Genomic DNA, 72,089 nt, shown 5'->3' with positions numbered 1-72,089 from the left:
CCAAACGAAGCCGAAATTTTGTTTTGTATGATCTCAGACCAGATTTTTTTGCTGACAAAGCTTTGTTGCTTGTTATTTTGATTGGCATATCCTGAATCCAAAGCTTTGGCCTGATGAATTGAAGGACGAACTGCCTTGAAATGGTGAATATAAAAATATTAAGCAAATTCTTTTCTGTTCACATAGATCTGAAGTCTTGATTTAGATCTTTGTAGGAGGAAAATAGGCTTGAAGAATGGTCTTGATTAGATCTTTGCTTCAAATAGCTTGAATAATTATTAATTATTTCCATTTTTTTGACATTTAGACACTTCGCAATATTTTGTGTGATATGCTAAGGCTTTTATTTATTAATTTCAGTACAACGAACCTAAGCATGCTTTGCCAGAGTCCAGCAGACGCCAAGCACACATCAATTTTTTTCGTAGATCCAAATCATCTCTATCTTTATTGAGTGGTATTGGAGCTCTTATAATGCACAAAAATGTTGTTGGAGACCCGCAAATTTTGTATGATGATTATTTTAAAGATTAAGATTTATTTGGGATTTGTTTTTTTTTTAAAAGTAACTTTTTAGTACAAAAATTTCTTTGCGTTCTTGCTCAAAAATATTTTGTACTTAAAAAAAATGTTTTTAAAAAGCCTATAAAAAATTTTGTTTCAAATAATTCTAAGCCTTTATTTTTTAAGGATTTATATATAGTAAATTATTATTAAGGTCTTAATATAAATATTCTAAAATATTTTGATTTTAAAATAAATAAATTTAATAATATAACTGTAGTAAAAATCTAATTTATTATTTTAAAAATTTAGACCTGCTTGCATGCATGCTTATATGCCTTTGAATATTTTATCTATATTTATTTTTTTATTTTAAAGACTCTTACACATGGAAGAGCACATTCTACTTTGATATTCATTTGTAATGAAAAAAATTGGAATGAAATGGCAAAAATAATCCATTAATATAAATAAAATATTTTCTTCAAATATTAGCTTATTTTACTTTTTAAGAAAATATTAAGAAATTAATTAATCACACTTTTTTTTCTTGTTTTCTTTATTTTTATAATAATATATGTTTAAAATTAAATTTTATTTAAAACATAAATTAATTTTGAAAAGATAATAGTAATAATAATAATAATTTATTTCAAATTCTTAATTTTTCAAAATATATAAAACATAAATGCCCTTTTTACTCTAAACAGCAATCTAATTTTCATTTCTTTATTTTATTATAATTAATAAATGCATTGAAACAATGCATTTAAATAAATTTAAATTTTTACTCTACTATGAGTTTTATTGTTGATTTTTTCTATAATTTTATGGTACATTAATTTAAGAAATGTAATTAATTAATAATTCAATTAAATTTTACTTATGTGCCATCTTAAGCTTGTTTATTTATTTTATATATTTTTTTATGTATTATTATTGATGGAGATAATTAAAAATTTAAAAGCAAGTATGAATTCAAGATAGGTTTAAATTTATAACGAAAAAATAGGGAGGATTTTAGGTCATGTAATGATGAAACAAAAAGACAAAAGGAAATCCCTTTCATCAATAAAAAAATGTTTTCTACACCCATATATAAGGATAATGCATTCCACATCATCTTCCTAAGTTTTTTTGTTATTTTTTATTTTTATTTTATTGGACGGAGTTGATCTGCTTAAACTATTTTTTTGGTATATATTATCATCTAAGAAAAACGACAAGTGTGGGCATATAATTATCATACAACAAAAATGACAAAAACAATCCTTCTTTAATTTTTACTACATTTAATGAGCAAGTAAAGAAATAGTATTGCCATGAATCAAAGATACCTAATAAATTACACTATAGAAAATTCATTGTATTATCAGAGATTTATCTGGCGGTTTGAATATTGCCTGAAAAATATCGATGTTTAAACAGGACGATCTGACCTCGCGATAAAAATAACCGATGAGTTCGTCGTAAATTTCGAAAAATCTAATGACTGCCAGTTAAAAGCTGGTTAGATGCCAATTAAAAGCAGCAGAAAACAGTCAGAAAACAAAAAACACCGTCCGGGATTAAAGGAACTCTGTGTCTTTATTTTCTTATGCACTGTATATACGGCTGTTTGTCAACCACCGAGAATTTTTCAAAACCGTTTGTAAATCGCCGCCCGCGTACTTGATAAATTTTTCTAGTGTTATTCCTTCTTTAATTTTTATTACATTCATATGTAATAACAAAATTACGAACTACAATAGATTGATTGTCACTCCCTCTAAAATCAGTAACACCTTCAACATCAGAATTTTGTCCTTAATTCGTATTGAAGCGTAAACTATACTATATATATTATAGTATATATAATATATATAGTATTATATTATATATATAATATATATATATATATATAATATAGTATAATATATAATATATATATATATAGGGAAAATTTGGGCGCCTTAAGCTCATATCATTGAAAAATGAAAGAAATTACAGAGAAAGAAAATCAGATGCCGCACACATAAAAATGTATTGCTAAATGCACAAAGCCCTATCAGCAAAAAAGATGTTGAACAAAATAAAGCAGACATGAAAGAAAAAATAAGCAACAAAAGCAAAAAGCGGACTTAGGATGTAAAATTCCTAGTAAAGCGATGGAAGGCATTCATCAAATTTATCTAAAGAGATGTAAAGAGTCCCCCTGGTTGCCGAAGAATGACCGTCCGAGGGATGCCTAACTGAATTTGCAATCTATCATCGTCCTTCAAAAATAAATTCCCAGTTGCCCAGAGGGGCCATCCAGGGAAGCCAAAAAACAGGAAGACAATATGTATCTGTCTCCGGTCCATCCGAAAGCCACCAAAATAGCAGTGCTTCATATGAATGTGATTCTGAAAGCATTTCTGCTTGTTGATTTTTTCAAGAAAGAAAGCCCTTTTAATTGTTGGCAGGGAAGCAGAAATTTCCTTGTTGTTATCAAATATCCCAATCCAATTACTATGAACGTTTGCAAGCAGGAGTAGGCCTCAAGAGCATGTTACCATAGGAGAAAAAAAATGTTCTAAGGATGCTAAAAGTTATAGTCACATTCCAAAAAAGAAAGATTGTTTTTTGAGATTCCCTAGCTTGAGAAGAAGGCACAAATAGAAGACCCTGATGAATACCCTCTCAAGATCAAGCAGTCCAGCCGTTTTTTAAATGCCATCCAAGTGAAGATAGAGTGCACGTTAAAGCATAGTTGTTAGTGCCATACAAAATTATTTCAAAGAAACTTAAGTGGAATCCATGTATGTAGTAGTAATGCCTTAATGAAAGGTTGCATAATTTTGTTATAGCAGAATTACGGCAAAGAACAGTTTTCACCCGTAATAAAATTAAGTAATAGGGCTATTCATATTAGCAAGTTGAATAGGAAAGTTTGAGGGGCAAGCTCCATGTGTCGTTAGAAAGGAAGATATTACCACAGTCAGGTGAAAAGAGTGTAGTGAAATTAATATCAGACTGAGTATTCAAAGCGTAAATATTCATATATCTCTTTTTGTAGATTAGTAGAATATTTAAATCTCTATGCAGCCGCCGTAAACAATTGGTGGATCCTTCCGAGCCACATAAATTTATATGTATTGAGATATTTAAGTGTGTGTCTCATCATCATTCATTAGAACTTTATTCAAAGTTTTTATTACTATCGGATAATAAAGATTATTCCTAAGCATAAAGTTTTTCTCCCTAAAACCATATTCCGTTTCTTGTATTTTATTTAAGAAGATGAATAACTAAAGTAATAAACCAAATTAATAAATGGCCTTTTTCGATTAATTAAAACAAAATGAGGTCATTTTTATAACGTTCCTTCTACTATAAAATTAAATTATGGGTGCCTAAGGAATTAGGCTATGTGGTTGCCAATTAATAAATAATTAAACATTAGTTTCATTTTCATTTTTTTTATTATTAATTAAAATAAATTAGATTATCTACGAATTAATTATAATAATGTTTTCTTATCAATATTATAAATAAATTGATCTTTAGAATTATAATTTAAATTTTAAAAGGAAGGATTAATAGATTATTATGACTAAGTAAGATTTAACAATATTATGAATTCGGTAGGATTAATGATATTTTTTCATCACTACTTAGAGGTTTTCATGGTTTGTCTTAGAAATTGAGAATTTGTATTTCATAAAATAAAAGGTGTTAGCAAAATAATCTTAAAAGAAAATTTAACGCACATACCGCTCTTAAAGAGCTACAATTCTATAATAAAAAAAAAACAAAAGAGCAAAATGAATTTCACTTCTAGAATATAAAATAAAACAATTAAAATTGAGAATAGCAAAGAAGCCAAGCCCAAAAACATGAAGCTTAAACTACCTACAAAAGAGAAGATAAAAAAACAAAAGAAACCTACTCACCAAAAGCATTAAAAAAAAGTACAAGTAGAGAGAATGTTTTTACTTCGAAAGTTTTTAGAGGGAAAAAAATTATAAATTCTAAACACCACGTAAGTATTATACTATTTTTTAGGAAAATAGATAAAAAAAATTTATAAATTCTAACCACCATAGTCATACATAAGGAAAAATTATCGTGCGATCTACACATTAATCATACATAGCTGTATACTTTTTAAGAAAATTATAAGAACTATTATTATCACACTTTTTCTTGTCTTACTTTTATAATAATATATGTTTAAAATAAATTTATTTTAAAACATATTATTAAATTTGAAGATAATAATAATAATTTATTTAAATCTTATATTTTTGATAAATTATTTAAACATAAATGCCCTTTTTTATCTAAAACAGCAATTAATTTCATTCTTAATTTTAATATAATTAATAAATGCAATGATAACTCATCCATTTAAATAAATTTAAATTGTTACTCTACTATGAGTTTAATGTGTGATTTTTTATAATTTTATGTACATATTTAAGAAATTTAATTAATTAAAATTCAATAAATTCTTACTTATTGTGCCATCTTAAGCTGTTTATTTATTTATTTATTTTTTATGTATTATTGATGAGATAATAAAAAAATAACAGCATTTGATTAATTCAAATAGGTTTAATTAAAAGATAAATTAGGGAGATTTTAGGTCATGTAATGATGAACAAAAAGACAAAAGGAAATTCCTCTTTTATCAATTAAAAAAATATTTTTTCCTAACCTAATATTAAGATAAGCATTCCACATCATCTCCTAAGTTTTTATTTTTTATTAGTTTTTATTTTATTTTATTTGTGGACTGATTAGATCTGCTGAAATATTTTTTGTAAATATTATTATCATTCAGAAAAACGACCAAAGGTGGGCATATAATTAATTTCATACAAGGAAAATTGACAAAATAATCCTTCTTTCTAATTTTTACTACATTAATGAGCAAGTAAAGAATATTATTGTACATGGAATCAACATAACCTAATAAATTACACTATAAAAAATTCACTGAATGTTGGGTCGAATATTGTGCTGAAAATACTAGTGGTTAAACCGGCGATCTGACCCGGATAAAAAATCTCACGAAGCCGTCCGTAAATTTCAGTAGTCAAATGACTGCCAGTTAAAAACAAGGTTAGACCTGTCAGTTTAAAAGCAGCTAGAAAAACTATCGAAAAAAAAACACAGTCCAGAAAAAATACCTTTGGTGTTTATTTTCCTTACGCTGTTTATATCGGCGGTTTGTGAACAACCAAAAATTTTCAAACCGCTTGGAAAATCCCGCCGGTACTGGATGATTTTTTCCTGTAGTATTATTCCTTCTTTAATTCTTTACAACATTCATTTAATTAATAAAATATACATAGATGACTTGAACTCCATCTCCAATCTAACACCATACAAAAGGTAGAATTTTATCCTATTCGATCATATGGAAGGCGTAAATATTCATATATCTTTGAAGATTAGTTTAGAATATTTAATATCTATGCAGCCGTAAACAAATGGTGGATCTCATCGAGCCACATAAAATTCTATCATGTATTTTATGATATTTAGTGTGTGTTCTCTCACTTCATTAGCTTTTATTCAAAGTTTTATTACTCTATATTCATAAATAAAGATATCCTAAGCATATTTTTCTTCTCCCTAAAGCTTAATTCCATTCTTTGTTATTTTATTTTAAAGAATTGGATAACTAAAGTAAATAAAAACACATTAATAAATTGACCTTTCGATTAAATAAACAAAATAGAGGTCATTTTATAATGTTACATTTCTACTATTAAAAGAAATTATGGTGCCTAAGGAATTAGGGCTAGTATAGTTGCAATTTAATAAATATATAAACTTTATTTCATTTCATTTTTTTTATTAATAATTAAAATAAATTAGGATTATCACGAATTAAATACAATAAATGTTTTATATCAATAATATAAATAATTTAATATTAATAGACTTATAGATTTAATTAAAGAAGGATTAATAGAATTTAATTTAACTAAGATAAGATTTTAACAATATTATGAATTGTAGAGATTTAATTGATAATTTTTCATTCACGTACTTAGAGGTTTTCATGTTTGTCTTAAGGAAATTGAGAATTTATTCATAAAATTAAAAGGTGTTATCATTATTGTTACTGCTGTGTATCAGATTATGTGGACGTCCTGATTTGCCTTCGAGACGATTTCCGATGATTCGCACGTAATAATCTTCTCATATGAGAAGAAACTAACACAATTAAAGAAGAACATCATAATTATTTATCATTGTGTTAATGTGTATTTAATGTTGTTTACAAAACGAGTAGGATGCCTTCAATGACAAAAACATCATCAGTGTCATAACGAGTATAGAAAAAAAAAATATCAAACTAATTATTAAGAAGGCTTTAACTTATATAAATTATATATATTATTATATATATATATATATATATATATATATATATATATATATATAATAATATATATATATATATATATACTATATATATTCTTTAGGTTATTAATGAAGAATAGCATAGATTGCACCCATTTATAATCAAATTATGCTTAGACAATGCTACCTCTTCGTTTGCCCAACCAACTCACTTTGAGCCTTGGGTAAATCAATAGTAAGTGCATAATTAGCAGCCAATGATTTCTCAAAATTAACAATTTAAATTTTCCATGTCATAGGAGATTGATTTCATGAGCTACATTGGAATCAAGTCTTTTACTAGTCAAATTAAATTAATATTTTAGAAAGTTATATCACCTTTTGAATAAAATTTGGTTGAATATTTTGAAATCCCACTTTCAAAATACTATAAATATGATCATCTTCTCTATGTGAAAGATGATGGAGATTGGTGATTAGGGAGTGCTTGAAAATCTTAAGAACTCTAGAGTTTTACGTGACAATCGATATGTATGATAATTGCCATCACAGACTGTCATCATTCAACTACCATCAAACTACCGTTGTTCGACTGCCATCATTTTTTTGTCAATATTTGGCTATCGTCATTCAACCATTATAACCCATTATAACCATTTTTCTATTATCACCTGACCACCATCATCCAACTATAGTTGCCCGATTGACATCATCCAAGTACTGCAACTATCCCTCCACCACTGTTGCCACAATCTTTATTATAACTATTACAGACCCCAAGTGATCCTAATCTTGTAATCTCAACTTTCTAATTATGGAGAAGTGCAAAATTTCTCTAACTTCAAGTATAATGTTCCTTATTTTAACATAGTTAAGCCAGATGATTTTTTTAAAGGGGTTTCATGTAAAAATTATATATCTCTTTCATTCTTTATCTATTATTAGTGTGTATTGGTTCTTTTATAAAGCTAGGATGTAAACCGTGCTCTTTATCTTCATAATTTTTTTAGCACATAATAATAGTTACATTGAAGGATGGATCTTTATAGTGGTGAGACAAAGTAGTTTTTCAACCTATTTAGAAAGATAAATCCATAACCAAAAGGAGCTTCAAGAATTGGGAGAAACCCTCATGGAAGGTGAGAAGATAAAGAACATGAAATACTATTTAGCTATGCCTCTATCAAGGACATTAAGTCAAAAGAGTTACTTGGGTCACAGATGATATTTAGGGAGAGAAGGATCACCATGATTCATTAGAGAGGAGATAGCTAATAAAGTCAATATAGTTGTTAATTTCAGCTTTTGGTGAAAATGAATGTACACTTGAATCTGATGTAATTTTTTATATAAATCCAATGATATTATATATGAATTTGATATTATTGTATTAACTCAATACTTATTTTTCATTTAAAATGAACTTGTACCCTAGAGAAAACATGTCATGTACCTTTTGAGACTTTTTAGCTTGTTAAGGTCATTATATGAGTAATGACTTACCAACCATTTACTCTCATGGAGTCTTTCAAGTGAGAATGTTGTCAACTACTAGCTTCCTTTGAGGCTACCTCATAGGTGGGCCTTTTGTGGGTTATTTTTCAAAGCATTGCTCGATGATGTTAACATGTATAAAAGAGGCCAAGAGAATCCACCAAGAATGTATGACTTATCTGAGATTATTTATCAGAGCATTATTTATCCACCCTATGTGGAAATGGTAGAGAGAATCCACAAAGATGTATGATCTATCTGAGGTTATTTGTTAGAGTATTTCTTGATGACATTAACCTGTGTGGATGAGGTCGAGAGAATCCACCAAATTGTATGATCTATATGATGTCATTTGTCAGAGTATTAATCGATAAATTTAACCTGTGTGGAAAAGGTCGAGATAATCCACTAAGGATATATGACATATATGTTGTTACTTTTTAGAGTATTATTTGATAACTTTAACCTGTGTGGAAGAGGCCAAGAGAATCTACCAATGATGTATGACCTATTCGAGATTATTTTTTAGAGTATTGCTTGATGACATTAATTAAACTGTGTAAAAGAGGTTGAGATAATCCACCAAAGATGTATGACCTATACGAGATTGTTTGTTAGAGTATTTCTCGATGACATTAATCTATATGGAATAAGTTGAGAGAATATACTAAGGATATATAACATATCTGAGATTGTTTGTTAGAGTATTGCTCGATGATATTAATCTGTGTGGAAGAGGTCAAAAAGATCTACTAATAGTGTATGACCTATCCAAGACTGTTTGTCATAGTATTGCTCAATGACATTAACATGTATGAAAAATGTTAGATTGAATTCCCTTGGGATTATTTATCTAGTGATTGAGGCATAATAAAGATTGCATATTTCTCAAATCAATAATTTAAAATTTGATTGATATCCTTCTAGAATGTTTGACTTATCCGAGTTTTATAGTCAAAGTATTACTTGATGTTATTAACTTATGTGACAGAGGTCACATCAACTCCCTTTGGGATCGATTATGCCTTGATTGGAAGGGGGCGGATATCATGTGTATCCCTAATCAAAGATAAAGAATGGTCTATCTTTAGACCATTATTGCCTTTTTAATGTTTATATTAAGACCTTACACAAGGTGTATAAGTCTGGCTATAGAAATTATAAAGCTTATAATTTATTAGAAGCCCAAAAAGATTGTTGTCTGGTGATGAAGGTAGAAAAGACTATAGTTTGGCTATGAAGGTCGAAATGATCGTAGTCGGTGGGTGATAGTGGTCAGAAAGATTGTTGTCTAGAGACGGAGGTTAGATGGATCATAATCAGCGGGTGATAGTGGTCAGAAAGATCATTATCTGGTTAAGGAGGATGGAAAGACTGTAATCAGTGGGAAACAGTGTTTAGAAAGATTGTTGTATATTGATAGAGGTCGGAAGGACTATAATCTGGTGATAGAGGTCAAAATGATAGTAGTCGGCAGGAGATTGGTCAGAAAGATCATTATCTGGTGATAGAAGTTAAAAGGATCGTAATCGATGAGTGATAGTGGTCAGAAAGATTGTTGTCTATTGATGGAGGTCGGAAAGGCTATAGTCGACAGACATCAATGGTTAGAAAGATCGTTGTCTAGCAATGGAGGTCAGCGGAATCAATGATATTCGATGACCGAGTGTGATGCCCCAGTCTAATTTGAAAGAATTATTCATTTATCTTTTAATAAACAACAATTAGAGATATCTACTATCATCTATTAATACTAAATAATAAAACAAATTCTATAATTCAAAATATTAATGTATATATTTGTATTTATTCTCAAAAATCATATATAATACTCAGGATCTACGCAATCATCACATATATATAATGTTCTAAGTACAAAAGAATAGCTAGAATAAAAAGAATGGATTGAACCTGAAGGAATCTTGATCAACCTCATACTCACAATCCTCTGTCCTGACTTGAAATCATTTAACCACATATAATGAGCTTAAAAAGTCCAACAAGTCACCAAAATTATAACTGAATATAAAGTACGGTAACAGAGCAATATGCATATCAACAGTTAAATCATAGCAGTTGCATTCATATAATCATTGAATTAGTATAGAAATAGAAAAATTCACATGTAATAGTAGTAGAATTTAGAAATAATAAACCACTATAGTATGAAAGCTAGTAAACCAATAAACAAATACGAGTGTCAAATCTATAAAGCAATCATCATATCAGTAATACCAATCAGTACAAAAATCATATAAAATATCAAATCAAAATATTGATAAAGACTATCTAAATCAAATCAATGTAATAAAATCATATAGGAATGTACAAATGGTATCCATACATTATATATTACATGCTCCGCATATCACATATTTACTAGTAGTATATTGAATCAATAGTATTAAATATTATCAGTATCTAAAATAATAATAATAATAATCTAGTGACAACAACAGTAGAATAATACAATAATATTAAATTCGTACAGTAATAATAAATATGTATAATAATAAGAACAATGCATCTAGGACATGCATTTCAGCAGTCACACTAAACAAGTAAGAAGTCATGATTATCATAGTATTTTTCAGTGTTAGTATCAGTATTAGTAAATCGTTGGCTCAGCAAATAGAGTCGTAACTCTTTGACCATCGGTAGAGTAATGATCTTCTTATAACTCCCAATTAGTGTATCACATGAATTAGTAGAGGATAACACCAAACCACAATATTTAAAGGAAAGTCCGTCATTCCACCCTCTTGTACAGGTCAATCAGTATCTAACCAATGAGTCAACTAGTCATTACTTATTTATTTCACACACACATATTATTATCATAATATTATAATAGTAATAAGGACCATATGTTACTCAAGTATATATTCACATCCATTTTCAATGCATTACAATAAATAATGCATAATTGAGCTTAATTAAGAAGATACCAAAATGTCTTAGTGGTAGAACAAAATCATATTAGGCAAAAATATACATTTTCAAAAAATTATCAAAATATCATGAATTATATAAAACGATATTTTAAGACTTTTATTCTACTACACTACTATTTTTAGACATGAAAATAAATTCCTGACTATACAAAAAGCATTATATTTTCAAAATCACCAGATGAAAAATCTTAAATAAATATTTAAAATACTCATAATCATGATATCTATAACATACAAAAAGTTACGTGATGAAAATTTTACCAATACAAAATTATTCATATTTTTTGATAATAAAAATATAAATTTGATCAAAAAAATATCAAAAATATAAAATATTTGAAATAAAAATAGGATAAAGATTACTTACAGCTAGACAAGCAATTATTCAAACTAGCCCGATTGATGAGAATCGCTCCGAAGCCTTAAAAAATGAGTTTTCTTTTTCTCTCTCTTACCTTTCTCTCTTATTCTATTAAAAAAGTTCTCTATTTAGCCGAAGTCAATAGGAAAAGGATTTAAAAGCTTTTTAATTAGTGACATTAGATATTTTTCTTTAAAATAATAAGTTAATATTATATAATTAATTTAATCAATTTTTTTAGTATAAAATTCAAATAGATTATTTAGGACTTAAAAAGTTACAGAAAAATATTCATAAAATAAAACATATTATTTAAAAAATATTATTGAAATTAGTTTGCAAAAGAGACACCTAACGGTCCCGAAATACTCACTTGTACCGATAGGTACCAATTTCTTAAGAATTTTTACCGGTTTCCAAAAATTACGAAAATAATTGTGCAAGTAAAATACAAAAATAAAAACAATATAGCGAAGATGTTTTGCGATTTCAAGTTATAATGACTACAGAAAAAATTAACAAAGTTTGAATATGGGTTATTACACTAGGTGTAAATCTGACTTTAATTGTTGGTTGAGTGTAAATCTGGCAATATTTGGTGGCAGGGTGGAAGTCTGACGAATATTGATGGATGGGTCGAAGTTTGACGTCAGTCGGTGGCCGACAGAAGTTCGACGATAGTCCGACAATGATCGGTGGTCCGATACTGGTCGAGGAGTACGGTGGCAAGAGAACTCTAGTTTCTCTCTCTTCGTTCTCTTTCTTGCTTGGGTCCCCTTCCATGAGGAATAAGGGGTATATTTATAGTTTTCTGAGAGAAACATGACTAGTAAATATAAGAAAGATCAAGGGTATGTTGGGAGTGATTTGAATGAACGACTGATATTGATCCTCTTGTTCGTAGATCGTTTATTGGGCATTTAAATATATCCATGCTATCAGAATTCTGCGATCTTGGGCTCTTTGGATTCGTCTCATCGAGCCGCTCGATTTGATTATAAGCATTTCACGTTTGGAAATCATTTGGTCATACAATTTATGGTTTGAATTTTCTAAAGTTGCTCATGGTCTTCGATTTAGACCCATTTGGGCTCGGATTGAGTCGAATTTGATGTAGTTTGGTTCATATTTTTGAGACATTAAGTTTGACTGTAAGTTGCTGTAATCAAATTTCTATTTTTAATTTTTAATAATACATGAAAGGAAAATATAATGCATGAAGGCCATTGACATTTTTTTGTGATGAACGGTGATCCATTGTTCGCAAGTTCTTCAATTTGGAGATTTCGTATAAAACTTGAAGTCCCAAATTCCAATACTTTGTTGGCGTAATTAATTTTTTTATGTATGCCAGGCTTGAAGATATCGGTTCTCTCGTCTTCTCTGCTTCTTCCAAAGCCTAACCAGACTTGCTTTAGTGCCTTCGATTCCTTCACTTCCTCCTTCATCCATGGCTTCCGTAGCATCTCAGAAGCAAGGTTCTTGCTTTTTCGTTTGCCATTTTTTTATAAAATTTTTTATGGTTAATTTCATTTGAATTTCTCTTCTATCTCCTCCGAAAACCTAGCCGAGGGATATTTTTAGCTTCAAGTGGACTTTGGTTTCTTGAAAGTTGCTTCAAAATGGTTTCTTGCGTTTATTATTATTTAGAAAGCACCAATCTTTGACGAAGATAGTAAAGACGTCTTATTGTGGTGCCAAAGCTATATTCTAATGGAGAAATTCTTGTAAAAAATGCAGGCTTTTAGCTTTCAAAGTACCTCCAAGTAGTCTTTAGGTTTATTTATGGCGTTTAGATTCGTTTTTTAAGTCACTGTTTGGCTTCAAGGAATTGAAAGGGGGGAATGAAAAGGAAAATGAAAATGGTAGAGGAATTTAAGTGAAATTAGTTTTGGTTTGGTATAAATGGCGTGAAAAATATTTTTTTTTTCTTTTTTGTTTGGCTGATAAGAAATTTAGTTTTTATTTCTTTTGGGGAGAGTACACATGAGTCAAATAATGCCCAGATAAATTTTTTTCCTGATTTTTATTAGGGTTTGTTAGAGAAATGTCAATGAGAAAATTGCATCTGTTCTCATTTTCTAGTTAAATCTAATTACTTATTTGTTAAGTTTGAAATTGTGAAGCAAAATGAGTTTGCATTCTCTCCAATTCATCCTAAGCTAATCTTTGGCATAGCTTGTAGATTTGTTTGACTTGTCCAGCTCTGACTACCTATATCCAGTTCTTTATTGAAATACTATCCTATTGTTTTGTGTTCACTGTTTATGCAAACTACCATGAGAGGATGTAAAATCATCAGTACATGTGTAAGAAAGTGATATTCTCAACTGATTAAACTGTTTGTTGAATTTTTGTTTTGTTTTTTGGGATATTGAAGTTAAGGTTTTGTTTGAATTATTGACATTTTAGGTGAGCATACCAAAGAAAATATGAGATCTCATATTGGATTACCTGCATTGGAGATCTCTGCTGCATTCCCTCAGGCAACCCCAGCAACAGTATTTCCTTCCATGGGTAAGTCTTTGATAATTCAAAATATCGTAAGATGTCAGGATAATCTGATTTTTAAAGAGTTGACGATAATCATTCAAATGTTGAATATATATATGATCAGTTTGCATTAGATTTAGGCTTCATTTGGGACGACTTTCTTTCTGCTTCTTAAAATAGCTTTTGAGTATAAAAATTTTAATTTTTGTACTAGAAAGCTGCTTTGTGAAGTAGTAAGAAAGCCGTCCCAAATGAAGCCTTAATCGTACTTTTGCTCATGAACTATCATATTAGTCATGTTAATTTATAAAAACTGAACATTAGTAGGATAACAGATTTTGATTTACCTTCAGTTTTCTGTAATGGTTGTTTCTTTTCTTTCAATTGCAGCATGTGATTATTACCAATTTGATGATTTGCTAAGTTCCGAGGAGAGTTCACTACGAAAAAATGTCCGAAAAGTCATGGAAAAAGAAATTGCTCCGATAATGGCAGAGGTATTTTCTTTGATCGTCAAGTCCCGTTTACACCATATGATTTTTTTTTGGGGAGCAGGAAATACTCTAAAGTTCTTCATCTGTGAGGTGTTGTGCAGTCTAGTTCAGCTTTTGTAAATTAATTTTTTCATGTTCTATTGGTAAGATTACTGTATGGAAGATATCACTAGTTAAATTTCTGTCTGCACAGCCTAATTATATGCTTTTTGGTTTGACTTGAAAATTTTATTGTTATGTTGATCCGTAAGTATGGTTCATGTTGGTATTGAAGTAATTTTGAAAAAAAATTTGCTGACTTCATATTAGTGGCCTCAGATTTTATAAATTTCAATGTTATAACTGTTCATCCATTCATCCTCAGCACAATTAGATGAATAGATTGGATGTTCAATATGAGAAATTCAAGATGTTCTTTGCTACCATCTCATCTAATGAAGTTGCGATCCAATTTTATGTGTTTTGTGTAGTCATTAAAGAATAGATTAGTGGATGTGCCATCCTAATTCATTTTCAATAATTTTGGTGTTTTCTCATTTATATTGATGCTAGTTGTTTCTTGCTTGAGTGATAAGTCTATTGTTAGCATTATAGTGTGACTGAAGCATAACTATTAACTGCACATCTAGGTTTAATGCATAATTTTGGTGCAAGATATGAGAGTGGTTTCAAATCGAGACAAAATTTGAATACTAAACATGATTTAAACATGGTTCATGATTAGCTAGTGAGTCAACGGGGGATATACTTCTTTTTTGAGAGGAAAACATACTAGATCATCAACTTAGCTCACTAAACAAACAACCAATTAAAAGAAGACAGCGGTGTAGGGACAACTAGGAGGTTTGTAGGGCTAGGAGATAAGGAACTCAAAGCCCTAGGGCAAACAAATTTCCAAATATTTTACATTATGTGCTTTCACTATCTTACTTTTCCCATTCTCAGCCCAATAATACCTAAGAAGAGGTAGGTTGTATAGGCTTACAACTATTCGCTGATTGTTTAATCGCAAAAGACCAAATATTTGGCTATTATTATGCTAAGATTTCTAAAAGACATTCCCTTTCTTGAAAACTTTACTAATTAAAGGGTTAACTATTTTTAATGGACTTCTTTTTGAAATTTTCTACTTTTTTGCCATGCCATGATAAAGCAAATTTTTTATGTTTTTCTACGTTTCTTGGTATTTTGAACCAACCAAGAAGAGAATAATTGAGTACACCACTCAAATAATTTTAATATAATTGAAACAAATAATACAAATCTTAACACATTACTTAAACTCTTAGTAGGCAACAATGTTGACTTGATGCTAAGTATAATGGGATCTTAATATTTGTACATTGGTGGCAATGGTGAAATCCTATTACTTTTAGGCCACTCATCAGCTCCATTTAAAGGCTTAGTGTTGTACTCATAACTTCTCATATAATTTTTCACCATGTAGTAAGGATGAACAAAATCCTCAGAGTCGCCCATAATCATATGAATTGTAGCACAGGCATGTTCACACGGTATTCCATTTAACTCCCACTTCCTACAACTACATATTTTTAAGTTCATGTTAACCTTGTATTGAGCTCTCATAATTGTCATCATCAGATTTATTTCTAATACAAGAACTTGCTTCTTGCATATTCTTTCCAAGAATTTTCATAATCTTAGGACATAGTTTTGCATTCTATTTCATTGCCTTCTCTTTATTCTCCAACATCCTTTACATAACCAAAGCTCTAGCACTTTTAACAGTGACATAATAGGCAACTTTCTAGCATCAAGCATGAGTGAATTGAAACATTCACATACATTATTCAACAAAGGGATATTTGGGTATAAAGTTAAAATGTGTTCTTGACCAATCACTTGGAGGCTTCTCACTTAACCATCTAAATGCTGCTACATCTAATTTCTTTAACTCCTTCATTCTGAATGAGAACTGATTCAAGTTGTTACCCTTTTTGATGCTCATAATGTATTCTTCAACGTCATACTATTGATCTTGTCAACTTGAAGTTTTGATGCAAATGTCTAACATAAAACCTGTTTGTAACATTAGGTAGAACATTCTCAAAAACATGAATTAAACCTTTTTGCTTATCCAAAATGAAAGTAAAGTTAGCCTGATTCTCCAAGATCTATCGATCTTTGCCTAACAAGCTTAGAAACCACTCCCAACTGCTTCTGCTTTTGGCTTCAACTACTGTCCATGCAATAGGAAATATGCTATTGTTGTCATCAAGTACCACTACTTCTAGAAGTTGCCCTCCTTGTTGTTCCTTCAAAAAATAACCATCAAGCCCAACTGGTCTACAATTTGAAATGAAGCCTATCTTGCATGCCTCAAAACAAATATAAAATCTCATAAATTTTTCTCTCATCCAAATCTGGGTTCCTAGTTGTAAGGACTAAAATAGTTGATTCTGGATTGCTGCCTGCAATCTCAAGATAGTAGTCCCAAATTTTATTGAACTAATCTTCCTCCTTCATATAGATTAACTGATGAGCCTTCTTAATAGTCTTTTTAGTATGAACTTTTAATTTATGCAATCTCAAGTCATCTATCACTTCTTTTTCTAAATACATTGCATTTTATTTGGGGATTGACTTTGATTTTGTTCATATACCTCTTCGCAATGATTGTAGAGTTTGAAGTCTTACTGTGACAATTTCATGTACACATATATTCTCGTAAATATCTAATCTGCCATGAATCACTGTCTTCATGTTTTGAGATGTATTTGGCTTTCTACAAATAACCTTACATCTTCTTTTATTATTCTTTATAATTTTTTTCTCGTCAAAATTGACCAATTCTTAGCTGTTTCTTTAAACTCCTTACAACTAAAAAGCATACCAATTTCGAAAGAGTGATTTGATGAAATTGCCTTAGGATTGAAGGCCGACTAGTACCAAATCTCATCTTGCTCACTGCAATATATGGTAGCATTATCACTTGAGTTCATATAATCAATATCAGTCTTTCCCCTTTAAAATTTTAGTAGGATATTCTTTAATAAATTTAATGGTTTGTTTCCCTTTAACTTGATATCCTGCATACACAATCCAATCATCTACTTTATTTTCAGATAAATCTTCACTTTCTTTGATCTCATAATCACTATTATGAAATTTTTAGATGGATCTGAATTAATAAAGGTATAGTTTACAATCTATATCATTATCTTCATCGCAATTACTCTTTTCACTCTTGTTTGTGTTTATATCAGTCATCTCAGTTAAATCACGTCTTTTGACTATGGTTCCTCCGACCATTATCGCCTAGCCACAGTCATTTAGACTGTAGTCTTCGGATTACCATCGCTCGACTACTGTCCCTTTGACCATAGCCTCCCTTTGACCATGTTCCATTCGACATCTGTCACTTGACTACGGTCCTCAGACCATCTTTACTCGACTATGATCTTTCTAACCACCTTCGCTCGACTACAGTCCCTTTGACCATTGTTACCCAGCTACAATCTTTTGACTACCGCATCCAACTGCAATCCCCCCAACCTATATTGCTCGACTACGGTTCCTTCAACCACTGTCGCCTGACTACCACGATTCCTCTAACCACTGTTGCACGACTAATGTCCCTCCGACCTTCTTCACCCAATTATAGTCCCTCCGACCTTCGTCGCCCGATTATGTTCCATCCGACTTCCATTGCCTGTCAATTACTCTCCCTCCACCATCTGTTGCCCACTGACTTCAGTCCTTGTACCACCGTTGCCCAACTATGGTTTCTTAGATCATCATGCCCAACTACAGTCCTTCCGACTGTCGTCGCCTTTCTATAATCCCTTTGATTACAATCACCCTTCGACCACCATCACACGACAATGATCCCTCTGACCTTCGTTGCCTGCCAACCACAATCCTTTTGACCTTCGTCGCCCGCTAACTAATCCCTCCAACCTCCATCACTCGATTACGGCCCTTGTATCACTATCATTCGACTGCAGTCTTTTGATCTTAATTACTCATCAACTATAATCCCTTCGATCTGCGTCATTTGACTATGATCCTTCCGACCTCAGCTGCTCGCCGACTATTATCCCTCTGATCACCATCATTTGACTACGGTCCCTTCGACCTTTGTCGCCTGACTATGATCCTCTGACCTCTGTCAACCGATTACAATGTTACGTCCCAAGATCGAAAGTAGAAGATATTCTTTTCTTTTTTTTTTTCCTTTATTATCTTTTCATCTCATTTTATTTTATTTTATTTTTTTTTCAATTAACAACCAAATCAATTTGACATTACATAACATAAATAACGATAGAAAAAAATATATCATTACATTTTCTACAGTCAATATTTACATTCTATTACAAATTTTTGAGTTTGAAATAATATGTACAATAGTAACACTGTCTACAAAAGAATAGATATAATTGAAAAACTTAAAATAAAACTAAAACACGTTACTGTCTAGTCTCATGTATCTTTATCTGAAATCATATAAAACTAAGTAATGAGCATAAAAGCCCAGTTTTTAATTAAAATCTTACTACTGAAATCAATGCAATGCAAAAAGAGAAATAATATGGTTATAATCATATAAGGAAATTTATAAATCAATATATGCTGGTCGCTTTTATCAATTCATCAGTTATGTTACACATGTCATCATATTTTATCAATCAACCAATCATTCTGTCTTTATCATTCAATTCTTTATGTCACTCTATCAATTATAACAACAGTATCAATATACGTATTTTGTAATAGTAATTAATTATAGAAATCAATGTCTCAGTATCAGTATTTGTGCAATATCAATATGCAATAATCAATATCTGTATTCAGTAATCAACATCGGTAATTAGTATCAGTATTCATTAATTAGTTTCAATATTAGTAATAAGTATCTCTGTATTATACATTCAATTAAGGATATCTTAATCTTGTATTAACCTTATGATTTTTAATCAGTCGCCCTTTATGACTCCCAATTATTGCACTTTTTATAACTCTCCTTGAATCATGTGGATCAGTCGTCCCAACTCCTTATAACTTCTCAATCTATCTCCATCTACTTATGACTTTTATCAATGAATCTTGAGGTTATCACGTGGGGTTATCATTTCATATATCTAATATTAGTTAGTATATCTTTTCAGCCATATTAGTATCACATTCCAATACATATCTGTTATATCAATTATTTAAGCACATATTACATTTTATTACTATCTATCAAATCGCAGTACATCACTTGTAATCCATTTTCATTATACATTTTCTTACTCATTTCACATAAATATTTTTATACACGTTTTTAATATATGAAAAATGCAATAAAATTATATTAAATTGTTCATAATGATCAAAAAATATATCACATATCAAAAGTTACACAATGAAACCTTACAAAATCAGGAGATAATGTATTTTTAGCATATTTATGAGAGAGAAACCTTGTATAAATCAAAATCATCAAAGAAAGAAGTAAGAGGATAGTTACTAACAACGATCAAAATAATTTTTGTAGAAGGAATGGTGGATGAAAATTCCCCGAATTACTTTCTCTCTCTCTCCTCTCTCTCTCTCTCTCTCTTCCTCTCCCCCCTTTGGTTTCTTCCCATCCAAGAAAAGAGAATGAGGGAGGGTGAGGGGTGATGACATAGAGATTTAAAATAAAATGTATATAAAAACATTGTTAGTGCCGCAGCGCTCCAGCTCAAACATAAATTCAAATATTTCATTTTAAAATATATTTTCATATTTTGGGTTGGAGGTCAAAGGGGCCAGACTACGGTCCATTTCATTTCAAAGGGACAATGTAGCAAACAAAAATTGGGCCAGCCCCAATGAAATACCGTAGACTATGATGTATATATGTTACATTATCCTATAGCAAGAATCCAATGCAGCGCTCACAATGCCCTTAGTCACCAGACTACGGTCCCTCCTGCCACCATTGTTGACTACGATCCTTCTGACGAAAAGAACATGTCAACATTCTCTTGAGAACAACTTTTATTTTATTGTATTCTTCTAATTCCAACCATATAATGTACTCTATATGATGTTTATTTGCTACATTGTCCTAATGCCTTCCTTTGAGGAAAGACATCATTTGTAATCAATGACAAACACTAGTATAATCATTTTAATTTGGCCAGACGCTATCCTAAGTTTTTCACATAAAAAATTTGGTGTCAATTATGATTAATGGACCTCTCTTTCATCTATGTGTGTTGGATTTTCGTACGAAATTAAGACATTAAACTCTTTATCCCTCTACCACCGCGAATGTTCCGACACACATTAATTCTATTGTTAGCATGTATACCATAAGCTTTTATATTGTTTCGAATTTAAACAGTAAGTTGTAATCTCAAAGTGTTTTATGTTGTCTTTTACACTTTAGGGAAGAAAACCTAAATGCTAAAAAAATGGAGAATTAAAAGAAAGGTAACTCAGTTTTTGGATGCGCCTTAATTAAAACTCTTATGAATCTCCCTTTGGTACAATAATGGAATACCATCTCTATTACAAGTTAATTTTTGGTAAAGCCAAATTGATTTTTTTTGGTTAATTTTTGTTAGAATTGTCCCTAATAATTTCGTGTGCACATTTAATATTCTGAACTGCCGTTGGTTATGCAAGACTCATTCATGTCACGGTTTTTCCAGTATTGGGAGAAGGCAGAGTTTCCATTCCATGTTATTCCTAAGCTTGCTGCACTGAATGTTGCTGGGGGAACAATACAGGTACTGCCATTACATAGCCATCCACATTGACTTATAAGTTTATTTTTATTGGACTGGTATATTTTTCAGGGTTATGGTTGTCCAGGACTTTCGATCACTGCTAGTGCCGTTGCTATAGCAGAGATTGCTAGAGTTGATGCTAGCTGCTCTACCTTTGTGTTGGTTCATTCTTCATTGGCGATGCTTACAATTGGTAAAATGCTTATGTCCCATGTCCTGTACAAATTTTTATGTAATTTCTAGGCGAAAAAGCTTTAAAAAGTTCTAACTGGCTTTAATTTTTTGCTTCTTTTTTCTAACCTTTCTTATCAAATATAGGACTTTGCGGATCAGAAGCCCAAAAGCAGAAATACTTACCATCGTTAGCACGATTTAGTGCTGTTGCATGTTGGGTAATTCAAGTTTATATCCAATATAAAATGCTAGCTGAAGTCCTTTTAACATTTTCTTGAACTTTATTGCTAAATTGACATATTCCAGGCTTTAACTGAGCCTGACTATGGAAGCGATGCAAGCTCTTTGAGTACCACTGCAACAAAGGTTTACAGTTTACTAACCTATATTACTGAATAAAAAATTGTACTAACTACATAAAGTTGAAATCTTTTTTTTTTATTTCTTTTATTTCTTTGAAGTAATAATTGTTCATAGTTCATACTTATCATTTCATGACCATTGCATTGAAGCAGGTCAATGGAGGTTGGTTATTGGAAGGACAGAAAAGGTGGATAGGAAACAGCACTTTTGCCGATGTGTTGGTTATTTTTGCCCGGAACACAAGTACAAACCAAATAAATGGGTAATAATAACGCTCAGCTTTGGGTTGCGATGTGCTTACCAATTTTTGATCAAGATTGATTTCAGAATTGTTGGATTTGCTTTGAGATGAGTGTAATATATGTCAAAATTTATCTTGCACTCATCTCATAGAGAATCCAATGGCTCTAAGACCTGTGCTAGCACAAAATATTGATTAGGATATCGGAGCTAATGTTTTTTGTATGAAGTCTTGAACTGTATTTCTGTCCTTATAGTTTACTATTAAAGGACTGAAATCATCCATTGTTTTTGTTTTTATGGTTTCAGCTTTATTGTGAAGAAGGGTTCCCCTGGTTTGAGTGCTACCAAAATAGAGAACAAAATTGGCCTAAGAATTGTTCAGAATGGAGATATTGTATTAAAGAAAGTATTTGTCCCAGATGAGGATAGGTTACCTGGTGTCAATTCATTTCAGGATACCAGCAAGGTTAAGTTCTTGTGATGCTGCTAGATCTCCTTCTATAGTAAATGTTAATAAATCATATTTTTTTTTAGGGAAATTAAAGATTTCACAATGTTCCAAAAATTGATTTTTGAGAAAGGAATTAAAGTGCAACTTTGCAAAGTTAAAAATTTTCTGTTTGATAGAGAATTTTGTCATCTTTTAGGCCTGAAATTTCTTCCTAAATTCATTATAATGATATCTTGCAAATGGCAGGGTTGATTCCCGAGTAATAAAGCAGTACTAATATAGACTCTTGTGCTTTGAATGAGAAATAGATGATTTCACAGTATCTACTTACCTAAGATTTGTATCTATGATGCATTGATACATATATGGGAGCGCATACGCGATATAATAGGAACATGAGACATATATTATTGAAAATATATGACATAAATGTGCTAGTTACATATTCTATATTCAGCTAAAATATGATATACTAATCATCATTCAAAGCTCTTCAAATATGACATACTAATTTATATTTTTTTAAATATGATACATTGATGGTGTGTTCAGCCTGTGTGGGATTTGTATCGTGTCCTGCATATATTTAACACTGCATTATTTGATATAATAGTGTCAACTATAGGTTTGCATTCATTTTTTATAATGTAAAGCTCTTCATTTATGGATGATTTTTACATGCAGGTACTTGCCGTTTCTCGCGTTATGGTTGCATGGCAGCCCATTGGAATTTCAATGGGTGTGTTCGACATGTGCCATCGGTAACGATCTGATCTTGCAATTATTATCTTGATTTGAAATTTTCTTGCTATTATCAACTTGACGCATCAATCGATCAACCAATCAGGTATCTGAAAGAGAGGAAACAGTTTGGAGCTCCGCTCGCCGCATTCCAAATCAACCAGTTAAAACTATCTCGCATGCTCGGAAACATTCAAGCCATGCTTCTTGTTGGTTGGCGTCTTTGCAAGTTGTATGAATCAGGAAAGATGACTTCTGGTCAGGCTAGCTTGGGAAAGGTTAACCAGTTCTTCACCAAGTCATTAAAATTTTATACTAATATGCCAGACTGAAGATGGCTGTTCAATTCCTCAGGCATGGACCTCCAAAACGGCTAGGGAAACTGTTTCTCTTGGTAGAGAATTGCTTGGTGGAAATGGTATCTTGGCTGACTTTTTAGTGGCAAAGGTTAGCTTTTCTTGATTGTTTTTTCACCACAGTAAGAGATCTTTGAGTTAGCATGTCAAATGATTGACAAGCTTACAGTGACTAGAGATATTTCATGGAATTTTATGTGATTACTTGTAGTAATTGCAACAACAACAACAACAAAAACATTAAGCTTTTGTCTCACTATGTGGGGTCGGCTACATGAAACTTTTTTCGCCATTGTGTCCTGTTAAAAGTCAAATTCGCGTTTAAATCTAATAAAGAAAGTTCATTTCTAATATTTTCTAACCAAGTCTTTTTAGGTCTACTACCTCTACCTTTCTTAACATAAGTCAAATCTAATACCTCTAAACTGGGTCATGGGAAGGCCGCCGTTTTATGCGACCAAACCATCTAAGGCGACTCTATCTAATCTTATCTTTCACTGGCGCTACTCCAACCTTTTCACGTACATGCTCATTTCGTATCCTATCTCTAAGGGTAAAACCACTCATCCACCTGAGCTTCCGCATCTCTACAACACTTAACTTAGTATTATGCTTCTTTTTTAATGGCCAACATTCGGCATCATAAAGCATTGCAGACCTCACCATCATCTTATAGAATTTTCCCTTAAATTTGAGGGGAACTTTTCTATCACACAACAAGCCCGCTGCATTCCTCCACTTCAACCATACTTGTAGTAATTGCACATTAATAAAATTATGCATATTTGATGCCAGTGCTAGAACTAGATATGATTTCAGGGCCAGTAAGGCTCATCCTGGTTTCCACCACTGCCCTCTCATTTTTCTTCCATTGAACTTTATTTTTCATCATTGGAGAACAATTTTGCAAACTCTCTTATGATTTATACTGTTCTGAATCTACTTTTCATGTAATTTGTGCACTGATGTCAGGCTTTCTGTGATCTGGAGCCAATATTCTCTTATGAAGGAACTTATGACATCAATAGCTTGGTGACTGGAAGAGAAATTACTGGTATTGCGAGTTTTAAGCCTGCTGTGTTGGGTAAAGTAAGCCGCCTTTAATTTCAATTTGGAGCTTGTGAAAGCAAGCGGCTTAGTGATCAAATCATATTCATCAAATTTCCAAGCTTTCCATGTCATGTAATCTCATGAAAATTGTTTATTACAGATATCTGCTTACAGAATGAAAATAACACCACAAAATACAGATCAAATTCTGTTCTGTGCTTTTTTTTTTTCTTTGATAAAGTGATTGCAAATCCCTATCACCCTATGCTGTGCTTCAAGTAGGCAAGAATCTGATGAGTTTAACTTAACAAGTCGAATCTTGGGGCTGTTTGGTAGCAGGATTTAGTCCGGATTTGTGGCAGATTTGAGCGAAATCTAGTCAAACGGCCTAAAATGCAAAACTAAATCTAACGGAAAATGAAAGCCGTTGTAGACAAAAAATCTGCCTTTTCATGCTAATTCTCTGATTTTCAAAATCCCATTTTTTGCCGGATTTATGAATTATATTAGCTATATAGTTAAATACTCACACGGGATTTAATAGGATTTATCATAAACGTTATCAAACAATTTTCAGGATTTAGACCCCTTAGGATTTTCGAAATTCAGATTTATATGAAATTCTATTTAAATCAAATTCTGGGCGCTATCAAAGAGTCTCTTAGGCTTTATTTAGTATTTTGTAAAATTATTATATTTTTGAAAGCTATTCTAAAAAGTACACTTTCTAGTAAATATATTAATATTATTTATATCAACAGTCTTTGGCAATCAATCATAAGAAAATTATATACTTACTAAGAAGAAAAACAAAACAAAAGATGAAATAGTATGAACACAAGGGTCTCAGGTTCCATCAGACGGTCACCAACTACCGATCATATCGTATCACATCCGCCGCCGCGGCTTCGCAGGGCTCTTCGCCGGCGTCTTCTTTCCTCCTCCGCTACTTGCCGGTGGGTCGTGGCCGCGGTTCGCCTGAGGCCCACGATAGTCGTCTGTCTTCACTGCAAGCGACCTCCCCTCTTCTTCTTCTGTACCATTAAGCAAAAACCATGTCTTCCATCAAATATTAATATTTATCTCGCAAATGCAGGATAAAAATCCTATAAAAGTTTCTTGCATAAATTCAAAGAGAAAAAAGTTAATCATTTATTTAATTATTAATTTTCTTTTTATTTTAAACTAATGAAGTTACTTCCTCCACAGCAATTTTATAACTAATTATAAAACATTGTAGTTGTCCCAAACAAATCTATGTCTCAAAACAGCTTGACATGATTCGAACTTGCCACGATTTATTCAGCACTTAGGATATGTTCGAGACGAAAAATTATTAGGTGCGGCGTCAGGAAGCGTCTAAAGGTCAATTCAGACGCGCCACATCACGTAATGCACAGTGCATTGGATGACGTGGCGCGTCCGAATTGACCTCGAGATGCGTTCAGATGCCTCACAGAATAATATCTCGTTTGAGACACCTTTATCAGTGTTTTGCTTTCTAAATAATAATTATAATTTTATTTGAGAATTTATCTTATTACTTTTCAAAAATTATCTGATGAACAATAATTGTTTACAATTGGATCTATTAAAATGTGTTAGATGTAAGAAATCTGTAATTTTTTTTTAAATATGGATGATTTATATATATATCATATAATTCTTGTGTATTGACATATCTAACCATTATTATTTTTTAATTACTTATATAATACTCAAATATTTAACAATTTTTTTAGGGAGATTATATTTTTTGTGAAGATGGTTGTAAATTTGTTATGGGGGAAGCAACTCTTTTCAAAATTTGCTATGAATAATATAATTATATTATTTTTTTAAAAAAATCAGAATAAGAGTTTTCTTATGACTATTACACATTAGTAGATCTTGTTGTAAAAAATAGTTTTCTGCTATAGAAATATATAAAAATAGCGAAAATTTAATGACAAGAAAATAATACCCAAGTAAAATATGATTATGATATAAAAATTAAAGTAGTTAGAAAGCTATTCCAAACAGATGCTAAATCACATCAACATTGTCAATAATATAAATACATATTTTCATGCATATAAAATGTATTTTGATGTGATATAAATATTAAAATAATATATAAATAAATACAAATACATAGATATTAAATATCTATGAATATAAAACTTTGCAATATGTATTTAAATCTTTCAAAAATATAATACCAACTCCCACGTTGACTGCAAGTAATATTTTTCAAACAGGTGCAACTACCCTAAACAAGCCCACCAACTAACCCACTAGAATCACATTTTACACGAATAGACCCGAATAAAATTTTCGTATCAGTCAGGTTTTCGTGTCGGCAGTAATATTTACACCACTAGACATATAAAATGCATGATAATTACTGACAAGTATTTCTATGAGAAATTCCTTTTCTATCTAAATACTAAAAACTTATTTATGATTTCTGTCACTAAATGGACGGCTATGATTACCGAAGGAAGGATCAGCACCGCCGGTGATGCCGGAGGAGGTGAAGACGCCGGCGACGAGGAGGAGGAGGAGGAGGAGGTGGCGGAGACGAAGGCCGTGGAAGAGGAGAGAGATTGACCTCATTGTTTTAAGTAATTACTTGGCTCTGGTTTAAGGCGTGGGTGGTCTGACTGAAGAAGGCTTTTATAGGCTTTTTAGTAATTATATATAAGTTTGAGGGCTGAAGAAGGAAAAGAGTTGACTGATTTGATCGTGAGAACCACTAAATGAGATTATGTAAAATAAATAATTTTTGGGGTGTGGAAATATGATATTAATATTATTGAAAGTCAATGTTATTTGTAAATATTTTGTATTTGATTGAATACTATTGTATTAAAAAAATCTATGTTATTTAGTTATATTATTTTAAAATGTAAGTTGTTCAATAAAAAACAGAATATAAATATTATTTTTAAATATAATTTAAAAATAACAGTTGACATTTTTAAGTAACTTAACATCAACAAACTAATATAATCATTTAATGAAAAGGAAATTATCTTTAAAATAAGTTAATTTTGTTTTTATTAAACATCAATAAGTTGATTTATTCGGTGATGATAGCAGTTGCTGCGAGGTGAGACGCCTGATTATGATAATTCAACTTTTATCACCCGATTATGATTTTCAGGCAATCATTGCTTAATTATAATCCTTTTGATCATCATTGCTTAACTATATTCTTTAATTTTAATTGTCCGATTATGAACCTTCCGACCACCATAGCCTAACTACGATCCTTCAATCATTTAATATATAAATTTTATCTTAAAATAGGCGGAAGGGATTAAATAAAAGAACCCAAAACAAAACTAAAAACAAACACAGTTTTTAAAAAAAAAAATTTGGAAAAGAAATAATAAGTTTTTTTTTTCTTTTTTTTTACTAATTTTCAAAACAAAGATCAATAAAAAACAATCACCAAAATCCTCTTTCACACATCTAATCAAAATTAAGTAAATTTCAATTAAACTACAGGAAAAATAAGAAAATGCAAATCGATGCTTATAGTATTCGATTAAATTGACCTACATCCACTCCCTAAAGTTCATCCTCTTTGAAAATTGCACTAAACATATATGTCTTTTAGCACAAAGCTAGGTGAAAAATCCATTCTCTCTTGACCAAGTGAAAAATCACCCTTATAAACTCTTCACACCAGAAGAATCTCTCTCCTCTAGCCTCCATGGTATGGCGGAGATGTTGTCCCTCCTTTCGCTTCCTCAGCCCGACGGAGATGCAGATCTCTCCTCGGCCTAATGAAGATTTTGTCCCTCCTTTTACCTCTAAGTTTATGAATATGCTATCCCTAGCCTCTTCGGCTAGCAAGTCTTTGACCCCAAATATACTTTTTCCCAGAGCTCCTCTCCAAAAGCTGCACCAAAAATATAACCGGAGGACCCAAGTTGTAGACCAGCTGAAGCAATTGGGTGAACCCCCTCATACTCCCTTGACTCCCTCAAGGCTCTTCTTACTTTCTCAACCTCACTTTCTCTCTCCCTTGTGAATGTGGACTCTCTCCAAGCTCTCATACAAAAAGAAAGCGTCACTTAATTGTCCAAAAAACTTTTTTTTCACAAGCCACAAAAGAGTTTATAAAGTGAGCTTCCAAAAATCCTAAATTTCAATTAAACTACTTCTTCTTTGAATGTACGATGCTCGATTCATCCGATACGATTAGTTGAATCGAATAACAGATCGTCCAAAATAATCCAAGACCGTACTGGAGAGGTCTCTGGTGATAGTCCAATACGATCGATGATCTTATATTATGATCCTAAATGAAGATTAATTTGATTTGATTCATTAATTCTCGGGATTAAATTAGACAACTTAATTAAAAATCATATAGTACGAATAAGTTTGTACAATATAATTAGTTTAAATTTCAAATTCAAATCTGTATAATTTATGTAACCAAGATTTGATGGCTGTACAGTGTTTCTTAAAATAGTTGATCGTCCTATACGATGTGATGGTCATACAAGACGATTAATTATACTAAAATTTTAACTAATCTCATTTAATTAAATATTTTAATTAATTTATGTTTGAACATATCATACAATACGATTTTTAAAAAATTAAAATATGTAATTTTAATCTCTTTTGTATGTGTGTGTGCATAGTCGCTAAGCAAACATACAGACTAACTTTTATATTGACGCTACACTATATCTTGAGCTGATTCTTTAGTCATTGCTCGATATATATTGTACCTGAAATACTTAGAAACACAGAAAACAAATATCCAAAATGTGATATATTAATAAGTAAATAAAACACTAATAATGTTGAAATAATCAAAACATACAGACAAGCTTCCGAATTGCAACAAACTATTTTTTTATGAAATTGTGTACTTTATCTTAGATAAGTTAGTACTAATGATATTTTTTATATAATTTCAATATTAGAATGTTATATTAGTAAATATAAATTTTTTGATATTGTATATATAAATTTATAAGAATTTTAGGCAATGTTTGTATATTTTGCAATAAATTAAAATTTTTATCATAATAAAAGCATCATGTTTAGAATAAAATTATAAAAAATAATATATTATTAAAATCACAGACATAGTAATATTGAAAAAAAAAAGCATGTACATTTATAATAGTTTTAAGTATTAAAAAAAGAGTAAAGCCTTGCAATTATGATGAGAAGTATTTTCTACGGCTTGATTAGATTTGACCACATAGATCATAGTGGCAAAATAATAAATATAAGTATGAACCACTGTTGACCCATTCGGGCTAAGTTAGATCAAAATATTAATATATTTCCTTAATGATATAACCTTAGAGAATTCTTAAGCTAAACGTGTGCGTGAGTATATGTTTATTATTATTATTATTATTATTATTTGGTACTTCTCAAAAAATTTGCAATGGGAGAAGAAGAAGTTAATGTCTGAGCATTATATGAAGATTCATAATACATATTAGAAATTGCAGGTAGAAAAATGAAAAAAATTAAGAGGTCTGATGGAGTTGAAATAATTCTACTAATATTGATCATTGACTCAAAATTATGCTCTTCTCACAATTAGAAATGGTGCTGATACAATTGTATAGAATGAATTCTGTGAAAGTTGAAAGAGCTCAGTGGCATGTGAGTTGTCTTTAAAAGATTATTTGTTATTAGCTTGATCATTCTCCTTTGAGAAGGGGAAATCGGGGGAAAAAAAATCAAGATAAATCTAAGTTGGACAATGATGATCTAAAGATCATAGTCAATGATGGTGATTGGAGTATTGATGTCAGGATGCAGTGATTGGAAGATCGTATCAAAAAATGGTGGTTGAAAAACCATTGTCAAATAATGGTGGTTAGAAGATCGTAGTTGAATGATGATGATTTGAGAACTATAATTGAGCACTGGTGATCGAATGATTATAGTCAACCGACGGTGGTTGAATAACCGTAATCAGGTGAGACTCGAGAGTGATTAGAGGGTCATAGTTGAGCGATGGTGGTCAGGGGCCATAGTTGAGGGATCATGATTAGAGAACCTTAATCGAGAGATGATAGTCAAAGTGTCAAGGTTAAAAGATGGTGGTCGGAAAGTAGTGGTTTGACGACAACGATTGGATAATGATGGTCCAACAATTGTGATCTAAAAATAGTGGTTGGATAATGATGATCTGTTGGTGGTCTGACATCAATAGTGTGATGACAGTGGTAAGGTAGTGACAATTCGATCACTAGGATCAAGCATCAGTACTCCAATGGAAAATGACAGGTTATAACAGTCCAATACAGATGATAGAGCGATGGTGTATGACTATGAAGGTTGAATAATGACAATTTGATGGTAGAGGTCGAGCAACAATAGTTTGACGGTGATGGTCGATGGTGGCAATCCTATGGTGGAGGTCGAGGAATGATGGTCTCGTGACAATAATTGTGGTGGTCTGATGATTGTGGTCAAGTGATAGTCCTATGGTAGATATCATGCTATGGTTCGACAGTGGTGGCTATGCGTTAGTCTAGTGGCACTGTACGATTCTTCAAGCCTTTGAACTCTCTTGCATCTCAAGCTAAGATTCCCTTCATGCATAAGGTGGGTGTATATTTATAGTATTTAAGAGTGCATAAATATATTCAAAATCTCGGACACTCCATCGGATGACCGGTATTGATTCTCAATATCATATATTATTCTTTTATTGTTAATGTCTGAGAAAATTTTAATTATGTTTCAGGTTCTTTATCCGGCCTCAACGAACATGGATCATTCTTTGTGTCAATGGGTTTGTCTCGTCAAATCATTCAATTTGACAATAAGTTTGTTGAAACCAGAGTTCAAATGACCCTAATTTGATCACGAAAGTTTCTAATTCATATACACATCAAGATTCATGTCCAATCAAGTCTATTTTCGACATACATCAATTCTGATTAATTTTCATAACATTTGCAGTAAACTAAAACTTCATGAATTCTTATGATTAGTAAGAATGTTTAAATTTTAAATACTATCTAAGCTTAATTAATTGGAGAATATATATATAATCTTACTTGGCATAACTAACTGTAGAATATATAAGCTTTGGTTGTATATATATTAGAAAATAAATTTATATGTGCACAAAAGGTTTTGAAAAATAGAGAGAAAGATAGAATTCTATAGTGAAAATTCCTAGGATTTTATTAGAATAAGCTTGATTATAAAAATTCGCATCCCCACAGCTTCATTCCTAGGATTTATTTATCGAGTCGTTGGGATCGACTTCATAAGCTATGCCCGCCCACTTGGCGCGAGTTTATTTATTGACTTGATAAGTTTCTCTTGAGTTACCAATAAGTTGATTTGAACCGGGTCGACTTAGCTTAAACCAAGCCAACTTGACTTGAATTAGGCCAACCTGATTTGAACTCGTCTTTCCGAATAGTTGGTTGCACACAAATGATAGATTGATAGCGGAAAAATCACTTTCATATGCCAAAAATAGGTCAAGTTGTAAATTACATGAAATGTTAGTGTTACCTATCTTAGATAATCATCAAATCTACAAATTGATAACCATTACAAAATTATTAATTTCATCAATTATAAAAATCAGAACATTCTCAGACAATTTTCTACAAAGAATATGATATAATTTCAGAGTGGGAGAAACATCATTTTCTACTATTATAATGAGCTTTCAACCTAAATAAAATTATTTATTTTGAAAGCAATGAGCAGCGATTGGGAGAGCAGTCTATTTTGCTTTAACTTCACTCCTACTCAATAACCAAAGAGCAATTCTTTAAGAACTAAAGTTTATCTTTTTCCTGATATTTTTTTCATCAGTAACACAATGAAGATTCCAATGGGAAAGCTTCCACTCTCAATCATGGCCATCATCATTTGCACAGTGGTGTTTGCAGTTCTAATATTTACTGAGGATCTCAGTTCAATCACTGGCTTTAAGCTCAAATCCTGCTCCAGAAAACACACAATCTCTAATTCCAGTAAAAATTCCGCAGGTAACCATTACTTCTCAATATTTTGCACCATTACATACACATCCGATACGTTTTTTTTTATATTATTTTGTTCTGATCATCAGAGGATAAGGAGAAGCAAAATACTGTGGCAGAAGATGATTTCATCGATGAAGATAAGATAAATTTTGATCCTAACGACTGCAGAATTGAAGAGGGAAATTGGGTTTTCAATGCTTCAGCAAAGCCTTTTTATACTGATGAGAGCTGTCCATACTTGGATAATCAAGTAGCATGCTTGAAGAATGGAAGGAAGGATAGTGAATACTTGTACTGGGAGTGGAAACCTGATGATTGCATTTTACCAAGGTTATTGTAATTATACTCAATTCACAATTAAAAATAAGAACACATAAATAGGGGTGTAAAAGAGCTGAATTTGAGCGAGCTCAAGTGGTTTTCGGCTTGGCTCTCCTAGCAAACAAACCAAAATTTTCTATTTTTGCTCGGCTCGTGTATTTTTTGAAACATGAGTATCTACCCGTTGCCACCCCCTTATGAGGCGCTTGGTGGCTTAAGTAATCCCTCGGCAAGACGACCAACAACCAGCCCCACAGGTGCAGGTCCCGTGGTTATTTTCTTCCTACTTAAGGGGTCACGCCGCATGAGAGGGGATTCGAACATGAGTTGGAGGGTCAAATCTAACAAGAGCTATTCACAACATATAAGTCATATATAAATTATGGAATATACATTCACATGTATGTGTATTTATACATCTATGTAAATATCTATTATTGAGCTGAACGCAATCAACTAAGGCCATGTAAGTTCTTAACTCATTAATTATACAAATTAATAAAAATTAATTAAACTAGAGCTATTTATAGATTGTGCCAAATACGATCAAACACAAATAACGAACTTTTTTCATAGTCCTTCACAGGAGCTCATGATATCTGCATTTTGTTGCAGATTTAATCCTACAGATCTGCTTGAGAAACTGAGAGGAAAGAGGCTGATGTTTGCTGGAGATTCACTGCAAAGACAGCAATGGCAGTCACTTGTATGCATGGTGGAGTATGTTATTCCATCTGATAAGAAATCGATGAAGCTCGATCAAGCTCTGTCGGTATTCAAGGCTGAGGTAGTCCAGATCTGTAGTTACTTTTCTCTGCAACTAATCAAGACATTAGTAATATGAAAGTTCTTCCTGTTCTGTGCAATTTCAGGATTACAATGCCTCACTTGAGTTTTATTGGGCACCTTTCCTTGTTCAGTCCAATTCTGATGAAAATATCATCTCAAACTCCAGAGACAGAATATTAAGAGTGGATTCAATCTCAAAGCATGCTAAGTATTGGATTGGGGTTGATATCATAGTATTCAATAGTTATATTTGGTGGATGAATGGTCACAGGATGAAGTCTCTGTAAGTCTCAAAGTTTAAATTTTTAGTGATATATTGAGCAAGTTATTGAAATAGAAATGATCTTATCATCAGGTGGCGAAAGCAATGGAGAGGAAGGTTATGAAGAACTGGAAGCTTTCTTGTTTACAGAATGGCAATCAAGACATGGGCAAATTGATCGATTCCTCTGAACAAGAGCAGTACAAGGATTTTCATTACACAGCATCCCCACACATAATATCCATCTTTCTTCAATTTTCAAGCTATTATTCATCATAAAGAGATGTCAAACACTTAGGCATTTTTTCTGATTATTCACTAAGACCATATAAAGCATAAAACCCCAATATGTTACGTTTTGATCTTCTTAAAGCAGCTTTGAGTAAAAATTTTTAACTTTTATACTAGAAGCGCTAAACAGTAGTAGAAAGACATCCGCAAAGAAGCCTTGACCAAACATAGCACATTCTTCGAATAAGCAGATGCAGATTGGAATCGTAAGAATGGGACTCCTGCTATAGGAAAGGAAGACCGTCGCACGCGAGTATATGGGGAAGTGGCGATAAAGGATGATAAGGTGGTGTCGAGCAAGTCTGGAGGATGAAAGAAGTACTATACATTCATCCAATAAACACAGGCTATCCCAAATAGAAAGTGATGCATGTATTCAGTTGATCAAGCACAGGGAAAAGCACTCACAGATAAAATTTTGTTGCATCACGTTGCTTACCAAGTTCCTACACATGGAACCAAATTCTGTATGCATATTTGTAAGACAAAAGCAAATATTATGCTCATTATTTTGATTCAATTCATGATAGAGCTAATTAACACACAATATAGTCACTGTATGAGTACAGATAGAATTCAGCAACACTAACCATTTAACACAATATGCATATATTCATTCATGGAACACTTAACCATTGCTTGTCTGTTATTCAAAGACAACTACTGTTCGCATTTGATAAAGCGCATTTCTGAAGAAAATTAGAAATTATAATCTCGAAGAGATAGACATGATAGGAAGAATATAGGAAATATGTAAGATAAGGAGTTCTCATATTCTAAACAAGAACTTTCAAATAAGCATAAATTCTCTACTTTCTTACAAGAATTCGCAACATGCATTATGAGTTCTCTAACTCTTGCAAGAACTCGCATCATAAATTATGTAAAAAAAATCGAAACGAAAACATGAATTTATATAAATCTTGAATCCACAAGATCTTAAACAAGATGATTCTCACAAACTTTTAATCAGAAGAACACATACCTTGATTCATGTTGAATTCGTTGAATTCCGAACTACGGTTTCTCTCCCTTTTTCCTTTCACTTTCTTCTTTCATGTGGTAATTCTCTATGGAACAAACTAACTCCCATAATGAGAGAAAGAGTAAGGACCGGTAGTATTTCTTACGGATTAGTTATAATAACCGCTCATAGGAGTTATTTGATCAAACGGTCCATAAGCGATTGATCAAATTATCTCTTCTTGACCAATAAGATTTCATATAAATAATTAAATTTCAATAATTCAAATATATGGCCCACTTAATGGTTCATATAATTAAATAATTATTGTGACGTCTCACATAATTATTATATTTAATCATTCTAACAAATTAAACAATGAGCAATTATATTTGATGCTTCCCTGTGGTGGTGGGCATTGCATCAATCCTCTATTCTAAAGAACTCTACTCAGACTTCAGTGGCTTCATTGGAGGATGAAATTCAAAGATGTCTCTGACAATGAGTCTTGAAGATTTTCAAATGGTAAAGCAAGTCCCTGATGTAGTTTGTGAAGAAATCTGTAAGCTAAGCCTGCAGAGTTCTTGAGCAAGAAAGTAAAGAGGAAGAAGATAAGAAATGACGAGACAGCTAAAACAGAAAATGGAAAACTGTATTATTTCCTATATCTTTTACGGCCGGCCTAGAGCTCTATATATAGAGTTTTATACATATAATAGTACAACCCGAAGCCAAACAAATAATGCCAGGTGGAAAATAATTACAATGGTTTTATTTAGAATTATGTTCTAATAGTTTGTAGTATGTAGTATGTGGCAGATGGGTATCAGTGTTTGTTGAGATGAATCATGATAAGATCTCTCTGAAGAATTTTTGGCGGAAGTGCTCGTTAGCGGCTAGTTTGTATTTTCCATTGGCTTCTTCAAGTTTTTGCCTCACCTCCTAGTGTAGTTGTCTCACTTCAGCTCCTATGTGTTTAAAATTTGTATTTACTTATTATAGCTATAGTAATAGTAGATCAACTACAGACTTTGGTATTTTGGTGTAGATAATGGAGAAAGACAATCGCCTTGTTCATCGATTGACTATATTGTGAACGTATATTCTACTGGAACAAGTGCTTGATCCTAAATTTTGAAAAACTATTACGTGTGAAGTTCGAACGAAAAGTTATGTCCAGACTCTACATGTAATAATTTCTCACAATTTTGGCCTGACATCAAGGATGTATTAGTTATGGAGCACAGGTGAGGTTATTGACTTCAATTACTTGTCCGTTTAAGGATGCTATGCACTACTAAGCATCAAGTTAGTATCAAATTTCTTCCTTAACACTAGTCATAAAAGACTCACAAACTTAGGATTTGTTGAGTTTTTTATAAAGGTGATTGTAAAGCTGCTATGAAGAAAATATCTTTTTAAAAGTTATTGTAGAAAACAGCTTTATGGCACAAAAAAATATTGAAAATAGTAAAAATTCAGTAATCAAATTAAAATTATGATTGCGAAGAAGTAAAAAAGTTGTCAAAAAAAAAAACCCTTAATATCATGATCAAAAGTGAGGAATTTGGGTATTCCATAGAGCCCAAAGATCTCTAAAAAAAACAAAATTAGCGAATTTGACAAAATTGTAATCTGTAAATAGTAAATACAATAAACACATAATTCTTTATTCATTAATTCATTGGTGTGGGTCTCCGAAAGGATTCCACTCGTGCGGTTCGAATGCAAAGAATACGATCACACTATCCCGTAGGACAAAATGGTCGTAGGCCTTTACACCCGGCACAAGCAGGCCGATGGAAGAGCAGATGGAGTTATAGATACGATTAGCCATGGAGAGTAGCGGCTTTCACCTTTCACTTTCTTCTTTCATGAGTTAATTCTCTATGGAACAAACTAACTCTCATAATGGAGAGATAGAGAAGACTGGTAGTTATTTCCTACAGATTAATTATAATAACTGCTCATAGGAGTTATTTGATCAAACGGTCCATAAACGATAGATTAAATTATCTCTTCTTGACCAATAGAATTTCATATAAATAATTAAATTTCAATAATTCAAATATATGGACCACTTAATGGTTTATATAATTAAATATATATACTTAAATAATTACTGCGACGTCTCACATAATTATTATATTAATTATTCTAAAAAATTAAACAATGAGTAATTACATTTAAATATTTGATGTGTGGTGGTGATTGTGCCATAGGCACTGCATCAATCCTCTTGACATTCTGAAGAACTCTACTCTGAGTTCAGTGGCTTCATCAGAGGATGAAATTCAAAGATGTCTCTGACAATGAGAGTCTTGGAGATTTTCAAATGGTAAAGCAAGTCCATGATGGAAGCATCATTGCCGAGCATCTTCTCTATTGGGATGGACAAATTTTTTTAGCTTGTAGTTTGTAGTAATTGGTAGATGGGTATCAGTGTTTGTTGAAATGAATCATGATAAGATCACTCTGAAGAATTTTTGGCGGCAGTGCTAGTCAACGGCTAGTTTGTATTTTCCATTAGCTTCTTCAAGTTTTTGCCTCACTTCCTAGTGAAGGTGTCAAATTTTTAGCTCCTATGTGTTCAACATTTTTGTTTACTTATAATAGCTAAAGTAATAGTAGTTCAACTACTGGTATTTTGGTGTCATCAATTAACTATACTAAAGGTATATTCTACTTAACAAGTGCTTGATCCTACGATTTTGAAAAAAATTATTATGTGCGGAGCCTGAACGAAAAACTACGTCAGGAATCCGCATGTAATAATTTCTCACAATTTTGGCCCAGCATCAACGATGCATTACTTATGGAGCCCGGGTAAGGTTTTTGACTTCAATTACTTGTCCGTTTATGGATGCTATGCACTACTAAGCATCAAGGTAGTATCAAATTTCTTTCTCCATAAATGACTCACAAACTTAGGATTTATTTGGGCCGGTTGTAGCTTTTTATAAAGTTGATTGTAAAGCTGTTGTGGAGGAAAAAATATCTTTTTAAAAGTTGTTGTAGAAAGCAGCTTTATGGCACAAAAAATTATTGAAACAGCAAAAAAATATCGACCAAATAAAAATTATGAATGCAAATAAGTAAAAAAACTGTCCCAAACGAACCTTTATATCATGATTAAAAGTGAGGAATTTGGGTATTCCATATAGCCCAAAGATCTCCAAAAAATAAATCAGCAAAGTTGACAAAATTGTAATATGTAAACAGTATATACAATTGATACGTCATGCAAAAATTATCTTGATCGGGCACGAATCTCGATGCAAAAATCAAGTTGGAAACTTCAAAGATTAAATCCAGGAGCACCTGAACTCCAATTTTAGCAAACTTACAGTCAAACTGAGCGTCTCGGAAATACGAACCCAGCGACACCAAATTCGACCCAATCTGAGCCCAAATGGGTCCGAATCAAGAACAGAAACGCTGTTGGAAGGTTCAAACCGCAATTTGAGTTACCAAACGGTCTCTAATTTTAACGAGCTTATACTCGAATGGATGAGCGAAGGAAGCTAGGGCAAGCGCGAGCCGAAGAGCCAAGGCGACAGTAATCGCGGTTCAGAATTTTTGGTAACCGAAATTAAACGGATATCAAATTAATTAGCTGCGGACGTTAATTATAATGTAGGAATATGAATCCCGCTTTGAGAAGAATAAAAACGTAATTTTTTAAAAATAATAAAAGGAATATGAAGCGGTTTCTTTGAGATAGTAAATTAATGAGCAGCAGCAAGAGAAATTAATTAGCATGAATATGAATCCCGTTTTGAGAAGAATAAAAAAGTATTTTTTTAAATAATAAAAGGAATATGAAACGGTTTATTTGAGATAGTAAATTAATGAGCAGCAAGAGGAATTAATTAGCATAATATATGTATTAGCTACTTGTAACCGGTAGCAAATTAAATAATTATTGTATAGAAGGAGATTTATTAATTACTTTAAATATATTGAATGGTCAAGATAATTTTAAAAAAGATGAAATGGATGGCTAAGATTTGCTGCGAAAGGAAATTCAAGCGGCTTTTATAATAGTAGTATAGATATAGATATTTGTATTACTATATTGAATATATATGCTCCATATGTTATTGGCATTTGCATCATTAACATATAAATTTATGAGTGCTTTGAATCCCACTAATTCGACCTACATGGCGACAAATAGATTAGTTCATCGGTTTAGAGCATCTATTGTTTGATTTGATCGTTCCGCTCGGTGCTTGAAGAGAAAGATGAACTCCTTAAGGAAGATAATTGATTTAACATGTATATGAGATTATACTCTCTTGAGAGTTCATATATTTGAAGGCTTAATACTAATTATATAAAATAAAATTCTTTTGTATATGATAATGCACTACTATTATAAAACTCCTACAATGACATACAATTTTTGTTCATATGCTGTTCATTTATGCCTAGTGTCATTTATATTTTCACTAAAAAAATTAATGGGAAGACCACTCTTATGTGTGTTGATTTTTTGTTCATCTACATCAATGCCATCATCATTGATAATAAAATCTAAAAATAACAATTGATCGATGAGGGAATCACTGTTCTTCAAGTTAATAAGTGTTTTATTTTGTTCCAAATACTTTTCAATTTACATCAAATTTGTAAAATACTATAAATTTGTCTTATTATATATTAAAATATCATCAAAATACACCGTAGAGATTAAGAACAATATATTACATATCTTGTTAATTTGAGTGTTAGTTCCCTTTATGGTTAATCCAGTTTTGCAGAAGCGGGGATGAACTTCAGTAAGAAAATTAGGAGTATTCACTGAGGCCTTAAAAAACTTTCTAGTAGCTTCCACTATTTTATGATCACATTGCAAACTTCCTAGAGTGTGGTGTGATAGGTATGAAAAATAGAGGGAAGTTGTGTTGAATCTTCAAAATGCAATGGTATATTTCATTTCTTAAAATGAGGCCCATATAGGAAATTTTATGTGGATGAAATTTCATTCAAGAAAAATTCAATTACACGATTTCACATAGAAGATTTGTAATTTAAATATTCCACTCATTGTGCCATATAATTTATGATGATGAACGTAACACTATTCATGAAATTTGATTTATTGATTATAAGGTTAGTGATGATTCAAAGTGTTGTAGAGCAGTACACGATTTATGGTTCGTATAACTGACCAGAGTGCAATGAATCATACTAGGTTACAGTATCTTGAAGCTAAATATGAATGTGATAGGAGGGTTCATTGCACTAACACATTATCTTAGTGTGTTATGGACCGAGACAACTCAATGCGCACCTAGTGTATGTACTAATGATAGCAATAATCAATGTGATAAAAATAATATAATCAAACTATTAATATGATCAAGAGAGAGAAGCGAAGGCTTCATTTGGGATGGCTTTCTTACTACTTTTTAAAGCAGTTTTTTAGTACAAAAATTTTAAATCAGCTTTTAAGTACTAGAAAACTGCTTTAAGAAACAGTAAGAAAGTCATCCCAAGTAAAACCTAAATTAGGTCTAGTATAACACATGATTGAGGCTTCATTTAGGACGGCTTTTTTATTACTTTTTAAAGAAGGTTTCTAGTTTAAAAATTAAAATTTTTATTTTAAAAAACTGCTTTAAGAAGCAGTAAGAAAGTTATCGTAAACGAAGCCTCAGTTATGTAGATTAGGCTAATCTAATCAAACAAGTTAAGTCTAAATGATCCATAAACACAAAACTATAATATGTAGATGAATCAAATGCATTTGAGTAAAGTTTCATCCATAATATTTAAATAAAAAAATACTTAAATTTTAATTCTAATTAAATTCAAAAATATTAACTAATGTTTTTTTTTTTTTTGAAGTTACTATTAAATCTATTTTTGCGTATGTGTTCGCTACTTCGCTTAAATATAAGTGCGTATGCATACAGAAACACGTGCATAATTCGTCAAATTAATTTATGCCAATTAAAGTAAACAATTTTTGAATTTTATTTAACTAAAATAGTAAAATATGAGGATTTTCCACATTTGGAGCATAATTTTTACTCTTTGAATCTAAACAACCGCAATTTGAGTTACCAAACGGTCTCCGATTTTAACGAGCTTATACTCGAATCGATTGGCTCGACGAGACAAATCCAACAAGCCCAAGATCGCAGAATTTCAACATCATTAAGACCTTCAAATGTCTAGCGAACGATCCGTGATCAAGGGATTCAACATCGGCTGTCCATCCAAGCAACTCCTCAATTTCCCTTGATCCTCCTCTTATTTACAGGCGATGTCACTCTATAAAATCTATAAATAGACCCCTCCTCCCTCTTGAAAGGGGGCTCTAAGAAAAAGAGCAAGAGAGAGATCGGAGATCGCTCTTGCCTTCTCGATCCTCCTCGACCATCGCCTTGAGATCCGTCGGTCCACCACTTGAGGCCTTGAGCTCCACTGGATCACCACTTGAGGCCCTGAGCTCCACCAGACCACCACTTGAGGCCCGGAGTTCCGCCATATCACCACATGAAGCCTGGAGTTCCGCTTGACCACCACTTGAGGTCTGAAGTTCCACCGGACCACCACCTGACGCCCAGAGTTCTGCCGGACCACCACCTGACTCCCGGAGTTCTGTCGTACCACCACCTGAGGCCTGGACTTCTGCCAGACCACAAATTGAGGCCAGGACTTCTGTCAGACCACCATCTGAGGCCCAAACTTCAACCGGAAAATCATCTAAGGCCCAGACTTCTGCCGGACCACCACCTGAGGCCCAAACTTCTGCCGGACCACCACATGATGCCCGAAGTATTGCCGCACCATCACCTGAGGCTCAGACTTCAGCCGGACCAACATTTGAGGCCCAAACTTTTGTCGGACCACCACCTGAGGCTCGTACTTCTACTGGATCACCACTTGAGGCCTGGACTTTTTTCGGACCACCACCTAAGGCTCAGACTTCTGTTGGACCACTACCTGAGGCTTGAACTTGTGCAGGACCACCACTTGACGCCCGGAGTTTTGCCATTGATCCATTGACAAATCCCACATTATTGCATAAAGTTGGTCATGTTACACTATATTTGAGGAAAAAAAGAAGAAGAAGAAGCTCTTAATTGTTTGTTTGTTATCTTATTTTGTTTTGTGTGTTTTCTTAAGCCACCCGCATGGAAGTTTGGTATTATAAACTCCTACATCAATGTATTTAAAATATACAATTAATTTTATTTAAACAAAAAAGTATTCTTGTATCTAAAAACTATTGCATCATGTATAGGCTGTATGATAGTCTATATATATCACATTGTACTTGCTTTAATCAAGGAATGAATACATTTCATTTTAGTTCTGTCTTCATGGTATCAGAGCAGCGTGCTTTCACCTGAATTTTTTTTCCTTCCTCTTCCCTCCAGTTTCTTGGTTCTTCTGGCGTTCGTTCTATCTCTCTCCGATCATGTACGTCTCCTCTACATCATAAACCAAAGAAGTTCAAGAATCTTTTCCCGAAGATAGCTTTGCCATACCTAATGCCCTCAAATTCGTAATCTCCAACATCAAGATCATCATTCCGGTTCAACTCTCTTCTAAAATTTACCCAGTTTGGCGATCTTAGGTTCTCAAACTCCTGAACGCTAACGGGTTTTGCTTCTTTTCTTCTTCAGACGCCGTCCCCTCCAACTAGTCACAAAATCCTTCCAGACAACAGCAAAGAACCCAATCCAAAATATCAAGAATGGGTTCTTGTAGATCAAAATCTGGCGGCCGCTCTCTGTTCCACCTTATCTCCAGCCATTCTCCCGTATGTTAATTATTCATCTCGTCTCAACTTCGGCTATTTGGCTCAGGCTTGAATGCCGTCTTCAATCGTCGAATCGATCACGAGTTATACAGCTAAAAAATGAGCTACACAACGTACATATAAAATATCAGAAGACGACTCAATATCTTCAACAAATTAAGACCATCGTGGATAATCTAACCTCTGCTGGATCCGTTCTTGATCAAGAAGACATTCTTTTTTATACTTTGAACGGATTACCACCGTCGTATAACGCTCTTAAGACAACTATCCGCACAATGCAGACTCCCATGGATCTTGATAATCTGTATTCTTTGTTGATCACTGAAGAAATAAACCTTCAGTCTGAGTCGGTTCGTCAAATACATCTCGGAGACTCATCAACAGCGCTTTATTCCAACAGAGGTCGTGGAAGGTGTGGACGTGCAAGATCTTCCACACAATCTTCTTGTCCAACAAACACGAGCATTCCTCAATGCCAAATCTGTAACAAAAAGGGACATCAAGCACACAACTGCTGGCATCATCTCAACATCTCCGTCAACCCTCTCGAAACAGCGGCTACAAACTCTTCCTCCAGAGCAATGGTTGAGGCCACAAACACAGATAACCACGACTGGTATTTAGACTCGGGGACTTCGGCTCATCTTACTAACTCAGTGGACAACCTCTCACAAGATCAATCCTACAGCGATACAGATAATATTATCATAGGTGATGGCAGATCTTTATCTATTGCTCACTCCGGCAATGGTATTCTACCAACACCGTATCGTAAGCTAAAACTTAACAACTTACTTCATGTTCCGCATCTATCCCATAATCTTCTTTCTATCTAAAATCTAACTCAAGATAACAATGTTTCTGTGAATTTAACCCCTTTGGTTTTGCCATTAAGGATATGAAGACAAACATAACACTGTTGTCGGGTCCAAATCGCAGAGGTCTCTACCCAGTTCGTTCGGCTAACATGACTAGCTCCTTCACCAAGGCACTAACAGCAACATCTCATGCCGCCTCTCTCTGACACTAAAGACTGGGTCATCCACATCCCAAAATAGTTAAAGATGTCTCTAGCCATGACAAAAGTCTTCATATACCTCATACTTTTTCTTTCTGCTCAGATTGTACGACCTCAAAAGGTCACAAATTATCTTTTTCAAATAAAACTCACATAGCCACTATGCCATTAGCCATTTTTCATTCTGATGTCTGGGGCCCTGCCCCGGTTCCTTTGCATCAAGCCTTTCTTTATTACGTAGTGTTTATTGACGATTTTTTTCATTTTTCATGGGTTTTTCCTATGAAATATGAGTCTGAAGTTTTAGACATTTTTCAGAATTTTAAAACCTTTGCCGAAAAACAGACTCAATTTCAAATAAAATGCCTTCGTTCCGATGGAGGTACGGAGTATTTAAACTATAACTTCAAAAATTTTCTAACTCACCATGGCATATCTCATCAAACTTCATGTCCCTACATACCTGAACAAAATGGCCTAGCCGAACGCACGCACCAACATCTTCTTGAAACAACCCGTACTCTGCTTAACAGTGCCTCGATTCCTCACTCATTCTGGCTTGATGCTGTTCTCACAGCTTCCTTCATGATAAATCGCTTACCTACCTTCGCAACGAATTTTCAGTCACCTCTCACACTTCTTTTTCATAAAAAGCCTGACTAAAAATTCTTCAAAGTTTTTGGTTGTGCTTGCTATCCGTTGGTACCGCTAACACAACGCAACAAATTGCATCCTAGATCTCGCACTTATGTTTTTCTTGGTTATTCTCATATATCCAAAGGCTATAAGTGTTTAGACACTACTACAAACAAGATATATATATCAAGGCATGTTGTTTTCGATGAACTTACATTTCCGTTCAAACAATTATCTCTTACTCAATCTCAGCCAACTTCTCAGATCTCTCCTTCCCTTTTGGTCCAGGTAACTCATAGCCTACAGCACAATACTACTCATATACCGGTCATTACCAATCATAATTCTGCTAAGACCACTTCTATGCATCAGTAATCTGCTACATCAAATATTCCTACTATTTCCTCTACTCAAAGCATTCTATCCAACTCCCTGTTATCTCAGTCTTCTGCTCATACGCACAATACCAACATTCCCCTCATCTCCAACAAATCTCCTCACCCTATGATTACCAGAACCATAACATGCTCACTTAAACCCACTCAACGGCTTAATCTTCTTCATCTTCACACCTCTTCATAGTCCAATTGCCCATCAGAACCTACCACATACAACAAAGCTACTAAGCATCTGCATTGGAGACGTGCCATGGCTGAGGAATTTTATGCTTTACAAAAATAGGGTACTTGGGAGCTTGTTCCTCTACCTAAAAACAGTCTCGTCCTTGGCAGCTGCTGGACATTCCGAATCAAACATAAATAAGATGGTACCATTGCTCATTTCAAAGCCCGTCTAGTTGCTCAAGGCAACCATCAACAATACGGTTTAAATTACCTAGAAACTTTCAATCCAATCGCTAAATTTCAAACTATACGAATTTTACTAACTATTGTTGTTTCTAATGCTTGGCATGTGCATCAGCTGGACGTGATGAACGCATTCCTACATGGTAACATTGATGAAATCATCTACATGAAACAACCCAAAGGCTTTGAAGACGACCACTATCCTGATTATGTATGCAAACTCAAGAAAGCGATTTATGGCCTTAAACAGGCACCTCGACAATGGTTCCAAACCTTTTCAACTTTTCTCAACACTCTCGGCTTCTCTCTGGGCAAAGCATATTCATCGCTATTCATCCTTCATAAGGATAACAGTCGTCTATACTTAGTTATATACGTTGATGACATACTCTTAACCGTCAATGATTCTTCTATGATTGCCACCGTCATCTCTCAGCTGAACAAATATTTTGATATGAAAAACCTTGGTCTGGCACACAACTTCTAGGGAATAAACATAAACATAACAAACAACTCGTATATGTTATCCCAAAAGTAGTACGCTGCTTCAATCTTGGAATTAGCGAGTATGACCAACTACAAGGCATTAACCAACCCCACTTCTACCAAAGCTACGGATCCCAGCAAAGATCAAGTCCTGCCATCTGATCCTAAGCTCTACAGACAACTTACCAGTTCTCTACAGTAACTTACTATAACCATACCAGATATATCCTTGCGGTTAATCAATTATGCCAACAGATGCATAATCCTGATCCTCATCACTTTCACCTCCTCCACAGATTACTTCATTACATAAAAGGAACTCTTTCACTTGGTTTACCTATCTTGCAGGGCAATATGGAACTACACTCTTACTCGGATGCTGATTGGGTTGGCAATAAAGACACAAAACAATCCGCCTCAGGTTACTGCTCATTCTTAGGCAACACCCTTATTTCCTGGAGTGTCAAAAAGCAGTAAACGGTTGCTCAATCTTCTACGGAATCTGAATACCGATCCCTTGATATCGCCCTAGTCGATGTGTTATGGCTTCGACGACTATTACTAAACTTCAACATTCACGAACAGTCTCCCACAAATTTACATTGTGACAGTACTTCGGCCATTGGTCTCACCAACAATCCCGTTTTCCATGCCCTTACTAAGCATATAGAAATCGATCATTATTTCATTCGAGATCACATTCAATCTAAAACGGTGCAGATCCTCCCGATTTCCACTAAAGATCAGATCGCTGACATATTTACCAAATCACTCTCAACTCCTCGTTTTCACTACTTACATGACAAGCTGACTGTTCAAACTTGTCCATCAGCTTGAGGGGGTGTAATAATATGTACCCATTTATATACATGTACATGTTTTTACCTGTTATCTAGAACCTTGTATTAGTTTCATGTATAGGCTGTATGATAGTCTATATATAGATCACATTGTACTTGCTTTAATCAAGGAATGAATATACATTTCATTTTAGCTATGTCTTCAATAATAATCAATATGGAGATCTAAGTTTCACAAAGGCAAAGGCTTGGTTTGGAGGTCCAAAAGCTGCTAGATTGGGATCTTATCTAATAAAATATCAACTTCATACAAAATGTTCATGGGAGCAAGTTGTGGAGGCTTGGAAATTACCAACATAGTTATCTCACTACTTTTTATAGCTCTGCATAGAATTTGGTCCATGTGACAATAAGCAAGGTAGGAATCTAATTTTTGATTAAGAACAATATATTACATACCTTGTTAACTTGAGTTTCAATTCCCTTTATGGTCAATCCAATTTTGCAGAAGTGGGGATGAACTTTAGTAGGAAAATTGAGAGTATTCGCTAAGGCCATAAAAACTTTCTAGTAACTTCAACTATTTTTATGATCATGTTGCAAACTTTCTAGAGCGTGGTGTGATAGGTATGAAAAATGGAGGGATGTTGTGTTGAATCTTCAAAATGGAATGGTATATTTCATTTCTTAAAATAATGAGGTCCATATAGAAAAATTTCTAGGATGAAATTTCATTCAAGAAAAGTTTAGTTGCATGATTTCACATAAAAGATTTGTAATTTTGATACTCCACTCATTGTGCCATATAAGTTATGATGATGAACGTAACACAATTTATAAAATTTGATTATTATGTTAGCGACGATTCAACGATTCAAAGTGTTGTAGAGCATTACACGATTCATGGTTCATATAATATATAACTAATTAGTGTGCAATGAATCATATTAGGACCAAGGTTATGATATCTTGAAGCTAACTATGGACGCTGTAGGGCTCATTGCACTAACACAAATGATCTTAGTGTGTTATGGATCGAGACAACTCAATGTGCACCTAGTGTACGTACTAATGATAGCAATAATCAATGTGATAGAAATATTTTAATCAAACTATTAATATGATTAAGAGAGAGAAGCTAAGACTTCATTTGGAATAACTTTCTTACTACTTCAAGCAACTTTTTAGTACAAAAAATTTAATTTTTTGTACTAAAAAGTTGCTTTAAAAAGCAGTAAGAAAGTCAACCCAAATGAAGCCTTATTGTTGTGCAGGTTCTATGTTATTTAGCTTGGTCGGCCTTCTTTCTATTCTGGAGGTTTTTGATTCATGTTTTGGCTATTTGGTACCTATTTCCTGAAGACGGTTTCACCTGGTTCAGTTTTGCTATTCTGATTTTTTATCAAATTCAGACCTGGGATAGGTTTTTTTGGGAATGTGGCTTTATGTTTTCGCTTTCACATTCCAGTTTAATTATGGATCATTTTACTAGCACCTCTCGGGTATACATCAAAGACTATGGCAGTATTTTTGTGGTGGGAATGGGCCAAATAGACGATGATGAGCAAGGATTGTCTCTCCGAGCTATGGAGGGTCTTTTTGGCAACCTGGCTCGTTTTTGTGGCTTTTTCTTGACAGGCTGGAGGCACTGTGATGGCCAGTTTTGCTGGGTTACTCGTCGCTTACTCAGGTTTTGTGGGCAACCGGTGCCACCGTCTGCTTCATTTCATTATGGATTCTGAAATTATTTGATGATTGAGACAGCGCCTGATTTCTGAGTCTTATGTTGTTGCCAATTTCCATCGACTTTTATCTGTTATAGTCTTTGAGATTTTTGTTTAGTTTTAGTTCTTTATCTTTCTTTTCAACTTGTTACTTGTAATTTGAATTTCCTTTTTTAATATATGGGCTTTTCACGCCCCGGGTTTACCCAAAAAAAAAGTTTAGTATAACACATGATTAAGGCTTCGTTTGGGACGGCTTTTTATTACTCTTTAAATTAGCTTTCTAGTTTTAAAATTAAAATTTTTATACTAGAAAACTACTTAAAGAAGCAGTAAGAAAGCCGCCGCAAACGAAGCCTAAGTTAGATAGATTAGGCTAATCTAACCAAAGAAGTTAAGTCTAAATGATCCATAAACATAAAACTATAATATGTTGATGAATCAAATACAATAAAGTAAAGTTCCATCCATAATACTTAAATTAAAGAATACCTAAGTTTTAATTCTAATTAAATTAAAAAATACTAACTAATGTTTTTTTTTTTTTTTTTTTTAAGTTACTATTAAATCTATTTTTGCGTATGTGTTCGCTTAAATATAAGTGCGTATGCATACAGAAACACGTGTATAATTCGTCAAATTAATTTATGCCAATTAAAGTAAACAAATTTTGAATTTTATTTGACTAAAATAGTAAAATATGAGGATTTTCCACATTTGGAGCATAATTTTTACTCTTTGAATCTAAACGTTCAATTTCTGCTCTTTTTCTTTTATGTTTCTTTTTTCGGCTATTCAGTCAATGGTCATATAATAATCGTACATACAAAACCGCAATTTTCACCAGAAAGTTCACCCACTAACCCACGACCATCCACGTGTCTTTCTGCTACGTGGCATTTTAAGGCGTTTCTATTTTATTATTTGACCCTTCGTTTCATCTGGCCGTCCAGCACTTAAAAATAACACCTTTGACTCATACTACAAAACAGCATACAGTGAAGTTCACCATTCAATCATCACAACGTGCTCGTTAAGCATCCACGTCCAAGAAGAACATCGCGATGAAGACGCTGTTTCGTGTCTGCTTTTGTAGCGGATTTCTGTTCCGGCCGTCCTGTTTGTTGACTAGAAAAACTCCACCACTTCCATCGCTTTTGACCCTTGCGTTGTGCTGCTCCCCATGCATAAATTAGTTATCATCGCCTACAGAGAAATATTTTATCTGTATTTTGGTAATTAAATTAATGAATTGTATATGAATTACTTAAAAAATTAAATTATAATTAAAAATTTCTTATCTAGTTATAATTAATAAATGAATAATTAAAAATTTCTTATCTAGTTATAATTAATAAATGAATAATTAAATAAAATGCATTAGAATAAAATTTTATTTGTATTTGATTTGTTAAAGTAAAATTAGAGTTAATTGTAATGGTAATGCTTTATAAAGTAGTTCCGAGGAACATTGGAAACAGTCCAGTTCTGTATAAAAGAGTAAGCGTTGAAGCTGACGAGAAGAATAAACGTTGGAAGAGAGCGAAAGATGTCTTGCTCGGTAGCGGTTAGCGGCTCGCCGGTATTCTCACCGCAGAGAATACCTCTCACCTGTATGACGTCGCCGGAAACCCTAGCCGTCGGGCTCACCCAGAACCATTTCTCGCCGGCGGCGACCTCGAACCTTTCGCGTTCTGTTCCTCTTTTGAAGAGGAAGAGGCCTGCTCGTATCGATATTCCGAATATGGGATTGGAAGCTATTGAGCCGCCGCTGGCATCGGATGGCCGACGGGAAGTGGAGGAGGAGTGTGCGCGGTATTCGGTTTATTGCAAGAGAGGAAGGAAGAGGGTGGAGATGGAGGATCGTCATAGCGCATCCGTTGATCTCCAAGGAGATTCCCAAATGGTAACTGATTTTTAATCAATTTTCGCAAAAAAAAATCGATTTTGTTTAATTGTTTATATCGATTAATGGGTTTTTGTATTTGCAGGCGTTCTTTGGCGTATTTGATGGTCATGGCGGTTCGAAGGCATCCCAATTTGCTTCGGAGAACATTGGGAAGCGTATACTGGAGGAGGTGATGAGTGGAGAAGGAGAAGAAAGGGTGATTGGGGTTGAGGAAGAGGTTAAGAATGGATATTTGAAGACCGATGCAGAATTCTTAAAGGAGCAAGTAAAAGGTGGGACTTGCTGTGTTACGGCTTTTGTAATGAAAGGAGATCTTATTGTTTCTAACGCCGGTGACTGCCGCGCCGTCATGAGCGTCTCGGGCGCCGCTGAGGCTCTCACTTCTGACCACCGGCCTTCAAGAGAGGACGAGAAAGACAGAATTGAACGCATGGTATGTTATTATTTCATCTTGTTTACTTGTTAAAGCTCTATTACAGTAAATCTTTTAGCTTTTGGTGATACAAGCACTTATTGTATATTTGTATTTATGATTTGGTCTTCAGGGTGGTTACATAGATTGCTCTAGAGGTGTTTGGAGATTGCAGGGTTCCTTAGCTGTTTCTAGGGGAATCGGAGATTCTCATCTCAAGCAATGGGTTATACCAGAACCTGAGACTAGAGTTATCAAGATTGAACCTGAGTGTGAATTCTTAATTCTAGCTTCTGATGGACTTTGGGAAAAGGTGAAGCCTTTCGCCATTTCAAGTATTTAAAATTTTTGTTCTTCATTGGCTGAGAGAATTGCGATTTACTAACAATTTTTTTTTATCAATCTTTCAGGTTAGCAATCAGGAAGCTGTCGATATAGCCCGCCCGCTGTGTGTTGATCCACAGAAGCCAACTCCCCTTTCTGCTTGCAAAAAGCTTGTGAATTTATCGATTTCTCGAGGCTCAATGGATGATATCAGTGTTATGATTATTCAACTTGGGCATTTTATCTGAACCAAGTCTGATAATTTCTAGTTGATGGAGGGATGACATACATTCTATCAACTTAACCATAAACTATAATTATCAGAAAAAACAGAAGTATGACTTCAAAATTCTAGCTTCTGAGGTACAATGAGATATCTTCAGCCCTCTAGTTCAATCACTCCAGAACTTTGGTTGATCATTTGATTGAGAGGACTCGAACTTGGGATTGCAAGGCAGGCTGTGGATAAGTAAAGAAAGTTAAACTGAAATAAGTTTGGTTTCTGATATTTGGAGAGATCAACCTGCTTCTTTCTTGTTCTGATAAAATTGCATTTGTTGCAGAAGTAATTTTCTGCTTCTTCTGCTTCGGGGCATTGGTTTTCAAGTTGCCTCCTGACTGGACTTGTTGGGCTTATTAGCAATGCTGTAATGGTATTTTGTTTATATTTATGTTAACTGTTAAGAGGGGAAATGGCAGCCTTTGTTCATATTTAGTTGCTAGTTTGATTTGTATAGATTTTTTCTTTACTGAAAGATATCATTTAAGGCATATCTCTTGTTTTAAGTTCTTGGATGATAATTGGGAATTCTCATGCTTCTTATATTGTGTATTCAGGTTGGAAATTAAAGGACAGTGTCCCGACTCATACATAACACATACACATAAATCCAAGATCTTGTAGTTGATAGTCAAAACACCCAACCAATAGATGAAGGAGAGTTGCATCTTGTAGCTCTATTTATTGGCCCGCTATTTTGCTAACGGTTATTGGCAATTGTGAAAATTGGATTCATGATCGAAAGAAGAAAAGTTTCGAGATTTAATTATTCAATTAGAGATCTGGTTGTAGGCCAGTTGGATGATAAAAATTGCCTTAATTTATTGAGATTATTACTATTTTATGGCATATTATTGCTATTTTATCCTAAAAACACTAATATGTCACCAAAAATCATCTTAATCAAGCACAAATCTCACAACATATCTAGTTGGAAACTTTCGGAATTAAATATGGGTTCATTATGAATTATGATTTCAATAAATTTATAGTCAAACTAAACATCTTGATGAGACAAATCAATGGAGCCAAAATAAGTTCAATCCAAGCCCAAATTGACATAAATCAAAGGACCAAAATATATTTAGCAGCTTCAAAGAATTAATTGAATGGCAAATAGTAATCAAATATAACATGCTTATAGTCAAATCAAACAACTCGATGAGATAAATCCAGTGAGCCCAAGATCACTCAAATTTAACATTATTAAGCCACTTAAATGCAGAATGAACTTTTTATGATTAAAGGGATAAATAAGAGTCGTCCGATGGAGCACTCATGATTTGCTCCTTAACTTTTTCATATTTAGGAGGCATCTCAATCTCAAAATATATAAATACATCTACACTCTCTATATGAGAGGGACTTTTACAGGCTTGGATCTTGAGCTAGAAACTCAAAATAGATCTGAAGCTTGAAGAGTTTTACAGCTACACCCATGCACCACCATCGACAAATCCTCGCTGCCCATCTATCGCTGTTGGATCTCCGCCTAACTATCACCATTAGAACTCCATCTGGCCGCCATTGTTAGTCTCCACCGGACCTCTGTACCTGTTGACTATGGTCCCTTTGACATTCCTGGTCTGTCAACTATGGTCTCTCTGAGCTTTGTCAATCGAGAATGGTTCCTTCGACCTCAGCTGTCCGAGTATGAACCCACTGACCTCAGTTGCCCATCGACAACGGTCTCTCCAACTATAGTCCTTCTGACCTTTATCGCCCAATAATAATCCCTTCAACCTCTAGTGCTCGACTACAGTCCCTCTGACCTCTATTGCTCGACTATAGTTCCTCCGACCACAATTGCCCACCGACTACAATTCCTTCGATCTCCATCGCCTCACAACGTTCCTCCAGCCTCTGTCACCTAACAACAGTACCTCCAGGCTCCAACCCAATATTGTGAAAACTGGATCGAACAACGAACTGGAAGGAGAGGTTCACGGTTCTATGATCAAAATAGGGTTAAACTGGATGACATAATAAATATTAATTTATTTAAAAATAATAAAATTACTATAATAATCATGTTATCATTGCAAATTATATAACAAAAAATTAAAAAGAACAAAAAATTATGAAAAAAAAAAATACACAATTAATTAATAGAACTCTTTTTAAAATAAATGTGACATAAAATGTTTAAAAAACTAAAATCTTCATGATACAAAATATAACTTTTCATCAATTGTTGAAATCTCTACCTCTAATGTTTGGCATTCTGAAAATTAGATTACCACTAATCTGATTTTTTTATAAATAAAAAATCAGAATTTTGTTGATGTGCCTTGTCGAAGAGAAGAGAGGGAACTGAGAGACACCTAGAAGGTTATTTGGAGCTTTTTCATCTGTCAATTTTGTTAAGAGATTTCTTCTATTAGTTGTAAGTAATTCAAATTTGATTTTAGTTTTTAAAAAATTTATTATTATATAGATTTTCTTATGTTGAATATAATTGATTATTTTCTATTACATTTTGATTGTAGTATTTGCATAAGCAAGAAAGGCTGGTTGTTAACACTATAAAATGGATTGACTATTAAAATATAATACCCCACGTATGAGGGTGGGCCGACGGGTTTTTTTCTTTAAAAATAGTTTGTGGTGTTATCCCCGGTTGTAACATATAACAGAAGACTTATTACGTCGGCAGACAGAGAGTGATGACTCTTTATTGATTTAATAAAATCACATGTAATAATTGATTAATTAGATAAGTGATAATTAATATAATTGATAACCAATTGAGAATCAGTTCATATAAACTATATTGAAAATACCACGTTAAAGCTGGATGTCCCATCACATATATTGATGTATACATATATTGATAGCACTAATGTTATTGACAAATACATTAATATCATTGACAATATTGGATGCATTGATAATATATAAACAGATGATGTATATGAATAGATAAGATATATATTTTTAGTGATTTATGAATGATTAATACATTGTTGTTTTATTGACTTATTGAATTTTATATAAATTATTGATTTTTAGATTCATTGTAATGATTCTCTGCTATTATTATTGATTGATAATATTTGATCATTAATTACATTGACTGGTATTGCTATTATTATTGATTGATAATATTTGATCATTAATTACATTGACTTCTATTGATTATATTATACTAAGTATATCATATTGATTCTTTAGTCATTGCATTGAAAACTTTAGTAAGTTTTGGATTGTTGATGGCTTTTGAGCTAATTTTGTGGATTTTTAATAATTTCATGCTAGGGAATAGGTTAGGACCGGTTGGAGTGAGATTGTTAGAGATTCTCAGGTTCTCTTTAAATTTTGAATATGTATTTTTTTTTCTTTTGTAGAGTGATCTTCTGACTAGTGTAAATAATATTTTGATAAATAAATTGTAATATATATATATATATGTGATTGTAGTTACTTTTGTTGGTTATTGTTTATATTGATGATTTATAGAAACTATGATATATTCTTAAAATAATAAATAGGCAATTTCTTCCAAATTTGATTATGGGCGTTACACCTGCGACCTCCATTGCTCGACTCCGACCTCTCTAACCTTTGTTGCCTAATTACAGTCCCTCAAATCACCTAAGACCGCCTAAGGTCCTACCGACAAAATGAACATGCTAACATTCTCTTGAGGACAACTCTTATGTCATTGGATTTTTCCAACTCCAAACATATAATGTACTTCATACGATGTATATTTGCTATATTGAGCCAACACCTTCTCCTGAGGAAGAACATCATTTGTAACCAATAACAAACACTAGTTGAATCATTTTAGACAGGCAAGGACCTGTGATTTTTCCCTTCTTAGGATTTTCAAATAAAAATCTTTGTGTCTCTTATATCTCTTGCACCCCTCTTTCTTTTATTTATTCATATGTTTGATCTTCGTTCAAAACTAAGACCATAAGTTCTTCATCTCTCAACGACCACAATTGTTCCGATATGCAACAATTAAAGATTAAGCAAATAAAAAGTTTCATCTATCAGACTACTTTTAATTTTAAAAAAAAAATATGTCATAAGTTTGTGCCATTCTATGGAGTAATTCACATTTATTAATGTTTACTTTATACCAAAATTACTTACATATAAGTCTTTATTAATATGTAAAGCATTTCATTTGTATAGATTATCAACAACATAATTAGTGCTATTAATTTATGAATATTGAAATAAACTTTTTTTTATTTCTAAATGAAACTAAACAAAAAATGATATAATTTTTCTTTGAATGATGTTGTATAAAAAATTTCTTGTAACTCCAAAATATAACAAAATTCTATATATAATGTATATAAATATATTCTCTCAAAATAAGCTTTAGAGTCATTTTTCACATAAATAAATCTTTCATCAATAATTGACACTAAACTACTTCAAATAACCCTAAGTTGAAGAAATGCATGATGTGGTCACAACTCATACAGAATTAAACCTTTTTCTATGTTCGAACGAAAATTGGTTCTTACAAATCTATGTAATTTTTTATATAAAAACTTGGAGATATTCAAGAGAAATTGTTCTTAGAATCGTCAATAATATGTTCATTTCTCTAATAAATTTAGAACCAACATGTCAAGATTCTTTTATTGCACTCTCCTCATCATAAGAATGTTGATATTGCTCAATATGTTCACCAGTAGAAAATAATTGGTCTCCACAATATGTTCGAATCTATGATGCACCAACACTTCTCCTCAAAGAGGCGTGCAGTGTCAGACACCATATCCGACACGACACTCGCCCGACACTCCTCCGACATGTGTCGGACACGCCGAAAACGTGTCCGATTAAAAAATACTAAATACAAATTGGACACGCGTATCTTAAATATTTTATGAATTTTTTTAAATATAATTTCTTGTATTTTGCGGGATTTAAACTAAAATTCTTATTTCCTAATACCCAATCATCAAATATTCTCATTTTAATTTCTTTTTGGCAGCGAAAGTATTTTCATCTCCTCTCTTGGTGACTGATAAACAGCATCGACATCTGACTCTCAGCATCCTAATAGTAATCATTTTAAGCACAAATTATAGTTAAATGACTTATTATTTTCAAATTATTTTTAAAATTATACTTATTTAATTTTTATACACTATTTTTTAAGTATAAAAACTATAATACCTTGTCCAAACCGTGTCCGTGTCCTATATTTTTAATAACTGATGTGTCCGTGCGTGTCGTATCCGTGTTGCCGTGTCCGTGTCTGCGCATCATATGTTTGAATGCTGCTCGAATATGATTGAAACACATGTTCGAGACAGGTTCGAATATCTTTTAAATAATTTTATGTTGGATCATTAATCTGGCCTAATTCTCTTGGATCATATGATGTACGATCATTCAGACATTAAAAAAAAGCAATTTTGCCAAAGTGAGGAGGTGTTTCATAAATATTATTTATTTATTTTTTATAGAAAGATCCCTTCAGAGTTTGTTGGTATTTTATTAAATATTTATTACTATTTAAATAAAAAATTTCTTAATTTTTGAATAGTAAATGCATCACCATACTTAGGTGGCAAGTTCAGTCCAATATAAACCATTGAATTTTATTAAATAAAAATAAAAATAAATCAAATAAAAATAAAAAATATTAGCTCTACTGACCCACTATAACCAAACTATGAAATTTTCAAAAATTAATTATTTATTAGGAGAAATTGTTGAATATATCATTCTTTTAATTGTTTATTTATATTATTATGTAAATAAATAAATATATTTATGTATAAAAATATAAAAAGAATTTTCAAGTTGACCATTTTCTTAATTTATTAGCATAAATAATGCTGAAATGATATATATTTAAAGAAAACTGACAGCATTATGTTTTTATTTTGTATTAATTATGTTTTGTAGATTTATTTATTTATTTATTTGAATAGAATATTATAGATATTTTTATAAAAAAAATATTAAATATATAAATAAAATATATGGAATTAGGTCAATTTGATAATGGTTAAAGACAACAGAGTGATAAAATGGTGATACATTTTAAGCCTTTATTATGTTAAATTATTTTGAGTATTTGTAAAATTATTCAATTTATTGTGTAAAAGCTTTTGACTAATAATCTTATATATGTGTATATTCAATAATTTATATGATATGAAGGATGATTTCTATTAGAAAAATTATTATTAAAAAAAATTTAGTATTCAATGAAACATTTGTGTGAGTATTTTAAGTTATTTGGTTTGCTATTTCTAAACTTTTGGCCTAGCAACATTCATCCTATGTGTCTAGTTCATGTATGCTTACAAGTCCCTTATATTAACCTAATAGTGAAGATGTCTTTAGTGAAATTATTCTGTGTGGTCATTGGACGCCGTCCATAGGCAAATCAAGGTACGTCACGTCATTTTTTAGTTGTGTACCGGGAGACATGACGCATCCTGATTCGCTTCGTACCATCCGACGACCGCACAAAATAATGAATATGTAGGCACCTAATTGTTTGAGGCCTTCACAAATTCTTATGAAATCTTATTTGGATCATTTGCGAGCACCTAAAAGGAAATATCTTCCTCTAACCAATAAAATACTCATAACACCTCTTTGAGTTTGTTTTGACAGCGTAAAAGGGCCGTTTTATAGCTCCAAAATAGTGCTCTCCTTCTAGTTTTCTAAACATTGTATATATATAGTCACTCTTAAAAGGAACTCAATATTCGTCCTAACAAAAAAAAATGGAAGCACGAATATTGATTAATGTTTAACACAAAACAAAAAATAATTTAATCTTCAAACTAAAATCTTAACTTTATATAACTCTAAAATCAAAATATATTACTTTAGTTTTACTTTATATTATTAAAATATTTTCCATCAAACTATCGCTTATTTGTTTTTGCTAGCCCATTTAATTTTTTGAAGGGAAGAATACAATTAAATGGGCTTATACATACTTTAAGCCCATTAGCATTTCTTCAACTAAATCAGTAACATGATAACATCATCATATTAGTTTTTTTTTTTTTTTTTTGGGAAAACTTACTAAATTCTCATTGGTCTACATTGCTGGAATTACATGGAGGCGCCACGTGTTCTTTTTCGCGAAGCATCTCAATATTTCCGAACGGTCCCCGGCGAGTCTCGATCCCTTAAATAGCTCTCCTTCCTTCGCGACGGAGATTTGGATTTTAGATCATTCTAATATTTGCGGCAGAAGAATTCGGAGAAACTGTGAGTACGATCTCAGGCGTCAATTGGCAATGATGATTCGCCCTGTTTTGTTGTTTGTTCTTCTTGCTCTACCGTTCTTCTTCTTCTTGTCTAGAGGAGCGAAAACCCTAGATCCCTACAAGGTACTGATTGTTTGGTCGTCTGTTTCCTACCTTGGTTTACGTTAAATGGTAATGCTTTCTGTTCTTGATGCTTGCGTGGGCTATGAACTGGTGTGGTATTGATGATTTTAGTGCTGAAAGTGGCAATTTTTGAACTCTGGAATTGGAGGGCTTTTTATTTTATTTTGGTTGTGTAGTGATAGACCAACATGTTTATTCTAGGTTTCATTGAGATGGAAGTGCTTTTTTTTTGTGTTTAAATTCGTACGATAGTTGAAGACCTGGTTGTTCATCTTTTTTTTAGCAATTCCTGAAATTAACTTTTAGCGGATAAGCCCTCCTTAGTCGGCGCTTTTTCTGTGAAGTTTGAAAAAAAAAAAGTTTTGCTTGTGCGGAGTGGAGCTAGAAGTGAGTTGTAAAACATATATCGTATTTTCATCTATTGCTTTTGATTTCTTTTTTACCCGAGGTCACTTTAAACAGATGTGGATATCTGCAGTGGTGTTTTGGGCCAGTTTCAGGATAACTTTATGATGGATGATGGCCTTTGGAACTTCGGATTACTTTTTTTTTTTTTCTTGGAAAGTCATTTGAAGTTTTGAAGTTATAATTGTCATGATGTGTTGCTAAATCTGTCTTTTTCATTCTAATGCATGGGGAAATTGATGTCGACATAATTCATACTGGTGAAATTAGATGGTGAAAATGTAGAAGTGTTGCATGAGTAGTATACTATAGAACATTAAAATTCAAAATTTAAAGATAAATTGTACAAATTTACAATAGCTTGTTTGTGATATTGGTTTTAGTGTTGGGAAATAAATAATTTGTTTTTCAGCAAATTCATGGTTGTAGAAGCAGATGTTTATGTGGGGTCAGGAACAACGAATCTCTTTATGATAAACAGATCCCTTTTGCAAGTTCGTTATTACGGGTAGTGGTGTTTTGGTCAAATTTAAGGATAATTGCATAATTGGTGATGCAAGCTTTTATATAAGGTTCATTCTCTTTGATAGTAATATGAAGTTTCGTACTTCTATCATGATGTGGTGCTAAATGTGTCTTTGTCATCCTCATGCATGGGGACATTGATAAGTTCATAGGTCTTACTGTAGGAATCAAGTGGTTAAAATGTAGACGTGTTATATGAATTGTGTGCAATAAAACAATACCCTGAAAATTTAAAGGTATATATTTTAAAACTACTATTAGATTGTTTCTACTGTTGGTTTTAGTGTTGGGCAATAAAGATTTGTTGTTTAGCTAGCTCAGGGTAGTATAACAAGATGTTTATGTATGTAGTGGTATTTTGGGCTAGTCTTGATATTATTTTTTAATTAATGATGGGAGCCTTTACATGGGTCACTTAGTCCATTCTCTTTAAAAATCATTTGAAGTTTTGAACTTGGTTCTGTCATCATGTGGTGCTAAGTCTGCCTTTGTCATTCTAATGCATGTGGACATTGATAAGTGCATAATTCATATGTTGAAAACTTGAAATTAGGTGGTTAAAATGTTGAAAATTCATATTAGTATGCAATAAATATGGTGGAAATTTGAATTTAAATCTGATAAAACTATGATTAGATTGTTTATGATAGTTGTTGTAGTGTTGGGAAATAATGAATTTGTCGTTTAGCAGATTCAGTATAGTAAAAATTACTGTGAAAATAGATGTGTGGTAAAACTAGAAAGGATAGAGCTAGAAAGAGTTTTACTGGAGAGCCAATCAAGTGTTTGACCAATTGTTGATTATTTTGTAGATGGAACAATAAAGGTGTTTTAGGCATGCATAATGGTGATTAGGAAGATGTACTAATAAAATAGGTTGATAGAGTTTCTCCAAGGAGAAAAATGGTTGACCTAAGTAAAATGATTACAAGCTCTGTAAAAGTACTTATTTATAGATTTATCATCTATTGTAGAACTCAAACAAGAATGAATGGAACATGAAAATTCATAAAGCTAGACCCAAATACTTGGGATGAGGCCGGTGATGATGATGATGAATATTCGACATGCATTGATACATTTGGGAATCCATTCCTCTCTTAAAAGGATTTGATTGAGGAAATTTTATGCATGAATGCATAATTGATTTTTGAAATGTTGAAAGATGTGGATATCCACACCAAAAACTTGAAAAAATTTTTGAATGTGTTAATGAATTTGAAAGAAACACCAGACGAATCCATTTTATGTGTAATTTGATTGCATGCTATCCTACTATGAAGAAGGGGTGATTTTCTGATTCGTTACATATGTTTTCTTGAATGATCATGTTTCTTATTCGTTACATACATATGTTTACTTGAATGAGCATGTTTCTAACATTGAAGTTGTATTATGAGTTCCACTCGAACTTGTAAAGGTAATGCACTTCCTTCTCCCTTATGAATCCATACTTACAATTTAAAATTTGAAAATTTTATGTATGTGTAAACTTAAGAAGAGGCGACTATTTGGTCAATAAAAATTTGGAAATTCTCGTTTCTACTTGAGATTTTTTTCCTTTTCATGCCTACTTTCATGATGGTTTATTATTTCTTATGTGTATTCCTAAACCGTCATTCTGAAAAATTTTCACTCCTTTTGCCCAGACTCTTGGTTATTACTCTTTGACACTTATTAGGGTTCTTTTTTTTTTTGCAGGTTCTTGGGGTTGAGAAGAGTGCTACTCAACGTGACATTCAGAAAGCTTTTCACAAGTATGAAATAACTATATAAGCAAGCATGATCTATTATACTTAGTAGAATTGAGCAGTGCAAACAACTCAACCCTCCCCTTTTTATGTTTGTTGTAGGCTTTCTCTAAAATATCATCCTGACAAAAACAAGAACAAAGGTGCACAGGAGAAGTTTGCTGAGATAAACAATGGTAATTTACTTATATGTTCTTTGTAGAGTACTATAAATATTTTTTATAGGTAAACTGTTACTTGTATGATGTGACATTGGTGAATCTTTTTGGCTGTTGCCCCCTCGGAATATCCTGTACTTTCTTAAATCACATATATCACTGCACAGTAGAAGCCAAGCTAAAACAGAAGTTGCCATGAAACTTGCTTTTTCGGATCATTTCTTCTATGCTTGAAACCATTTTTAAAAGGTAATGGAGAATAGCAAGTTTCTGAAGGGTTGATTATTTAATAAACTCCATTATATTTTTGTGAGTTAAAATAACAATTTATTCCCTGATTCTTTTCTGAAAAAAGTTTGATTTTGTTGTCTAAGCTGATAAACAGACTGTTCAATTTAGAATTTCGGTCTTCCTAGGAGTGAAATATTTCTGATGATTCCTTCTGCTGATTCCTAGGATTGAAATATTTCTTAATGAGATTTGTATATTAAAAAAAAATAGAAAAAAAGAAAAGTCTATCAAACTCTTTGGACCATAGGTTTTAGTTCCTTGTGATGGTATGGTCCACCTTAAGGTGGGCTATACTCTTCACTTTTGGATTCTTATAAAACTTTTGTGATACAATGTGTTAACAATTAGTTCAAGTCATTAATGTTGAATCATAGTTGAAGAGAGATGGTAGGGGATTTATTCTTTATACTAATAATGTTTTCATAGTGGACCCATTTTACCCATTACAATGATTAAGTGCCACATTCTCTGTTATAAAGAACACCATTTTTTTCATCAATCTACCAGATGCCATGCATTTGTTTGGCAGTTCAGATGTTTTAAAACCCTCATCCTTTGTCATGTGGCTTTATTCATATACTTTTTGTGGATATTTTGTTGATATAGACTACTTGTAAAATTACCAAAGTGAACTCTCTTGCATACATCTTGCTCAATGAACGATGAAAATATTTCTTTGGTCATTTTGGTGGAGTCAGTTAACATTCTTATTTATTGGGCACACCAAATAACATTTGTGTCAGTTTTACACAATTATTTGCTTCAACCTTTAGGCTTTTAAGAAATATGTTTTTTGTTAGTGAAAAAAGATTTAAAATAGCTCTCCGACTATTAATAAGTGGTTAATTTAGCTCTAGAGGCGTCTAGAGATTTGGGAGAGATAGATCCTCCTCTTGAATAGAGGATCAATTGTATCTTGCTTTCCTTGTTCCTTTAGCTCTTCCCTTGCAATAAAACTACTGTTTTTGTTGTGTTTTCCATCAGTTTTTGTGAAGTTTCTCGTTGTTTTGTCTCTATTGTCAGGATTTTTTTGAGATCTTCAAGTATTTCCTAACATATTACCAATGAATTACTAGAAGCTTTCGTTTGTTTGTTTGTTTTTTTTTTTTTTTTACTAAATCGTCATTAAGACTTGATATACTCTTGGTGAAATCTCTTTTCCTTTGTAAAGGATGCATGTTCTCTGCATAGTATCATCATTGTCATTAGCCATATCATAAATATTTGGGTCTACTTTATGAATTATCCTACGTTCATTCTAGTTGAGGAAAGGCCTTGAAAAAATGTGGTTGATTTTAAGGATCCTCCTCATTTTTTATGTGTTTTGTCAAACTGTAACATGACACAGTCTCAAAGTAAACTTCAATTGCTCTTGGTGAATGAATACGTAGGTGGGATGGTAGGTCAGTTCCCTAGATTGTTTTTGGAGGGCCATTGGATGTGCAAAGAAGGATATCTCAGAAGTTGCAATATTCATATCTTCAGGGTTTAATGTAGTATGCCTTCTTGCTGTTGAGAGAATGTGATTTGCTTAGCCGATGGTTCAATGCATTAATATGAAGTAGATGATGAGGACATCAGAGCATGAATCAAAGGTGTGGTCGTCGATCTACGGCCACGATCGCGTCGATGACTTTTTAGTTATTTCATGTATTTGTTTTATTTTGTTATATATCTTTTATTGTTATGTTGTAATTGTTTTTTCGTCTTTACCCCTTACTTAAAGGGAGGTCGTATGTAAGCCCTAAAGGCATTGTTGTCTTTTTATTTTCTTGAGTCCTTGTACTTGACTATTTATAGCCCTATGTTCTCTTTGAAAAGTAATGAATGATTATCATGAAATTTTTCTACACTTGTGTTTGAGAGCGTTTGCGAGTTCTTGGAGAGAACTTTGGAGAGATCCCTAGGAGAGGGAGATTGGCGCATCACCCACCAACCTTGGAGAAGGCCGGGTTCGTGGTTTCTATCTTTAATTTTTTCTAACTCCATTCCCTACTTCCCCTTCAAGATTATATTTCTTCCTCGTTGTTTTCTTCAACCCACCGAGACACCACCAACACCCATTGCCTTGCCGTCGACCTCTCACCCACCCCATTCAACCCGCCGGCTTAATCCTCTCCCATCCCCATTGCCTACTTTGGATACTTCCTAATTTTGGATTGTCATAATTTAGTTGGTCTTTGAATTCAAAATTTGGGAAATTTTGAAATTCAAATTCTTTCTTAAATTATAAAATCTATTTCAGGAAAGTTTTCAAGTTTTCCCTCCCTTTTGGGTATTTCCCTCCATCACCAACTCGCCATTAAACCTTTCCTAAAATAGTCTTTTATATTTTAGGTAAATCTATTCATGAGTAAATTCAAATCTATTTGAATTTAAAATAGTTACCTAAATTAGAATCCTATTTTTGGTAACTTCCTAATTCGTAGCCTATTTAAATTATAAATTAAATTGGATGAAATCTTTCCTTCCAAATTTAATTTCTTAATTTAAGTAAGCATTGAATGTCTCCCCAATCTCCTCCCTCATCTTTAAACCGCCGGACCCTCCCCTTTAATAAATCCTCATGATTTATTTCCTAATCCTCTACTCTCACTTGGAAAGAATTTAAAACCCATCCCTTAACCTGGCTGAAATTCCTACATATGCAATCACCTCTTAATTCTTACCAAAATTCAGCCTTTAATTTTGAAAAGCAAAATTCTTTCCCATATTCCCCTACTGGCCGAATTTTCCCAACACCTTTACATTGGTTTTCCTACACTAAACCCTTCCCAAACTCCTCCCACATGGAGTCTGCTATTTTCTAAGACTGCCGTCAAGGAATTCCAACCCTTGCTCTCACGTCTCCAGTAATCGTAAGCCTAATAACTGCTGTTTGGAAAGATCAAACTGCTGCCCAGCAGTTTCCGCTGGACTATTTCCACTATAGCACCATTGGAGAATATCTCCTTGTCATACAACCCTTCTTGAAGTCAAAATCGCGACTTTTCGCATGGATGGTTGACCCGGACACAGAATACGACCTCTCCTACGACAAACTTCTTCAACATATCGACTACTTGTTTCCGGACTTTGACTAAGGTGAACTTTTCCCCCTTTTCAATTACCTTTCTAATCCCCTAATCTTGTAGGTGATGACGAATCCCAAGGAGTCGAGTTTCGCCATTGCCAAAGCCTAGTAAACGTAGGATTTTATTTCGCCGTTGCCAAAGCTTAGTAAAAGTAGGATTGAGTATACTTTCTATGTTTCTAATCTGATTGTTAGATTAGGGATTTTGTTGAACGCTATTTACTTTGCATGTTCTTGAATTTCTAAATTGTTTTGATTCTCCAAATGCTTGGCATGTAATTTAGCCTAAACGGAAGTGACCGCTCTTATGTTTTATTTGATCGTTTTAATTTGCTAATATTTATTATCTTACTTGCTCTTATCAAAGAATATTGCAAACTCTTTTACATTTATTTTAAGCATTTAATCCTACATCAGTAGAGCATCAACAATTTGGGTCATGTGATTGAATCAAAGTAAGTCCTTTTTGATGAACCAAAATAAGATTTATAGCAATACCTACCCAGACTTTATAATATTAGGAGCCTTGTGAAATTGCTAAGTCCCTTTAGTACAACCCTACCCAGACCCAATAATAGTGTCAGGAGTCTTGTGAAATTGCTATTCTTTAGTAAAAGCTTGAACGCTCTTTAGCACAAACAAGGACACTCTTTCCCTTGCACATTACATTCTTGCCCTTCATGTCTAAAGGTCGGATTGTTATTGTATGAATGGATATTGTTGTTAATTTACTTATTTAAGATATTAAATAAATTTGGTTGAAATATTATCTTATTGTGCAATGGATGCCTAGTGATATCAATGAATGATCATTGTTAAAAGTTAGTATTACTTAATTTGGTTTTCTTCATTGTTCCAGCATATGAAATTCTCTCAGATGAGGATAAGAGGAAGAACTATGATCTGTATGGCGATGCACAAGGTAATACAGGATTTAATGAGGGAAATTTTGGAAATCGTGAAGGATACACGTACTTCTCTAGTGGTGGTCCTGGTGGTGAGCACTTCACCTCCGGACCTGGTGGATGGCAAACAACGAGTGGCCAGGGTAATACAAGATCATTCTCCTTCTCTTTCGGCGGTGATTCCAGCACTAGTGGCAGTCCGTTCGGCTTTGACATGGGCGACATTTTTTCTAACTTTTTTCGATCGAGTGGAAAGTATAACGGGAATCATCAAGGTGGTTTTAGTAGCTCAGGTACCGGGCCAAACTCTGAATTTCCTCCTGTAAACATAGAAGACATCGATTTGCCGTCCTTCAATAAGAAAATTAGAGATCAAGGCATGACTTGGCTATTACTATTCTACTCCTCTTCCTCAAAGGGACATAATGCCATTGAATCAGTAATTTCCGAAGTTGCTAATTCTTTACATGGAGCAGTAAAGGTATTTTGAAGATATGCATATTAGCATTTATGAACATTTTTATCATGCCTGACTTCATGAGAAGAAAACTAATCCTCTCTTTCGCAGGCTGGTAAGATAAACTGCCAAACTGAGCAGGCTCTTTGTAGGGATCTTGGCGTTCCATCTTCCAAATTGGATCGGCTTTTCATTTATAGAGATGGAAGCAACGGCAGGGATTCATTGTTAGAGTATAATGGAGAGTTTGATCCCAGAAGTTTGAAAAGTTTCTGCCAGGATCACCTGCCAAGAATTTCAGAAAGGGTAGATCTTAGCCGTTTTGAGTTTCCAAGTATCAATGAGAACCTTCCACAGGTGCTACTGCTGTCTACGAAGAAAGATACGCCTATCATGTGGCGTGTTATTAGTGGGTTGTATCGTAAGCGTTTTGCCTTCTATGATGCTGAGGTAAGACTTTACACCATTATTTTCACATGTTGCAACTTAGGCTTCGTTTGGGACGACTTTTTTGTTGCTTCTTAAAACAATTTTTTTAGTATAAAAATTAAAATTTTTGTACTATAAAGTTGCTTTAAGAAGCAACAAAAAAGCCGTCCCAAACAAAGCCTTAGGGTGTGATTGTGGCAGCTCTTTTAGAGTTTATTTTTTAGAAAGTTGATATAATTTTGTTTGACTATAGCTCTTTTACTACTAAAAGAAAATTATGGTGAGAAGCAGCGTTTTAACTAAGAAGATTCACATTTTAAAAGAAAAAAAAATTCTCTAGAACACGAGAGATTATTCTGTGTGGATGTCGAACGCAGCTCTATATTTGGATACCAACCAAAATGAGCCATGTCAGCGATACTGAGCCGTGGGCTTAGATATCCGGATGGGGTTCGGCTTCCGCACAGAATAATTTCTCCTAAAACACCCTAGCACAGCACATTTCAAATTTTATATTTTTTCACAAGTTAGTTCTACAACTATTTTTTTATAGATCTGCAAGGCTGCGACTGCCCCAAATTGATTCTTAATGATGATTGTAAACTCTTTTAAAAATTTTCAACTTCAAATTCTTGCCGTTGCCCTCTGAAGAGTGCTAGCCACTTCATTCATTTTACAACTTTTATTTAATTGTCATTGTAGGTTCATGATGTCTCGCACCCTTTTTTGAAGAAGTATGAGGTTAAAGAACTTCCAGCCTTGGTCGGAAGGCTGAGCAATGGTGATACCTATGTTTTGAAAGCTGGGCCTGGGATTGCCGTAAAAGATTTGCAGTCTGGCATCAATGAGCTAAAATCTCTACTGGAAAGTTTTGAAAGGAAAAATAAGGCAGCTTCAAGCCATTCCAAGAAAACTGAATCTCAAGAGAAGAGCATTCCTCTTCTCACACCTTCAAACATGAACACTTTATGTGGGGATGCTACCCCTGTTTGTTTTATTGGCGTCTTCCGGTCACAAAAAGCAAGGGAGAAGCTGGATAATATTCTGTCAGCTGTGAGTATCAAACTTAGACTTTGTTTGGGATGGCTTTCTTACTGCTTCTTAAAACAATTTTTTAGTACAAAAAAAAAAAAAAATTGTACTAAAAAGCTGCTTTAAGAACCAGTAAAAAAGCCGCCCAAACAAACCTTAGGTTTCGTTTGGGATAGCTTTCTGCTTTTTAAAACAGCTTTCTAGTACAAACATTTTAATTTTTATATTAAAAAGCTGCTTTAAGAAGCAGTAAGAAAGCCGCCCCAAATGAAGCCTTAACAAATTTCTCAATTGTAATTTTTAAAGGGAGATTTACATACATATCATTATCATTCTTATCTTATTTATCTATACATATTCATGTTAGATGTATAAATACAAAATACTTGAGAATTTTGTTGTAAGTCACTTCCTGTAAAACCAGGCATATACTTTTGAGAGTTTTTAACTTGTTTCTTTTACTTGATTCAGTTGTCTCGGAAGACACTAGTGAGGAAACAGAGCCAAGGCTTGGGTCATGGTGATTCAATTTCTTATTCGCTTCTGGATGCCAAGAAGCAAGCACAAATATTGAGTTCTTTTGATCGATCTGGATTCAAGTCCTTTGATACGTTTATCCTCTCTTATAAGCCTAGGAAAGGAAAATTTGCAGCTTATACTGGCGAGCTGACTATGGAGGAAGTTGAGAAATTTGTAGGTTCAGTTCTGAATGGGGATGTTATCTTTACTAAGATTCGTCAAAACCCAACATTTAAATGAGTAAATATATGTGGTAGCTTTGGATGGAGAAATTATTCTGTGTGAACACCGAACGGTTTGGAGGTGAATTAGAATGCGTCCAGTCATCCGGTACACAGCGGTATCCTGTACTGGTACCGAGCAAAAAAGTGATACAGAATATTTTAGTTGGCCTTCGAACAACGCACAGAATAATTTATCCTTTGGATGATCTCAAATGTATAAATGATATTTATTTACTTAGTCTATCCTCACCATCCAAATATTTTTGGATCTTTGGAGTAGAAAGAAGTTGAGGTTGAGGTTGATGTAGAGTGGTAAATATTTTTTTTGTTAATAAAAAAAATGGATGTTTCATATTTGATGTGGATAATGTTAATATGCGGCTTTGTTTTTTTCAATCAAATTTTTTTGAGGTTGATGGAGAGTGGTATATGTTTATTAGATGCTAATAGATGGAGGTTGATGCTGTATGTCATATATTTGGAGGAAATATGAGTGTAAATAAGTTAAATATCTGTTTAATCAAAGTAAGCTCATTAATTTTCTTTTAAATTAGTGTTTAATTTTGTATAAATATATTAAATATAAATAACTCTATCTTATAATTAAATTCTATTCTTACAACATTCTATTAATTTTTTTTTTAAATATCAGATATTTTAATAAAAAAATCCTTTTTATATTGGTATGATGTGATTTATTTCATTACAAGAGTCCCTTGTTGGTATTGAGTGATGTGATGTGGAGGAAAATGTAGGAGGCGAAGTTAATTAATTGATGGCTAATCTAAGTAACATGGGTATATTTTTTTATTGTAAAGTGTGTTTCAAGTCTTGAACACACAACTCTAGCCCACGCGATTATTGGCATGCATGTTTTTTAGTGACTTCTAAGTGTTGGTGGATTGAGTGATGTATTATTATTTGAAGTTAGAAAAGTATATATATGTATGAAGATACAACATTCACGGTGGATTTTAAAAGAATGCAAGAATTATAAGAGACATCAGAATTTTTACGAGAAAAATTTTAAAAAACGGAAGAATCATAGTGTTCAGCATAGTAAAAATGACTCAACTAGTATTTATCATCAGTGACAAATGATACCATTCTATTGGGGAAAGCATTGATTCAATATAATATATAACATGTTATCTTGTTGAGTTGGAAGTGCTTATGTCATGAGAGTTTTTTTTTAAGAGATCATTTGCTTGTTTGTTTAATTATACCTTTTTGAGGAGAGGAGAGCTGAGACCAAGAAGACCTAAATCCCCATGTTGGCATTGGAAGTTAGAGTTGGAGTTGATGGCCTACATGAATCTTATAAAAAAAATTGTGTGTGTTGGCATCATTAGCAATGGTATGTGCTAAAGTCAACAGGTGTTAGTGTAGCCAAATAATAGTAGTCAAAAGATTGTATGACATAGGGTTGTAGTTGAACGATGATGGTTTGAGGAGCGTAGAAAGGTGATGCTGGTCGAGATAATATCTTTGGGTGATGTAGGTCAAAGGATCATAGTTGGTCGATGTAAGGGAATCAAAGTCTAGTGACTCTAGTTGGGGGATTGCAATCAGGTTACTGATGTTAGAGGACTAAAATCAGATGATGAAGGTAGGAGGAGAGTAATTGGCCGGTGGTAGTTGGAGAGACATAGTCGAACAATAATGGACAAAAATTGGAAATCCTTGATCAGGCAATGGATGACATAGAACTGTAATTGGGAGAGGGTGTACCAAGTTGAGTGAAGGTAATCGTAGGATCATAATCGGGCGTTGGTGGTAAGGGTATCATAATATGATAATAGTGTTTGGTGTAGTGTAATCAGTTAATGGTGGTTGGTGGATCGTGTCAAGCGATGGAGGTTGAAGGATTGAGGTTTAGTAATAAAGATTAAAGGATTATAGTATCATGATGGAAGTCATAGACCGTATTCAAGCATCTGTGTTTGAAGGATTGCAGTCAAATGACTGAGATTAGAGGATCGTAGCTAGGGAACAAAGGTCGAAGGATTGTAGTTGGGCAATGGTGGTCGGAGGATCATAGTTTGTCGAAGATAGTTGGAGGATCGTAGTCAGGAAAGAGTGGTCAGAGGAACTAGCCATGCAATAAGAAATGGCAGCCATTAGTTAGGTAAGGGTGGTGATGGCTTGATAATGATAGTGAGACGATAGTCTGACAAAAGAGGTTGAAGGGCATTTAGATAGTGGTGGTTAGATGGTGGTCCAATGGCTACAGTCATGTGGTGGTCCAACGATATTGATTTGTTGGTGCTCTAATGGTGATTGTTTGAAGATGATTGAATAGCGTTCCGATGGTGGAGTTTCAAGATTATTAGAGCCTCTAAGTTCTATTGAATTTCTTGCCCAAATCTAAGCTCTAGCCCTAAGTCCTCCTTCATGTAGAGAATGGAGGCCTATTTACATATTTATTAATGTGGCATGCCTTGTAAAAATGAAGAAAATCTAGAACACCCCATTTGATGACCTGTATTGATTCCCTTAATTGTAGAGCAGTCATTCAAAATTTAAGTGCTCTTAAGTTATTATAATTAAGCGGTCTTAGGCTCGTTGTATTTGTCTCATTGAGATGCTTGATTCGATTATAAGTAATCAATATTTGGAGATTGCTCGGTCATCCAATTAGTGCCCTAAAGTTTTTAATTATATTTTAAGTTTTCAATTTAGGTTCATTATTCAGACTCAAATTTAACCACTTTTACTATCTTTGCATTCATCTTTGACTAAAAGCTTGCTAAAATTAAAGTTTGTATGTTAATGGATTTAACTCTCAAAGTTTAATATATATCAAGATTAATGCCCAATATAAATGATTTATGATGATGTAGTTTGCCCCTATTTCCAAACTTCGAAACTCATATTGTTCGAAATATATATTAAAGTCTCATAATTTCTTTAAGGCACAAAATAATAATTTTGGATGCAACCTCTCTATGGATGTCAACAATGACCTTCCATTGGGGTCATGAACCAAGTAAATCTCGTTAATTATAATTTTAATATTTTTTTTGAAGTTGGCATGCTGATTTAAATGAAATTATTAAAAAATTTTGCACTGAACTTTATAAAATTTCTCAAAATTACTATTAAAGGCTTTTCAGAGCTTGGAAGTGCCAAAGTTAAGTCAACACTATCAAAAAATGGAGAAAATACCATAAAACATATGATATAGACTATTTAGGCTGAAAAATTGGGTATGGACTCGTGCAAGAGGTGGCTGATAGCTGTCGGGCATCACACGCTCATTATGATTGCATCATCCCATAAAAAAACCCAATTTTTTTAACATAATACACAGGGAAGCTATTAGGGGTCCCACTATAGGTGTCATGGCCCACATAAGTACAACTAGTCTTTTAACTCATGTGTCATTATAATATTGTAAATCCACACCGAATATCAAACTTCTTTGATGAAT

At 33.1% G+C, this 72,089-nt stretch overlaps 4 protein-coding genes across 4 annotated transcripts; all 4 read left to right on the top strand.

Moving 5' to 3' along the window:
• The first annotated feature begins 12,961 nt into the window (after window positions 1-12,961).
• LOC110096114 (acyl-coenzyme A oxidase 4, peroxisomal-like) lies at window positions 12,962-24,984 on the top strand. Its single transcript, XM_020821885.2, has 13 exons — window positions 12,962-13,133; window positions 14,068-14,172; window positions 14,539-14,645; window positions 21,293-21,370; window positions 21,440-21,563; window positions 21,689-21,762; window positions 21,851-21,910; window positions 22,060-22,169; window positions 22,457-22,616; window positions 23,286-23,362; window positions 23,449-23,620; window positions 23,697-23,789; window positions 24,671-24,984. The coding sequence occupies exons 1-13, from the start codon at window positions 13,106-13,108 to the stop codon at window positions 24,800-24,802; spliced, it is 1,320 nt and encodes a 439-aa protein (XP_020677544.1). The 5' UTR covers window positions 12,962-13,105; the 3' UTR covers window positions 24,803-24,984.
• Window positions 24,985-32,479: 7,495 nt separating this feature from the next.
• Window positions 32,480-34,168, top strand: LOC110096110 (protein trichome birefringence-like 3). The gene is made up of 4 exons (XM_020821882.2): window positions 32,480-32,745; window positions 32,829-33,072; window positions 33,679-33,850; window positions 33,936-34,168. The coding sequence occupies exons 1-4, from the start codon at window positions 32,577-32,579 to the stop codon at window positions 34,137-34,139; spliced, it is 789 nt and encodes a 262-aa protein (XP_020677541.2). The 5' UTR covers window positions 32,480-32,576; the 3' UTR covers window positions 34,140-34,168.
• A 15,983-nt stretch (window positions 34,169-50,151) lies between these two features.
• On the top strand, window positions 50,152-51,985 carry LOC110096102 (probable protein phosphatase 2C 25). The gene is made up of 4 exons (XM_020821872.2): window positions 50,152-50,531; window positions 50,617-50,967; window positions 51,080-51,259; window positions 51,357-51,985. The coding sequence occupies exons 1-4, from the start codon at window positions 50,175-50,177 to the stop codon at window positions 51,516-51,518; spliced, it is 1,050 nt and encodes a 349-aa protein (XP_020677531.1). The 5' UTR covers window positions 50,152-50,174; the 3' UTR covers window positions 51,519-51,985.
• Window positions 51,986-58,701: 6,716 nt separating this feature from the next.
• Window positions 58,702-68,716, top strand: LOC110096117 (dnaJ protein ERDJ3A). The gene is made up of 7 exons (XM_020821889.2): window positions 58,702-58,887; window positions 61,519-61,574; window positions 61,671-61,744; window positions 65,950-66,476; window positions 66,564-66,902; window positions 67,584-67,934; window positions 68,385-68,716. Exons 1-7 carry the CDS (start codon window positions 58,795-58,797, stop codon window positions 68,670-68,672), a joined length of 1,728 nt encoding a protein of 575 aa, XP_020677548.1. The 5' UTR covers window positions 58,702-58,794; the 3' UTR covers window positions 68,673-68,716.
• Window positions 68,717-72,089: the final 3,373 nt, after the last annotated feature.

Source organism: Dendrobium catenatum, unplaced genomic scaffold (genome assembly GCF_001605985.2).
Source record: "Dendrobium catenatum unplaced genomic scaffold, ASM160598v2 fragScaff_scaffold_456, whole genome shotgun sequence".
NCBI classification, from domain to species: domain Eukaryota; kingdom Viridiplantae; phylum Streptophyta; class Magnoliopsida; order Asparagales; family Orchidaceae; genus Dendrobium; species Dendrobium catenatum.
This window is presented reverse-complemented; position numbering and strand designations above follow the sequence as displayed.

Excerpts from the sequence above, each read along its gene's own strand:
- LOC110096114 (XM_020821885.2), top strand. The coding sequence starts at position 13,106 with ATGGCTTCCGTAGCATCTCAGAAGCAAG. Across the intron at positions 13,134-14,067 it reads CGTAGCATCTCAGAAGCAAG|GTGAGCATACCAAAGAAAAT; the intron begins GTTCTTGCTTTT and ends TTGACATTTTAG. Across the intron at positions 22,170-22,456 it reads AGTACAAACCAAATAAATGG|CTTTATTGTGAAGAAGGGTT; the intron begins GTAATAATAACG and ends TTATGGTTTCAG.
- LOC110096110 (XM_020821882.2), top strand. The coding sequence starts at position 32,577 with ATGAAGATTCCAATGGGAAAGCTTCCACTCTCAATCATGGCCATCATC. Across the intron at positions 33,073-33,678 it reads GATGATTGCATTTTACCAAG|ATTTAATCCTACAGATCTGC; the intron begins GTTATTGTAATT and ends ATTTTGTTGCAG. Across the intron at positions 33,851-33,935 it reads TGTCGGTATTCAAGGCTGAG|GATTACAATGCCTCACTTGA; the intron begins GTAGTCCAGATC and ends GTGCAATTTCAG.
- LOC110096102 (XM_020821872.2), top strand. The coding sequence starts at position 50,175 with ATGTCTTGCTCGGTAGCGGTTAGCGGCTCGCCGGTATTCTCACCGCAG. Across the intron at positions 50,532-50,616 it reads TCCAAGGAGATTCCCAAATG|GCGTTCTTTGGCGTATTTGA; the intron begins GTAACTGATTTT and ends TTGTATTTGCAG. Across the intron at positions 50,968-51,079 it reads AAGACAGAATTGAACGCATG|GGTGGTTACATAGATTGCTC; the intron begins GTATGTTATTAT and ends TTTGGTCTTCAG.
- LOC110096117 (XM_020821889.2), top strand. The coding sequence starts at position 58,795 with ATGATGATTCGCCCTGTTTTGTTGTTTGTTCTTCTTGCTCTACCGTTC. Across the intron at positions 66,477-66,563 it reads CTTTACATGGAGCAGTAAAG|GCTGGTAAGATAAACTGCCA; the intron begins GTATTTTGAAGA and ends TCTCTTTCGCAG. Across the intron at positions 67,935-68,384 it reads TGGATAATATTCTGTCAGCT|TTGTCTCGGAAGACACTAGT; the intron begins GTGAGTATCAAA and ends TACTTGATTCAG.